Here is a 60,948-nt window from a genome sequence, read left to right as displayed (position 1 = left end):
ACACAAATTCTCCATTTTCAGTTTTGCAGGGTTTATTTTCATGGAATATTTGATGGAAATGTACATTTTCATTGAGTCTTAAAACATAAAGAAAAGGCATGATGATACAAATTTCATTTAAACAATAAACATGTTGCCTTATTTTTCACAAAATCCAAATAAAGTTCATCACCTTTCTGACATTTTGTCCTATTTGAATAATGTAATTAAAACTTGAGTTAACAAAGCCTCCAATCTTCTAAATGTTATTTTCAGCATGCCTTTTGTTCAAAACATGAAAAGGAATCAAATCAGCTTTCATATTCGCAATCAAATGAAAATCTTTGTGTTATGGGGCCTAGAGGCCAAATTTCATAAATGACCTATAAATTATGGTAAATCTGTCATGGCAACTACTATGGTAACCGGCCAATCAACGTTTCCATGGTAGATACAGAAATGAGGAATTTGTTTTATTTATCTTAAAGAAATGTGCCCTTGGACAATCTATTTGGTCTACAATTGATTCTGTTCAATTGCTTATGTAACTTTCGCATGATCAGAGTCACACTCAAATGCTGGTGCATATATAATGTTAATGCACAATCTTATTTATACATAGCAGTGAGCATCTTCTATCCATATAGTCTGACCAATGCAGTCATGCATTTTATAACACAATGTAACTAGGCATTTAAGTGAGACTCTAACGAGTCATACTCAAATCTTTGTGAATCACCCTCTGGTCTAATGCCTAACTAGTCTTATTTTCATTTAGTCAAATACACAGATGGTCTCATTTACACTTTGTTTATTGGTTCTTATTATTCATTACTTAGGATTGTAAATTTATGGAAGAAAATTTGGTTCATACACAGTTCATCTAACCATAAAATCTAAGTGGTCTTCATTCGAATGGATATTATAAACAAGGCAAAAGTGATTTTGTGTCTCGCCCACGTATGAAAATAACCAGAAATATCGTGATTCGCGAGGGCATGCAACAGAATTGTATCGAAACTTCATTGTAATATGACTGGGATGGAATAACACTTGCCTTAAAAGCCTTGCACGTAAATTTTAATGTTGACCTGAAAATGATCTTTGATCTTATCATGTGACCTCGGACTGCAGCATAACATGCAGGTCCCCCAAGTCAATCTACCATCCAAGTTTGGTTGAGAAGCACCTTACGGTTGCGGAGTTAGGCAAGGTTAACCTGAAAATGACCTTTGACCTCATCATGTGACCTCCGACTGCAGCATAACATGCAGGTCCTCCAAGTCCATCTACCATCCAAGTTTGGTTGAAAAGCGACTTACGGTTGCAGAGTTAGGTGTCATAAGAGAGTCTTGAATGTAAACTTTAACGTTGACCTGAAAATGACCTTTGACCTTATTGTGTGACCTCCGACTGCAGCATATCATGCAGGTCCCCAAAGTCCATCTACCATCCAAGTTTGGTTGAAAAGCAACCTATGGTTGCGGAGTTAGGTGTCATAAGAGAGTCTTGCATGTAAACTTTAACGTTGACCTGAAAATGACCTTTGACCTTACCATGTAACCTCCAACTGCAGCATAACATTCAGGTCCCCCAAGTCCATCTACCATCCAAGTTTGGTTGAAAAGCGACTTACGGTTGTGGAGTTATGTGTCATTAGATTTGTGACGGACGGACGACATGTGGATCCCTAAGTCTCGCCTTCACCTCTGGTGGGCGAGACAAAAAGGGGTAAAGCTATTTAAACTAAAAATTAGACATAATAGTGAATATACCTAATGACAATTAGGCCAGAAATAACTAATAGATGAACTAAGATTAGACCATGTAGGATGAGCCTGGGCAAATGGAAAGTAGAAAAGTGTGTGTGGACCAAGTGGCAATTAACCAATTCAATAACATATTTCATAAATTGGCTTCCAGACAAGAAATTAATGAGTATATATTCATGATTTTAGAACTTTGCAATTCACTTTGTACATGTATGCCAGAAGGTGTTGTGACTGTCACAGAACACATAAAACATGTCTGCAATGTTTTCAGGTATTGGAAAGTGCTCTTATACAAAGTAAGCTAAAACATTAATCTTAATCAATCACAAAATCTTCCTTTCCTGTTCTTTTTAACATTTTAATTGTATGTAATTTTGTTGGGTTTGTGTGTAAAATATTTAGATCTTTAAATTGCAATAATACAGGAGAAATAATACTTTAATTTCAAGACTTGCTCACCTTGCAACCCCCCCCCCCCCCCACACCACAATTCATGGTTATTTGAGTATTTCCCACTGCATACAGTTTACATGTATGTATATAATGTAATGAACAGTGTTTTGTACATAACTCTACAGTGGGTATAAAATACATCACCAAGGATTATTACAGGTTTATTTTACAAATTGTCTACAAATTATTTACACTTTATCTTACAATGTATATGTACATAAATTTATTCAATGTTTATATACAGAGCTAAGGAAAGGAAATGAGATTGAAAAGCCAAATTCTTATCTAAGAAAATTTGGACATGGTTGGTGCAAGGCTCGTGGCCAAATTTGACAAAGTACAATAAAATAAAAACTGTCATGCTGCTTTATTTAGAAAAAAGCAGAAACATGTTTATGACTTGAAAATTCAGATGCTCCTATGAGGCAGTACAAAAGAAGAATCTAAAATACTTTGATCAAATTTCATACAATGGAATGAAGAAATAGGATGAAGAAATGGGAGAATATTTTCTAAACCATTAAATTTTTACAAGACCGAACAAGTACAATTCCACACCAAAAGTACCTAAGATGTACTTAAACTTAAAATTTCATATTGTTAATGCAAAATACTCTTGGGGGAGGGGGGCTAATTTCTATATTATGTACAGTACTAATGATAAAAGTTTAAAAATAGGCACAATGAATCTCAGAGGTAAATAAGAGGGCTATTGTGACTAATGCAAGGGCATCCACAGCGATAGCTTTCAATTGCCTTAGATGAATTAAGACCCTGCAGTACACATAATATGTAGAAGGATTCAATATTTACAAATTTTACAATGTCGCTAAATATATGCTATGTACAGTGAAATATTCACATATGTCAACTTTAATTATTTTACATTTACACTAGCAGAAGAATTTAAAATAATTATCTGCATACCATCCTGATTTGTACTGATTCTACTTTCAACAGCTGATTTCCCAAACTTTAGTTCCACCTCCCCCAAGATGAGCACCTCCCCATGCTCAAACCAGCCTACGCCCTTGAGCATCCGATTTCAATAAAATTTTCATCATTATGCTTTTTATTCGATTGGAAGAGTTTTTCCACACATGTCCGGTTTCAAAGGTATTACACTCCCTCGCAAAAATGTCATCTTCTTTCTTCATTGCCAATTTAAGAGAGTTATGATCATGAATACCCAGAAGGTGAATCCTATTATGAACTGTTTATGATTCTCTTTTCTTCCGTTGATTTTCATGCACTTTTCAGCTGAAAGAAGGTAAGCTTCGCTTCATCTTTTCTCAGGTTCTTGATGTTATAGACATTACCTAAAATGAATTACAAAAAGGACAATAACTTGAAAAACAGTCAATCATGTGGAAATAAGTTGCACATACACATGTTGTAATTTTCTTTCATTGCTGTGGAAAATGCAGCATTTCCTACATATCATAAAATTTCACTAAAAAAGTAATACAGGAACAATTTGAAGAGGGATATTTGTCAGGGAAAGCAATTATCTGTAATTTGATTTGATAGATAATCACAAATGGCTGAGCCCCTAACATGCAAGTAGGCTACAGGGGGTTCTATTGCTTTCCATAGAATGTAGTATCAACTAATTCCAAATAAATCTCAAAGCAAATTGACTTTAAACATAATTGAAAGTACAAGTCAACCCCAACAAAAGTTAATTTGAATGAAAATAGAAAAATCCAAAGAGCTTAATGATAATTCCATAAAAATCGGATATAAACTATGAAAGGTATGACATTTTAAAGTTTCGCTTAATTTCATAAATCTGTTATATGCACATCCTGGTTGGTATGTAAATGAGGGGACTAATGACATCATCCACTCACTATTTCTTTTTTATCTCATTATATGAAATATGAAGTAATTCGATTTTCTCCTGATTAAAATGTGAAACATTTTAAATCTTCCTGAACATCTGGAATAGCCATTGTTTTATCATTTTATGGTTCAGTTAGGTTGGTCGTTCTTGTCAAATCTGTAAAAATTGAAATATGTTATAATTCAATCAATAAAAAGTGAGTGAGAGACATCAACTCTCTCATTTGCATATCACCGAGTTGTGCATATGTTTTGTGAAAAATAAGCAAAACTTAAAAATACCGTAACTTTATTACTTTACATCCCATTTTGATGAAATTTTCAGCGTTATGCTTGTTGATCTTTCTCTATTGATGTAAATCAATATTTTTCTGGGGTGGACTTGACCTTTAACCCTATCTAGGCCAGGGGGAGGGCCTCGGAGGCCCCCCTCAACAAATCGCGCGATATTTTCGCCATGCAAAATTTTTTGACCGCGCCGCTCGCTGACTTTTTACTTTCAAGTCTTGCGCAATTTTTGAGACCAATTTTGCGTCACCCGGGTATGTGGTTCCGAATTTACGTAACATTATGTAAGTGCATGTCAGACCGAAAATTGCTCAAAAACGTGATTTCGTGTACAAAGTCAATGCAAATTGTGTTTTCAACCAAAATTCATAAATGTATGATTATTTTTTAGTTTTGCTAGTCTAAATGTATTCATTTTATGCTTTTTATGATCACAGAAGAGTCTCCAACAAATTTCATTAAAAAAACCCAATGAAAAACAAAAGGTCAAAAAACAAAGAAATACATAAGAAATTGCAAAAAACAATACATAAGAAAACGATTTGATATCACAATTTTTTTTCCTGTACACTTGCTAAGGACACCACAAAGAGTTTCTATACCAAAAATTAGTTCCTTTATGAGCTTTATTCAGGGAGTTAGAGGAAAAAGTATGATTTCGCACTAATTACGCATAAATTAGCATAATTACTTAACAACAATTCGCATGAAATAAATTACTATACGATCTTGTAGATTATGTCCCAGGCAACCCGTGTGCCGATTTTTGGCGCGATCGACGGCCGAGATCTTAGGGGGGGGCTGGGGAGCCCCCCCCCCCGGCCACAGGAACTCCCAAAATACCCTGGCCTAGATAGGGTTAAAACAATTGAAAATCAATGTTGTGGAGGATAATATTCACCTTTTGGCACAAAGAACCAGTCTCCATTCTGTAATATTTGGCTCGTCTTATGAAGGGTCATAGCAATTTTGCCACGAACCACATAAAAAACCATGGTGTCCCGTCTTACTAGCTGAGAACCTTTCTCACCAAATGGTCGGACCGTCAGAACACCTATCAGAAAACAAAACAAATAATGATTTGAGCTCTTTTTGTGATATTATAGACAAGGAATAATTTTCCTAGGATTGCATCAAGAGGTTTCCCACAATTTTAATTACTGCTATACAAAACTTCCTCAGTGAAGCAATTTTTAAATAGGACTGTACAGAACATAGTTGAAATGTTTTTCCTAGCAATCAGAAGTTTTTTTTTTTAAATAAATAAAATGTGAGAAGTAAAATAATTCCCTTGGCATAGACTATGAGAAATCTAGATCTCTAAATTTTGTATTTTACATTCAGCATCCTCTACACTATCAAATATCAATATCTTCTACATGAATAAAAAAAAATATTGGAACAAAATTTATAATGCTGTAATTTAATGTACTAAATATGACATTCAGAGTAACATCTTCAGAGTGACATTAAAATTCTGTTATTTTAGAACTCATGCATTGTAAATAAACTAACGTTGATGGAAGGAATAGCATTAGACTAAATGAAGATAGACCATGTGATGAGTGGACAAGTTGACGTATTGGTATTTAACCTTTGAGAACTCATGAGAACGCAGTTGAGAGGATGTAATATGCCATACTATCACACTCATATACAGTGAACATAAATTTATATATTATTAAATAAGGATGATAGCTATACCTGCTGCAAATGCTTTCTGTGAGAGTGCTTTAGTGATTGTGATGGCATCATCTGGTTTGGCAGGTAAACCACTTGGACCAGTGAATTTGAGCATCTTAGACGTAGCCACAGCATCTAACAAAATTCAATCACATATATGCTAGAAATTAATATTGACTTTAAAAATTTGAGGGTTGATTAATAACATAGTTGACAATCATCTCGAGATAATTGATCAGAGGGCTTATACACCGCTTCTCAAATTGGCAGATAATGGATTAGCACAATGTAATTGAAAGGTTAAACATAAGAGACTGGGCCCAGCTGAGATCAATCAAAATGCAGTTTACAGCATAATCAACCAGTTAAATTCAAATGGATTAGAATAGTAAGAGTGTTCTTTGTAAAACCTATGTTTCAATTGAACAAAAATACTATTCTGCTTTTACATCTAGCACTTTATCAGAACTTTGTCTCTACAAAATATCTCATAACCCGTTCATATATTTTTTAAAGGATGTCAGATGAATTAATTGAATTGAATAAAATATAGTCGATAGCATCATTGGCTTGTATTGCATTTTGGAATTTACTAGACTACCTAGAAAGGGAAGCACTCACCAATAGCAACCTCTTGATTTGTCTCAGGGTTAACTACATTGACAGTGGGTAAACAGACGTCACTGGTTCCAACTGGTGGTGAAGCATGGATTGAGATATGAGCTGGCGTCACAGGCAGATGACCTTTAGCTGAAGGAAAAAATATATGAATGATTTATAGGATCACATTTATTTGAGGATTGATGTTGGTTATATTCATAAGAGCACGGTAGATATCACAGGCCTAGACCAACTTATTACTGAGCTGCTGTTAAGATCTCTTCACAGAGTCAAAATCATGTGGATCACCACAGATATCAGCTCTAATCTTTATACATCTTCAGAGAAATCAAGAAATGAGTGATAGGTATATGATCAAGTGTGTGGTCATCTTTACATTTCCTTAGCCCCGTAATATAAACTTTAAAGCCTTTTCTCTTTACGATTGACCATACAGAATAATAAATGCAATCAATGGTAGAAAACAGCCACATGATTAATCATTATGATGATGATGGGTTCTTGTCAAGCGCCGGTATCCGCCTTAGCTGGACGCTCATGGCGCTTGCTCAAAAATGGGAAATATCTCACAAATTTCAATGTCTTCAAACAGTGCTTAGGATCATCATTCAATCAAGTACTGTCCTAGTAATGCTACAATTGAGTTATTCTTGAAATAATGTTGGAGTGGGGCTCAGAAAGGTCTTCAGGTAAGACTCAAAAGTTGATTGGGTCTCTGCTCTCCTGATAAATTGGGGAGGGCTATATCCACATTTTTGGTCCAGAGATGTAGAAGGCTCTGTCACCCCAGGTTGAGTGGCTGAGAGATTCTATCAGCAATTCTATCAGCAATGGTTGATTAAGCTGTATGTTACAGGGACCTAGTAATAACTTACGCTTTGCTTGTTTCTTGAGAGACCTGACAGACCTTGAAGACATTCTGTCTGGAGCTTCAGGAGAGATGATACCAGCAAGGGCTAAGCCACCTGACTTACGACGCTCATAGAGGGGACGTTCATTGCGCCAGTACTCTAGAGGGCGCACTCTCTGACGTTTGGTCCGTCTGACTCCATCTCCTTCATCAGGTTTGACTGGCAGAGGGAAATGGGTGCAAAGAATAATCACCATTGAATATTACTAAGCCTAATATTATCCCTCTGTAAGCCTACATATAGATACCTTCTGCAGACACATGTATGGATTGATGCTTGCTGCACGTTATTATGTTGATAATATTGATAAAGAAGGCTTTAATAGCAGATGCAACAATTTAGATGTCAGATAAGTACCCTTACCTACATTGATGCAATTTGTGTTAATATTCTTGGTGTAGCATTTGACTTAGGCAACCCACCTAGCTCAGATATAGCTTAATCCAAAAATTAGCTGCTTTTAGTATAATCATTATCATATAAATTAGTGATATCTGTAACGTGGTAATTTGTAGCAAATAGTCTTATTTGCCATAGCAAAACAGAGACATCACTTCCTCTGCATGTGAATAACAGTACAAAGAGGCCGAAAAACGCATCCAAGAATTTTACGATGCAACTCTACATTTAAAGCAGGAGCTGATGAATATTAAAGGGGTGGTCTAGGCTAAAAATATTTATGTCTGAATACACAGAGCAGAATTCACTGAGCAAAACGCTGAAAATTTCATCAAAATCGGATAACAAATAATAAAGTTATTGAAGTTTAAAGCTTAGCAATATTTCGTAAAAACAGTCGTAATGAATATTCATTAGGCGAGCTGATGATGTCACATCTCCACTTTCCGTTTTCTTATGTTATTTCATAAAATCATATTTTTTCATTATTTCATACTTGTGTGAATAATATGTCTCCCTTATAATGAAATAAGTTGCAGCGATAAATATCTAATGCACTAAATCAGTTGTCAATCCAATTTTTCTAGTTCTTGGAGGAAAAATTTGAATAAACCTAATTTCATATAATAAAATACAAAAGAACAAGTGGAGATCTGACATCATCAGCCCACCTAATGAATATTCATGACGACTGTTTTTACAAAATATTACTAAACTTTAAAATTCAATAACTTTGCTATTTGTTGTCCGATTTTGACGAAATTTTCAGCATTTTGCTCAGTGAATTCTACTCTATTTATTAAGCTATAAAAGCTTTCAGCCTGGACCACCCCTTTAAGAGGGGAATTGTTTTTTAATTCAGGGAGTTTCCCCCGACAATGAGGGAGGTTGAACCTCTCTCAAAGTGATCTGGAGTGGGAAAGAAAAATCAATGACCACTCAAAACTTACTGATATATGCCTTCGAGAGTGGTTTTTCTGTGAAGAGAATGGAATATTTCTTCTTCTGTTTGCCACGCTGTCGGTTGTTCTTGCTGCCTTTCAGTATGGATCCTGAGGAAGCTGCTGATCTTGTTCCACTACTAGATATGGGGGACGTGTCTCGGTTCTCTATCCTGCTGCTCTGGTTCAAGGATTGGTTGTCACTAGGGTTGTCCAAGGTGGCATGAGCCAGATAACCATCAGCTGTTAACATTTGAAATACATGAGTGATGTATGATCAGCTATCCCTCTTTATATATGACATTGCAATTTATGCTGCACCTGAATGCAAATCACTCGCAAACCTGTGTTTAATCATGGACCTATGGTCCATGGTTTAATGACAGGACTTGCTCTCATTTTTTAAATTTATGCTTCTGCAACACCCCAATAGTATTGTGGGGAAATCGCTTGGTATTGGATTTCTTGTACAAAAAGAAGTTGTTTTATCTGGAAAATGGTAATTCCTACTTTGAAAGTAGCATAAAATATAATAGATGTAATACAATTACAAACAGATTTATCAGGCAGAGTTAATCTTTGAAACAATTACTGATGCTTTCCCATCCATGCTTTTCATATTCCATATGGACTATTTGGCTGTTACACTACCCCCCCCCCCTTCATTGACACTCACTTAGCTCCTCCTTTGTTTACAATAGTGGAAAGGCAGGTCTTTGTTATCATATTTCATTTATTTTTTAGGTGATCTGTCTGTTGACAGATCACCTTTTATGTTTCTACAAAGTTTCTTTTTTATTCATTTTTATTATTCATTTTTATTATTCATTTTTCTTTTTCCACCCTTTTCTTGTTCCACTAAAATCAGAAAAAGTGCTCTATCAATATTCATCAAAATATTATCAATTATGCACAGCTATCATGCAATGTGTACGAAACAAGTTCAATGTCAAATGGTCATCGTGACGTCATCTACGCGCCATTTTGTAAAATCACATTATCAACAATATCTTCATCATCAATCATCAAAAATGAACAATATTAACATCAAATTAACTTTAGATCAAGGGTCAACTTTCCACGTCATCAGAGGTCATGAAAAGGTCACGACGCACATGTACACGCCATCAAAATTTTAAAATGCTCAAAATCACCTTTTGATCAAAGTAGAGTATGTTTCAGGTCATTCTAAGCATTTCAGGAATTTGCGCGCTCACAGGTTTTTGCGCGCGTTTACGCGCGTAATGTTCTTACGCAACGTATAATCGCACCTTCTTTTACGTCAATTCATTCTTTATGAAATTCCTAATAATTTGATACCGTAACAGACTTTCTACGACCAGTAATAAAGGAATTAGCCTCCGTAAGGGTTTGAATTACGTGCGCACACGCGCGTTCGCAATAGGTCAAATATGTGCAAAAACATGCCTTTACAAAATTCAATATAACTTTTCAGATAGTCCATTGACCACTAAATTTTCTTTTATATTCGGATAGGGTGTGAATTGTAGATGTGATTTCATGTCACATTTGACCCTTAATTTTATCGTGACGTCATCAAAATGGCGTTGGAACTAAAATTTTCCATATTTGTTTTATGACGTTTTAATAATTTTGCAAATATGACTATAACTCCTTATTTGTTAGTCGTTTTTCGCCTAGATTTCGACATATTGTAGCTGAGTTTATACTCTTACTAAATATTTTCTAAAATTTTCATTTTTATAATTTTTATCCTCAAAATTGAGAATTTATAGAGGCATATCACAATGCCAATTTTCACTGCCATAAGTCAACTTGAAATAATAGTAATTCTTTGTATGATGAAAAAATGAGAAGCTTTGTGGTCTAATGGATGGCGTACCTGCCTTTTATCTCGAGGGTCCTTGGTTCCAAACTCTCTAGACATTTTTTTTTTTTGGCTCATGTATTTGTGTGTAACCTCTATTAGTACTGATTTTTCTCAATACTTGATTCTACATTCATGGATTCCGGCAACATTATTTTCACTATTTCGTGTAGTCACTCGTGAAATTGCATTTGGCATTCTCTAAAAAAACAAGATCTTTTACACAAAATACTTTTTGTCTTTTAGCTGTATTTAATATGTTCTTTCGTTAATAAAAGTCCGTTTATTATCATGATGATCATATTGATCTGCATTGACATGGTTATAATGATCAAAAATTAGATCGTGATCAGCAGATTCACAGACAGATCACCTAATTCGTCCTTAAGACGAATTAAAATTCTAGTTTATTTATTTATTTATTTATTCATTTTCATTTATTTATCTATTTATTCGTTCATTCATTTATATATTTAAACAGACTCCTTTAAATCAGAGGCACTCACAAAATATAGTGCATTCATACAGATAAAAAAAACAAGTACAATCAATAAAAACAGCATAAAAAAACAAAATATAACTTTGATGTTCTTACCTATTGTCTCTCTTGCATCAGTCATTGATTGCAAAGATTTTCCCCTTTTCTTCTGGTTTCCAGTCATTCTTCTTTTCTTAATACCTAACAAAAAAGGAGACAATGAGGTTTGTTCAATCTGTAGACCCAATTCAGTTAGATCTAGAAAATTTGTTTCTCTGTCCTATTAACTGTTGATACAAGCATATTGTAAGAAAGGATTATCTGCCTGTCCTATAGAGTAAACAACTTTGATTTAAAATTGTGTTCTATTCAATCAAACAGGACAGGAGAATACATAATAATAATACTAGTCAGTTCTTGTATAGAGCATAACACATTATGAATAACATCTCTATGCGCTTCCAAAGGACTTGGATATTATTACCCCGGCTGTAGCTAAAGCAGCCTTTCCAGCGCTACAGTAAAGTGAGATGTCTTTGTAATATGAGATTAGTAATCAGTAATTCATCCACCCCCACAGTCCATTGTGTTTGCATGTCATCAGTTCACCCTCCTCATCCAATAATCCCAATCAATGATTATGTCAGGTTCCAGTGCAGCAACTGAATCAGCGACACACCATTTTTACATCAACAGTAAAGAGAATTTGATTGAATTGAAGGCTAACATTAAAAGAGTGATCCAAGCTTGGAATAGTTTGCCTGCAACACTAGTAATGTCCTCCAGTATCAACTCATTTAAACATGGGTTAGATTCTTTTTGGTCAACCAAACATTTTGAAATTGTCTGAAATCCACGCCCACTCTGTACTGTTTAGACTTTTTAATTATGCATCAAGTGTTTATGACCGGGAGATCCACATGACTACCTAACCTCCCGTAAAGATGATGAAATGGCATAAACAAATCTGGTCATACAACTCTCTCCACTCGTATTGGATTATGAACAAATTCACTGTACCCCGACACATCATATCATTAGTCCCAGTTTATATATTCCTTTTTTACACTTACAGTATTTCATTGACAGCACATTTATAATCAAAAGTTTAATCGTCCGCCAGTTCCTTCTAACAATGCTAGTAAGGTACTTCAAGAGCATGGCTTTAAAATTGTACTGTCTGCACTATCATTAAAGTATAAAATGTTTAACTCATTCCCTTCAAAGGGGGGAGGGGTTCTAAACAAATAACTTACTTGACGGTTTTTCAGCATCAGCCACATAGGATGTGGAGGCAACTGCAGATGAGGGTTGACTCCGCTTTGTTAGTTTCTTAGATTTAGTTCCAGACTTTCTTCCCCTCCTACTTGGTCGTTCGCGTATTGACTCTCTGTCACTCTCTGCAGTGCTTTCACTTTCAGTCTGATGTTGTATTGTGCTTACGAAGCTATCCTCTTGTACCTTGGTACTACCACTCTTTGAACTATTGTCGTCTGAAGACTTGTCCTCACTGCTAGAGACTTGATGGATGCTAATGTCTCCACTGACTGATATCATATCCTTTGTGGTGAAGTGGACACTGCTTCGACGTGACCTGGATGCTTTAGACCCGGCCTTTTCTTGTGCTTCATCACTGGGCTTCATAGAATTGCTGGCCTCTGAAAGTTTATCAGAGTTTATCTTCTTCTGTTTTCTCTGCTTCTTTGGTGGAAGGTCTACAGGAGAAGTTCCTTCATCATCGACCTGAGAGTCAACATCTACATCAGAAGAACTGGTCTGAGATGTGCTCTCGGAGGACTTCTGCCTTCTTCGTGATGGATTTTTCTCTTTGGTAGACTTATTTCCTCTGTTCTTACTGTCCTTCATCGCTAACTTTGAGTCCTGCACATCATCATCACTAATCTCTTTGAGACTGTCTTTTAACTTTTTATTATCATCAGCCCTTTGGATTTCTGTTCCTCTCTTCCTTGCCCTTTTCTTATGGACTTTCTCATGTTTGCTCTCCTCTTTGTTGTTCTGTTTTGATTTCCTCCTTGATTTTTCTAACTTTTCAGGCTCTCTTTCTTCTTTACTTTCCCTTTGCGTTCCGTTTCCTTTTTTAGTTGCATTTTTTGTTATTTTTACAGTTTCTTTGCAATTACCTTTCTGTGTATTATCCATTAAGCCAAACTCCTGTGTATCATCATCAGCAACATCAAATTCTTCTTCCAATTCATGAACTGATGGAACTGCAAAACTTGCTCTTAAAGAAAAGAAGACTTTTTCTGTGTCTTCATCTTCATCAACATCAGATGTGTCAGTTAGTTTGCCTGTTTGCTTGCTCACATTTCTATCTTCAGTGTTTGCACCTACTGTAGTCTTTGAATCCTGTTTAGTTTGAATTTCAATTTTCTTCACTCCTTCTTCTGTGTCTGGAATATTCTTCCTTTCTGTTTCTGTCTCTGAAGCTTCCTGTGACTCTGGTCCTTCTTTGATCTGTTCTGCTATCGTCCTTTCAACAATGCCTCCATCCATTTCTGGAGCTCCCTCATTTTCTGTCACTTCCTTCTTTTCTTCAATTGGTCTTTTTGCAGGGGAATTTGATAGCTTTCCACTCCGCCGCTTTTCCTTTATGTCTTCTAATATGTTCTCTAGATTTGTTTTCATATCTTCTCCTTTAGACTTACGATTACTTCTGCATCTTGTCTCCTCTGCCATTACCTCATTATCACTATCCTCTCCTGTCCTTTCCAGACTTCCTGACTGAAGAAAGTTATTTCTGTGAGTGGTCTTATCATCCTCATTTCCTTTCACTCCTTCTTCCTTTTCCAACTCTTTATCTGTCATAGCTGATTGACCAGTACTTTTCCTGTGCTTCATTACTCCTTCTTTCTCTTGTTCCTTCTCTAATACAGTCTCTGAGTCATTAACTTTATTTGTATTTACGTTGCTAGCTGTTACATTCCTGCTCGGTCTGGTATCACTTTTCATATTTGTGTCAATGTCTGCGTCACCAGCGATATTCTCACCAACTTTGCTCTCATTGGATTTAGACTGTCGAGTACTTCTTCTCTTTTTTGTATCATCATCTTTCTTTGCAATATTATCACTGTCCTTGAGTTCTATTTTATTTCTTCCACTGGTGTTTGACTGACTGTGTTTTTTAGGACCTATCTCTGCATCTTTATCTGTTCCCTTGTCTACAACCTTCCCACCTTCATTATCATTTATCACCTTTCTAGATTGGCGACTACTTTTCCTGCGGCCTTTCTCCTCCTCCTTTTTTACTTCTGGCTCTCCTACCATCTCATCTCTGACTTCTTCACTTACAACTTCCCCACCTTCTTTATTACTTTCCAGCTGACTTGCTTGTTGAGTACTTTTCCTTCGGACTTTCTCACCCATCTGCTCTGCTTTTTGTTCTCCTACAAGTTCTTCTTGCAAGCTTGTTACATCACACTTTCCTCTTTCTGAGTGCCTTTTACCTTTTCTGGTAGGTTCTTCTTGCGAGCTTTTTTCAGAAAACTTTCCTCTTGTGGATCGCCTTTTAACTTCTCTCGTAGGTTCTTCTTGCGAGCTTTCTTCAGAAGACTTTCCTCTTGTAGATCGCCTTTTAACTTCTCTCGTAGGTTCTTCCTGTGAGCTTTCTTCAGAGGACTTTCCTCTTGTAGATCGCCTTTTAACTTCCCTCGTAGGTCCTTCCTGTGAGCTTTCTTCAGAGGACTTTCCTCTTGTAGATCGCCTTTTAACTTCCCTCGTAGGTCCTTCCTGTGAGCTTTCATCATAAGACTTTCCTCTCGTTGATCGCCTATTGCCTTTTCTTGTTTCTTCTTGCGTGCTTTCTTCAGCAGACTTTCCTCTTGTAGATTGCCTGTTCCCTTCTCTTGAGGATTCTTCTTGTGAGCTTTCATCAGAAGTCTTTCCTGTCGTTGATTGCCTATTGACTTCTCTGTTACATGTAGGTTCTTCTTGTGAACTTGCTACATCAGACTTCCCTCTTCTTGAATGCCTTGCCCTTCCTCTGGTCTGCATGGTATCCTCCTCATTTGATGAAAGAACTTCCTCTATCTGGTAACTTCCAGCACCCTTTGTCTCAGGTTCTTCATCATCTTGTGACGATTGTTCAGTTGTTGTCTGGCTACTCTCCTGTTCAGAACTGCAAGGAGGAGGGTGGGGGAAGAAATGACAAGCCTTTATAGGCAATATCTTCATCCTAAAATATTTCCAAACTGTAAGCTGCTTAATATTTTACAGATAGATTACTGACTGTGCATAGTCAAATTTCAGGCTGCTTAGGCAGATCCAAATATATTACACATTGAGATCTCCATGTACTTTTTATTAGAGTAGATCATCATTCAAAAAAAAAGTTTTACAGGATTTGTTTATGTCTGTGATCATATAATAATGTCAGTTCTACACAAATATGTCCCAAGTTTAATGCAGATATGTCAAAATGTCTTTTAATTGTTGCAAGAAAAGGCAATATTCTATCTATTTAATAACCAATTGACCTTGAAAGTCAAATCTTATAGAAGTACTCTAGTAAACACTGACCACCACCTAACACCAGGAGTGGCGTACCTAGGATTTTTCACAAGGGGTTGGGCAAATTCGTTCGCCCAAAAATTTGACAACGAATATAGGATTTCGTACCAGAAAAAAAATTGACAAGCAAAAAAAAAAGAAAAAAAAAAGTCTTCAAGCTCGTCAAGGGGGAGGGGGGATACGTCCTTTGCATGGTTTGTGGCTCGTTGGGGGAGGGGGGCAGTTAGGCGAGTGAACAGCACTACACATGACATTCCCTATAAAATTGATCATGATACTCACTTGTTGATCGGTCTCTCTTCATCATTCTCTTCATCTTGACTAACTTCTGATTGACTAGAAGCTGCTTTGATTGTTCCTTCTGATGATGTACCATCCTCTTGGCTTTCATCTTCAACACTAACCTCCTCTTCAGTGGTTTGACTATCTTCTGAACTAGTAAACTCAGAAAAACTTAGCCTGTAATGTCAATGAAATTGCATTAATAGGCAAATAGGACTGGGCTATTTGAGATCTATTGAGGACTGGGGGGGGGCCATCATGGCCCTCCTTCTGATCTCGGTCGCCTTTCATGCGATCGGGACAAAATTCGGCATGCACATTCCTTACCACATAAACTACAAGACAGGATAAAAAAATTCTGAAAATAATCATTTTTTATTTATTATGAAAAATATGCAAATCTATTCATGAAAAACATTATTTGATGCACCACGCGGTACACCGGGGTACCGCAGTACCCCGGGGTACGGCGTTGTGCAGCGCCATCTCGTGTTGTAATAGTGTACAGTTACATTGTTGTCATGGTGATCACGGTCGTACGATCGGTGCGACAATCATGACAATGAATGGGGACAATGATCACAACGCTTATTTCCTTTCTTTGATACAATCTAATGCCAATAATAGTAAACAAATTATGTTATACTTAAGACTGATTTAAGTATACTTTTTGACAGCTAACTTACACAAAAGATTAGCTTATAGTCCCAAAACTAGCCCTGGTACATGCGGTGCATGGGGTGGTGTAGGCTTATTACTCGTCCATCACAGGCACAGCGCAGTGCAAAATTAGAATAAAGTTATCATTTGCATGCATTAATTGTTACATAAGATCACTAAAAATAAAAAAAATCTTTACAAAACATTAAAATATACTTGTACACATTTTTTGGTAACCCAGGGTACAGCGCAAAAAATAAAATAAATAATTCAACAAAATGGCGGATTATTATTTGGTACCCCAGGGTACCAAATACTGCATCATTTGCATATTCAAACACCCAATTTCACTTAATTTTGCAGACCTCATCTTTGTAATCTAATTTGAAGGTTTCCACAAATAAAAATTGCAAAAGCTAATTTTTTCCTAATGTATTTCTTTGTTTTTAGAATTTCTTATGCATTTTCTTGTTTTACATTACAGACCATTATTATTAAACAACTAAATTAAACCCTAAATCAAATAATCACCCTCTTATGAATTTCATCTCCCTTAGACTTTGTACACAAAGTCTAATAAAAAAAGAGCCATTTACAGCATGACTTGTCTCGTAAAAAGTCATGTGACGTCGCGATGCTATACCTGGGGCCTGTTGCATAAAACTTTTTACCTGAGAAAACTCTGGTAAAAACTGAAAACTAAGGTTAGTCGGATTTCTGCCATTGACTTTAACACACAGCAAAAACTCCGGTAAAAACAACCCGAGTTTTCTCAGGTAAAAAGTTTTATGCAACGGGTCCCTATATGTCGCAAATTTGGTCTCAAAACTCGCGCAAGACGTTAAAGAAAAAAGTCATAAAATTTGCGTTTCAGAAATTTTGCGCAAAGCGTCGAGGGGGTCATGATGGGTCCCCCAGTCCTTTTAGGGTTAAAGGGTCAAACATGACAAAAGAGAATGAGAACTTTAGCATAGTCTAATTTGTAGTGTTTAACTTTAAGAAGATAACATTACTATTGATGGTCTAATTATTGAAATCTATTATGGAGAATTTAAAATCTACAGGGCCGAACTTCACAAAATGTACAATAATTAATCAAATCAATAATTATTATCTATTTTGGCAGTATTGTTTAAAAAATCATTTGGAAAAATTTCAATCTGTGGATGTCATTTGGTGGTGGATGGCCATATAGCACTTCAGAACAAAGAACATTGGGTTGCTTAATAAAGGCACTTGAAAAAAAGGTGCATCAATGGCTTCGTCCAATGAGAGAATTCACTATGAATTTCCGATCCCACACTGCTCTATCTATTGAGAAATTCAGGATTAGAAGTGTCATGTACATCAGCATGATTTCTGCTAAAAGCCATTGCCAAACGGTTGCATTTTCCCAATATAAAAACAGATGACTGTCTAGAGGGAGGAACCTACCTCTGCTTGGTCTTGAATTTCTTTAACACAGACAATGGTTCAAGGCTAGGAGGGACAGGATGCTTGATGATACTACCAGTGATATCAGCCTCAATGGTTGATGCATTGCCTGTAGCGTGAGAAACATCTTGTGGAAATTCAACTTTACTTTCCTCTCGGTCAGTGCTGACAGCTTGTGGAGAGAAGGATGGCATAGACTTCAGCGAGCTCTGCAGGTGAATAAGTGAGGTATCAAGTTTATAGTATTACTTTGATCTTACTGGGATTCTCATTTATTAACTGGTCACCAAGGCATTATGTTTGCATGATTGTATTAAAGGGTGCAGATGTGGATTATATGATTGCTTTTCTGAATTCATGTTCAAAAGTATCACCTTTAATAGAATAGGGCACTTACATTATCTATAGAGTAAGGTACTGTATAATCAAAACAGTCCAGGATGAGTCGAAGGCGTTGTGGGTCCAGCATGAGTACTTTCCCTAACAACCATTTTGGTTCAGATTCAGCCCAAAACACATACATGTATAAAGTTAAAATAATATTTCTTTTTCAGAACTTACTCTTAGATTATACATGTATGTGGACATTGATAAAAAAATGTATTTTCAGGACCATGAGAATGACAATATTTGTGTTGGCTTCACCAGAATCTGATCATGTCTATTTAAATCCCACATCTGAATAGATTGATATTAGTACACGTAGTCTAACCATCAACTCCAATTTCAGATTTCAATCTTTTAAGAATCAAGAAAGGAGAGAATATTCCTCACTTTCTTGCTAGTTTCCAATTATTAATCAAAGTACTTTCAAGAAAATATGGACAAAAGATTTCATAGATGTAATAATGAAAAATTTCAAAAAATTTTTGGGGAACGTTTTTTCCTCCACTGGCTAAACCTCAACTCCAATTTACCAAAGCGTTTTAAACCTTTTATTAAAGGAAAAGTATAACATAGGCCTAAAAGTAAAAGGGCATCTAACTAATATGAGGTGTGTCGCATGAACTTTTGAAAAATATTGCTCACCTTTTTACGTCGATTTGTATGTTTACTGTCGCCATTATTTTCCTTATCTGCTGCAAAAGTAGTGTTGTTTATAGTGGCATCATTTTCTGAAGAAAAATAAAATCATAAAAAATGTAAATATACATAACGTAATATAAAACCACTCCGCAAAGAATACTTGAATTATCTGATTTTACACAAATAATACCACTTGAATTATCTGATTTGATACTGCAATAGGGCTGACAAGATTTCTCCTTCATCATGTGCACTAATTTGTAATTATCTCTCATTAATTAATTGCAAGAGTAAACAATTATACCCATGCAGTAATTGTATATTAAGCTGTTGAAATCCAACCACACATTATTTATTTGGAGATGGTGTGGGGGCAATAAATAAAAGCACTCGAGCCTGAGACAGGAGAATAAATGGTACTCACCACTTTCTGACCAGTAATCATCAAAAACTTCAAAACCATCACTGTCTTTCCTCACGTCTTTCTTCAATACAACACCAGTACGTCTACATATAAAAAAAAAACAGCAAAATTGAAAAGACCAGGCTGGTAAGTGAGTCTATGAGATCTGGGCCCCTTAACACAAAGGTATGCTTGATTTTTTTCCATAAGTTTGGCTGTGAGATTATCACTGAACAAAATTTGAAACACAAATTAAATCATGGAACAAATCGCTTCCAATGTCACATTGCACTGAATCTAATCTGAGCATTCCTGATCGATTTCCCAATGAATTCTCATGTTCTGGCCATTTAAATGGTTTGGTTTAAAAGGAATCCCTGGTGATCCTAGCCAGTAATCAGTAGTTGCACAAATGGTTGCCTTTCAATACACACAAACCTGTACTGCTAAGACAGAGCATCTGTGTTTTAGATTGCCATTGAACTATTACAAATCCTGGGGGTGACTGACAAGATTTAAATACCCCATAACTATTACAACTGATGAATTATGTTAAATGTAAATCAAACTACACACTATACACTGTATGAAATGTACTTGAAGGAATTAATTCACAATGATAGTGCTAATGATAGCCATAGTATTATTTACCTGCCGACGCCTTCTTGGTAGAAAGGATTGACAAATACCTGTAAGAACAAGGTAATAACCAAGTACAAATTATCATATGAAAAGTGCTAAGATTTCAAAGATGAATATCAGGTATGATTCACCTGTGAGCTAATACTGGGTGTATAAACAAAGTAAAATAGCATACAAGAAAATCTTACTTTGACCATGATGTCAACGAGACCACCTGAACACCATTATTTTGAAAATTTTGTTGCAAAAATGCACTACATGTAGTTCACTTTTTTGCTCAGCACAACAGAAACCACAGACAATGAAAATAAGAGGAATATGGCCACACATGCATGATGTACGTATGTAAAGGCCACCGCACACCTTACGACCCGACTGGTCTATGACTGGCTTGCGACTGAGGGGAGATGTCATGTCACAGCTTTTGTCAGCTTGAGAATCGCAGACCGGTCAGAGATAAGTCGCAATGAAAATTGTAAGGATTTGACATGTCGATTCTTGATGACTGAATCGCAAGCTCAATCTAACTTCCAGCCAATCAGACAGCAGAGTTGCACGATGCATATATGACATACAACACGCATACGCTGTAGTAAGTGCCCTTTTCTCAGTTGCTATGGCAAAAAGCGCATGCTTGAGTCGCAGACAGCATGGTAGTCGGATCGCAAGGTGTGCGGTGTCGAGGCTCTTGACTACCTTGCGATTCATCTCCCCTCACTCAGTCACAAGCCAGTCGTACATGTAGACCAGTCGGGTCGTAAGGTGTGCGGTGGCCTTAACAAACCTTTCCACTTCTAAATTCTTCTTCTCATAATCTGTTTTTTTCTTTTTTTTCTTCAGAACATTCTGCTGCAAACATGAGTAATTCATAACAAGTGGAGCACCTATGGCAGTCTCACCTGCATCACGCGATTCAATATCACAGCAGTGCAGAAACACCATTCATATAAATGATACAATACTACGTCCATTGAAAATAAATGACATTTGACCTTGATTATCCGACCTAAGACTTGTTAGTGATACTTGATTACCTCTTTATCTACATTTTATAAACTATAAACTTTGGAAGTTATGACTGCAATCTAATAATTACCTCCAAAAATGGCCAAAGTTAAATGACCTTTGACTTTGGTCATGTGACCTGAAACTCGCATGAGATGTTCAGTGATACTTGATTACTCTTATGTCTAAGTTAACATAACTGGATCTGTTGTGACTCGTCAGGGGGGGGGGGGGGGCGGCAGTCTGCCCCCTGTTACACCCACAAATGTAATAATCGCCCACAAATGTAATAACGCCCACAAATGTAATAACACTTTACCCACAAATGTAATAACGCCCACAAATGTAATAACACTTTACCCACAAATGTAATAATTTTTGAAGGCCCACAAATGTAATAACACTTTACCCACAAATGTAATAACGCCCACAAATGTAATAACACTTTACCCACAAATGTAATAATTTCTGATCGCCCACAAATGTAATGACTTTACTTACAAATGTAATAAATTTGAAGTGATTCTTGTCGAATTCGTTCAAAACTAATATCCTATAGTAATGCGTTCATATAGCACAAAAGTTCAAAGTCTTTTTTCCAGACCCGGTTAATGAAATATTACAGTACAAGTCCAAGTTTTTTTCCAGACCCGGTTTTTCAAAATTATAATATACGTCCAAAGTCTTTTTACCAGACCCGATTGTTTCAAAATTATAATATACGTCCAAAGTCTTTTTTCCAGACCCGGTTAATTAAAAAATTATAATGCAAGTCCAAAGTCTTTTTTTCAGACCCGGTCGTTTCAAAAGTTATAATATACGTCGGTGAGGGGTAAAGACAACACTCTAAGCCCAAGCATTTTAAGTGGGTTTAATTTTGAAGATTGGTCTCAGCTGTCATTTTTTTCAATATTTCTTTATCTTTCAAATAACCGGGTCCAGACGAAAGACTAAGCATAATACTCGTGTTATTCCACAAGAATAAGAATATGAGTCTTTTGTTTTTAGGATTGTTTAAATGATTTTTAAATCACTGGTCTGGAATAAAGACAACGCTCTAAACATGTGTTTTTCTACATGCATGGTTCTTAATTTGAAGGATTGTTGGTTCTTAGATTCGTTGTTGGGGGTTGAGTTTTATTGATTTTTTATTCCTGAAATAATTGTGTCTGGAGGAAAGTCGATCTTCGACAATCGGTCTTCATGTTGTTCCACAGTAATTAGATTATTGGGTATTCGTTTTAGAATATTTGTAAAAACTATTTTATTTTTCAAATAGTAACCAAGTCTGGAGAAAGGATGTCTGCTTTACCCACGCGTTATTACAATGTTTTGTAGGGGTAGTAGTATTATTTTAAAAAAGACATATTTTTACTGGGTGAAACTTTGGAAATTTGGTCTTAGATTCGAAGTTTTTCAGTTACTTCTTTTTTAATAGCCGGGTCTGGAGGAAAGAGTACGTTTTAAAACTCGTATTATTCCACGAGAATAAGAATATAAGGTCTTATGTTAGATTTTTCTTCGTAACTGTTTTAGGTCTGGAATAAAGACAACACTCTAAACCTCTTTTAAAACAGGTTCTTAGGTTGAAGGTTTGTTTGGTCTTAGACTTTGATTTTTTCTAATTCTTACTATTAGCGTTTTTTTAAAGAAAAAAATGGTCGGGCTGAAAGACTACGCTATATCCAGCATTAATAAGATTATGGGGTCTTTATACTGTTTTTAAACTGTTATTCATAATGTTTAAATAACAGGTAACCGGGTCTGGAGAAAAGACTACGCTTGATTCTCAATTTACTCTTAGTGCATATATTCACAATATACACCGTATAAGTTTAAACAACAACAAAGACATTAATTCCACCAGTTTTAATTAACTGGGTCTGGAGAAAAGACTAAGCTCGATTCCCATTTTTTCCACAGGAAGATCATTATTTTTGAAATAACTGGGTCAGGAAAAAGACTTTGGACTTATTGAAATTCTTGAAACAACCGGGTCTGGAAAAAAGACTTTGGACTTATATCACAATTTTTTAAACAACCGGGTCTGGAAAAAAGACTTTGGATTTATATTATAATTTTTGAAACAACCGGGTCTGGAAGAAAGACTTTGGACTTGTACTTTGATGTTTTATTAACCCGGTCTGAAAAAAGGACTTTGCACTTTTGTGCTATATGAACGCATTACTATAGGATTTTAGTTTAGAACGGATTCGCCAAAAATCCCTTCAAATTTATTACATTTGTGGGTAAAGTCATTATTACATTTGTGGGCGATCAAAAATTATTACATTTGTGGGTAAAGTGTTATTACATTTGTGGGCGTTATTACATTTGTGGGTAAAGTGTTATTACATTTGTGGGCGTTATTACATTTGTGGGCGTTATTACATTTGTGGGCGTTATTACATTTGTGGGCGTTATTACATTTGTGGGCGTTATTACATTTGTGGGTGCAACACCCCCCCCCCTGTTAGGTACGCCTAGCGATGCACATCCTGGTAGGTATGCAAATGAGGAAACTGATGACGTCATCCACTCAATATTTCTTTTGTATTTTATTATACATGGAATATAATTGATTCTATTCTTCTCCTCATTGCCGAGTGAAACAATTAATTCCTCTGAACATGTGCCACTGATTAATACTACCAGTACCATATATGATCCATTCAAGTTGGTCCTTATTGTCAAATCTATAAAAAATGAAATATTGTATAATTAAAAAAACAAACAAAAGAAATATTGAGTAAGAGACATCATCGACTGTCGCATTCGAGTTGTACATATCACTGTTTTATGAAAAATAAGAAAAACTTTAGTCTAAAATGTTGTAACATTCATTATAGTTTATTTTCGATTATGCAGGGCTCCACACTAACCCATTTTTTCTGCTGGTCCAACCTATTAATGTCGGACAAGTAGATACCCAGTTTTTCACATTTTTACTGGTCCGAACCTAAAATCTACTGGTCCCCAAAAATAAAGAAAACATTAAAAGGCGCAAGTTTATTTTTCTAGCCTTTCGTTACCCCCCCACAAAAAAAGAAGGAAATGAAGGACAAAAAGAAAGCAAGACAGCAACGAAAAAGAAAGAAAGAAAGAAAGAAAGGAAGGAAGGAAAAGAAAGAATAAAAGAAAGGAGGAAGAAAAAAAGGTAAAGACAGGATAGATGTGAAGGAAGAAAAAAAGAAAGAACTAAAGAAGGAAAGGAAGGAATAAAGAACAAACAAATATAAGAAAGAAAGAAAGAAAGAAAGAAAGAAAAAAATGAAGGAAAGAAATGAAGCAAGCAATACAGAAAGAAAGAACAAATCAAGAAAGTAGTAAAGGAAAGAAAGAAGAAGCAATAAAATAGAAAGGGTAAAAGGAGAGATGGAAAGACGGACAAAAGAAAGAGAGGAAGGAAGGATTGAAAGAAGGAAGAAAGGAATTAAGGAAGAAATAAAGGTAAGGTAAAATGATAGATAGAAGGAAAGAAATAAAGGAAGGGAAGGAAAGAAGCAAGCAATTATAAAAAAAAAGGTAAAAGAATAGATGAAAGAAAGGAAAAAAGAAAGACAGATAGAAGAAAGGAAGGAATGAATGTAAGAAAGAGAGAAAGGGCTGAGAAAAGAAAAACAAGAAAGGGTATAATGATGGATGGAAGAAAGAAAGAAACAAAGAAAGTAACAAAGAATGGAGGGAAGAAAGGGGTAAAAAGAAGGAAGGAAGAAGAGATGAATATAGGATGGATGGACTCAAGAACTAAAGAAAGAATATATCAGAAAGAAAGAAAGGAAAAAAGAAAGAGAAAAAAGAAATAGAGAAAATATTTTATAAAAGGATAGAAAGAATTAATGAAAGAAAAATAGGGAAATTAAAAAAGAAAGATAGTAACAAAAAAATCGAGGGAAGAAACAAAGAAAGATTAAGAAGGAAAGAAAGATAGGAAGAAAACAGAGAAAGAAAGCTAAAACTATCATAAATAATTTATAAGTTTATTTTTCGCTCAATTAAAATAGCTACGAAAGAAAGTCAGATACCAAGTATATCAACACACACATAAATGCATATGTGGGGCTATTATGTATTCAGACGATATCACCCGAAACCCGACCTGTTTGAACCAAAACAGAAGTGAAAATTTCTCCTTTTACTGCTTACAAATGACAGAGTTATTCCAATTTTTAGGAAATAAGGACATTATAAGAGCCTTTCATGAGTATGAACTGTGAATTTTGACAGTTCTGTGAGATATTTCTACCAGAGTTTAGCCAGGCTTCGTTCGTGCTGCCAGTAGAGAATTTACCATGTGGGTTGTGTGGCTGACTACATGTGCACTGTGCATGCTGTATGGTACTCTAGTCCTACGTGCGATTCATTTTGTGTGTATTCTGTGTGTGAATGGCAGAATTTAACGGGGGGAAATGGTTTGCTGTGAATTTGACCATTTCTGGAAAAGTTATTGGCCCAACAATGGTTTTTATTACTGGTCATGTCGGACCCTTAAATCTTGCTATTTTTGGAAAAATTACTGGCCCGACAATGATACTTTTTACTGGTCATGTCGGACCTGTAAATCTTCCTATTTCTGAAAATTTACTGGCCCGACAGCGATTTTTACCGGTCTGGGACCGTCGGACCGCCGCTAGTGTCGAGCCCTGGATTATGATTAAATTTTCAGCGTTTTGCTACATGTAGTTTGATTTTTCACTATTGATTTACATCAAAATTTTTCTGGGGTGGACTTGACTTGATATATTTTCTGACGGAAATATGGGCCTGATATTTGTAGAATTTCAATTTCGTCCACTCTTTCAGTCGAATGTTGAGGTGCGGTGTATTGTGTGTGATCGTCAACGGCTGGTTCAAGGTATACCGTTTACGAGGTTTCCCATAATTAGAGCCGTTGGAGATCGACAACGCATCGATAGAATTTGATACGAACGAGCATACTAAAGAGCGATGGAACATGCAGCTAAAAAAGAAAAAATTAGATTAGTTAGCAAACACAAATTCATTACCAACATCTGCTCCGATCAATATAAAAAAGAGAACAATAACTTAGAATTTACATGAAGAAAAAAATCACCCCAATTCTTAATTAAGAATATCTTCACCCATCCGCCCCGCATCTGGAGTGGAATCATGTAATTTGTCACACACAAAAATAATTGTTTTTCAGGGAGGGGTATGCTGCAAGTGCGATGCAAAGAAAACAGTTGGTAAATAATTAATATAAAATAATTTATATTTTGAAAAGCAAGCACCAATTTTTCTTCATTGTATTTCCTTGAATTGTCATTTTTAAAGCACTGAATAGCGTGTCCGGCAATACCAATATGGCCTTAGGGGGTTAATGCAAATTCCCCTTGACAGGGTTCATCGATTTTTGTCTTTATTTCATAAAAATATATAAAAAGAACTGTACTAAAATGATATTCTCTTTTGGCCTGAAAATAATGCACCGAAACGGGGAAAATAAAAACAGTGGCTTACGTCTAAAAAGTCTTTGGCTGTCACGCAAATTCATTTCAGCTTCACTTCCCTCAATCCATTTTATCCAAACAAAACTTAAGTAACATATAGTAAAATATGGCCGTTGAGTCCCCTGTAGCTGGGCTCCGTAACACAAAGATTACTGATCAATCGCTAAATGAACTGACTAATCAAGATCAAAGTTACACGTGCATATTAGTTTTAAAATACTGACCATGGACCAATCAGTGCGGTTCTTTCATATTTGCAATTCATTGCAAACCTTTGTGTACTGTTAAGGAGCGCTGATCAAGCTATTGTTGTTCGTTTAGGGCCTGTTTCACGCCCTAGTAGTCTCCTCGGTAGACACTTGGTGTTAGGAACTCAAAGGTAGAAAAAACTGCTAGGTAATTGTTTTGTTGGCGAGTTAGGTGGCTAGATGTTAGCGCTTGTGGATGAGACAAATGCTACCACCGATGCTCTAATAGTAGATTGCATTTGCTTGGTCATTGCAGGGTTGAAACCCAGGAGGGTAACCACTGAGATCTCTCTGAGATGGTATGGAGTGTTAGTTTTGCTGTATCCTTTCTCTATAGTCTGTATCATCTTCAGTCTACTGGACTCATAGAGTGGACAGTGGAGAAGGACATGCTCTATAGTTTCCCTGTCTCTGTTGCAACTGCAATTAGGTGAAGGGTGGTTGTGAGGGAAAATTCTGTGCATATTGTCATTGAGTTTGGTATGTCCTGTGAGCATCCTCATTAACTTCACTTCTGTGGATCTTGGAAGAGAGCTGTGTGCATTCTTCCTGGCAACTGTGGGCTGGAGTTGGTATGTCCATCTTCCTTTTGTAGATCTGTCCCATCGTCGTTGCCAGAGCTTCTCAGTATTCTTACGGATAGTCTTTGCACTTTCCTTGTGCAGAGTAATTGCGGAAGCTAATGATGATGAGCTTGCAGCTTCCAAAGCAGCATCCTTGGCTAGTTGGTCAGCAAGTTCGTTTCCCATGATATTTGCATGTCCAGCGATCCATGTGATTGTGACAGTAGTGCCTCTACTTCTTAGAAGAGTGATCAAGCTAGAACTCTCTTTTGGTGAGTCAGAGTGGAGCCAACTGAGTTCAGCAGAACAACCAAAATAACATAACAACTGAGACTGAAGCTTTTGGTCTAGGATAGCAGTAGACCAAAAGCTTCGGCCGCTGTTAATGGTTGTTCAGCAGTTTAGCTGAACTCCGTTGGCTTCACTCACCAAATACAGAGACCGAAGTTCTACTCTAGCGTGATCCGTACTACACTACACTCTACAGTAGTACAGGGGACTCAATGGTTCCCCGACTCACGACTCAATGATTCGGCATACTCGTGATATAGTGAGCTGAAGTTAGATACCTAGATATTGAGGTAGTATAATCGATTACAAGTGTTTCTCGAGCAGGGCCTACATCACGATTTTGCCGGCCATATGTTTATGTATTGTCTTAAGTCACTCAAGATCGGATTGGCCTAAAGTAAAAGTACGGGAAGTGAATTTGTGCGACAGCGACAGCACAGCCGAGCTAAATCAGTAGCACTCACACATTGTACGAGGTTAGTATGTACTAACCTCGTACAATAGACTGTGTTTGACCCTGGATTTCGAAGTAGTCGGCAAACATCGCTTCATTGCTGAAGTAATATTTGCCGAAGCTCCTTCTCGCTACGCACCGGGGCTCTTGTCGGTAAGTAGCAAGAGTTTTTTTAATATAAAATAATAATAAAATAATAATCCGATAAAAAAAGCACATTTTGCTTACCTCGGCCTCGAAAGTGACTTCGCTTGTCTCTTCCACGGAAATACAAGGAAGCCCGTTGGTGGCGCTAATAATTTCACAACCTTGATTCAGCTCCTCGGTAATTTTATAACTGTATCTAAATTCTTTGAATGCGCAATCCTCATGATTAATTTACTAATTATGGGCACCAATTAATGAAATGCCTTAAAAAAACATAATTAATGATTATTATTGGTGATGATAACACTCATTTGCATTAATTTAAAAAGATGACTGATAAAAAAAAATGAAAATAATATACGTGCCTGGAAAGAAACCAGCAGTACAAGCTTTGACGAACGTCAATAATACGTATACGGTGTACCAAAGTCTATACAATGAAAAGATTGGACACTTCACGGACTTTGCGTAATGCCTTGCGTCGATATGCGTGTAAAATAGTGTAGGTGCCTATTCTTTCCCTTGTCGTGTCTTTGATATGAATATAAATCGCGCGCCCTCTTCAGGAGAAAATTGATATCAACGCTGTCTGATTTCTATCTCCGTAAAATCTTCACTAAAGATCAAGAAAATATACATATTTTTAGAAAGAAACTTCAAGGAGAAGTCACGGAAGGATCTAAATGATTCGGTAAGTGTCATAGCAGGATGTGGAATGTTTATTTAAACAAAATATTTTATGTGGGCAAAAGCCCACTGTATTTTCGAAGTGTAGTGGTGTGTCGCGTGCGTATGACTGATAATCCTTCACTCGCGAGACGATATGAACCCATGGGTGATTCAGTAGAGGCGCACGGCCAATCTTGGATACTTTCTCCAATGTGGGAACTTATCTCCAATATCAGAGACTTTTGTAAAGAATTTGGGTAGGCTATCCAATTTCAGAGACAGTCCTCGAAACAGACGGCTGGCAGCTGTCTAGATTAGCAGTAACCCAGGCCAGGGAGCCAGGCGGGCGGGACCGGGGAAAATTGCCATAGGCCTACCAGGCAGTGCAGTAGGAGACTCCGTTAGTTACGTTACTTAGTTCAAGTTTCTTTGACTGTTGAACTTCAAAGCGTAAATTGAAATTTATCAAAGTGAAGTATAACTACCGTAAATAGTTCTACTTACGTTCTTTGCCATGAGTGTTGTCATTACTCTGACTCTAGTCTTCGCTGATCGTGAAGAATTACGATGCTTTTTTCACATAGTTAACGAGTTGACGAATATAAATTTGAATCTCCGCGGCCATAATTCTGTTAAAAACGCACGCGCAAACTCCGCTGCGGCGCGCGGGCGCGCGCTGTCAGCATGGCAGTGGACAAGGCCTGTGCCCAGCCTGTGCCCATAGAGATGTATATATTGTCAATAATATACATCTCTATGCCTGTGCCATAGAGTTATGCACACATTCGTATTTGAATCGTAGGATAGCTGCGGTACAGAATCTCCATTTCTATGCCATAACTCTTTATGTACCCGAGATCTGTGTGTGAAATGGTGTTGAAACATTTGTTTTTGTAATTTACGTTCTTTTTCTTCTGTAAAAGTACAAGTTTATTTCATTGTAAATTAATTTGGGCATGTTGAGGCAATAATATGGGGGAGGGGCAGGGGGAGCAGATTGGAATGTTTCATAAAATGTTAAGGTGACGTACCGCACACCGTACCGCACACCTTACGACTGGTCTGCGACCCGACTTTTCAGAATAAAATGTATTGAAACTCAGAAGGAAAAAAACAGTAAGACCAGTAATTCTTTTTACTGATTTCCAGTAAAATTTTACTGGTTTCCAGTATATTTTTACTGGGCCAGTTGATTTTTAACTGGACAAAAATAAACTGGAGACCAGTTCCAACGTGCATTCCAGTTGAAGCAATAATACCCGGGCCATAGATTGTTTTTCATGAAACTGGTGTTACTGGTCCAATAAATGGTTTCCAGTAGATTTTTACTGGTTCCCGTATATGTTTACTGGACCAGTTGATTTTTAACTGGACCAGTAAAATTCAATTGGAGACCAGTTCAAACAACTGCATTCCAGTTGAAGCAAAATACCAGTTAAATTGTTTTTCATCAAACTGGTGTTACTGGTCCAATAAATAATGACTTTGTTTCAAGTCAGATCATTTGACGAATCAAGAAAAATGAATCTGCAATTCAGAGAAAGTTATTATTGTTATTACTTATCATTGTTAACTATATTTATGTTTGAGTGTCCGTAAATCTGAAGAGGAACTCCCAGTCTGACAAGCACAGAATAACAATTATCTTTAAAATGAAGACAATGATGAAATAGGTATGCTATGATGGAACAAAATTGACCCTTTAAGGTTTGTTGCTCCAATGCTCATTCTTCCAAACAGCGGCGTTCCTATGATTTTCAAAGGGGGGGGATTTTTTGGAGGAGATTTCGTCCTCGAAAAAAAATTGAAACTAGGCAAAATAAAAAAGGTCTCCAAAACAAAAGGGTTTCTTAGCCGAAAAAAATTGACAAAAAAAAATTATATTACAAATGGATCAGTTGTGACTCGTCACTCGTTATGTACGCTAGTGCTTCAAAATGATCGAGAGTTAGTCATTCCGGCCAAAAATACACTACTATATTAGATAGCCGGGCATGGTGGCTCAGCGGTAGAGCGTCCGCCTCATGAACGGGAGGTCGTGCGTTCGATCCTCGGCCGAGTCATGCCAAAGACTTATAAAAATGGGACCTTCTGCTTTCTTGCTATAGGCGCTCAGCATTTAGATTGGAGAAGGGTAATAATAACATGTTATGTTATGCAGGGCCCGCTGGTAGAGCAGTTTCCTAACTGAAGTGGCTACCCTGGGTAAATAACATTATTGTTATTTATTATCATTAGATAACTATAGGACTTATCAAGCTCTGGATATATGTGCCCATTTTTCGTTTTCAGAATTAGAAACCCCATTTAATTTTCTGAATTACAGGCCATCAGAACAACCAACATTCAGAAAAGTGACATGTGTAACCATTGCAAAGTGGGCTTTAGAATATTTGTTGCGATTTATCTGTTTGCCTGATTTGACAACATTATTATTATTCTTAATGTTTGATAAAAAATGTTCAATTTGTATTCTTAAATCAGTAAATTTTATAATACTGGTTAACATTTACTTGTGAAAGCAATATAAATCCCTTTCAAAACTGTGATGTTCTTGTAATGTATTGTGTTTTTTTGTGTGTGTTTGGGTGGGGGTGTGTGCGTGTAGGTGTGTGTCGGGGGGGGGGGGGCGTGGGTATGATTCTCGGTTAGACTTCGTAATTCCGAAGGTTCGTAATTCCGAAACACGTAAATTGCCTATACCCATAGGCGGCGAAAGCGGGGGGACATGTCCCCCCTAAATTTGAGGAGGGGGGGCGGTCCCCCCCTAAATTTGTTGTTGATGAACTTTTTTTTTTTTTTTTTTTTTTTTTTTTTTTTTTTTTTTTTGCTTGTCAGTTTATTTTCCTACGTCCCCCCTAAAATTTATGGGTTGAGAACCTTTTTTTTTTTTTTGCTTGTCAAAATTTTTTTGGTTGTCCCCTCCTAAAATTTTTGGCTTCCGCCGCCAATGCCAATACCTCGATGTTCGTTAATTCGAAAACGAAAAAGGGTTCGTTAATCCGAACATTTGTGGCGTAATTCCGAAAACGAAATAAGGTTCGTTGTTCCGAAGGTTCGATAATCCGAAAACGAAATAAGGTTCGTTGTTCCGAAGGTTCGTTAATCCGAAAACGAAATAAGGTTCGTTGTTCCGAAGGTTCGTTGGTCCGAAAACGAAATAAGGTTCGTAAGTCCGAAAACGAAATAAGGTTCGTTAGTCCGAAAATTAAATAAGGTTCGTATTTCCGAAAATAAAATTAATTCATTTTGGTAACAAGAACGGTGCTGTATTTGCAAGATAACAGGATATTATGCAATGATAAACGAACGAACGATGATATATGTGTGTGTTGTGGCCAAAGCATGTATTGATTTAAGTGCACTTATATGCCAAAAAGGGCATTTTGATGCAAACGGATATTTTAACCAATATCATCTGTGTAAAGAAGTTGTGTGTTTTGTAGTAATTAAGTTGAGCAAAGTTTTTTTAATTGATTTCTGATTGATAACATATATATTTAGGTGTTATTTTTCGCGAGAAAGCGTAGCAAGCAAGCGGTTTGGATAAAAATCAAATCTGAAGTGATAAAACTCTCTTTTTGGTCAATGGAATTAATTACTGTTAAAAGGGCATTATTGTGAGATGTTACGAGCGAATCACGAGCTCAAACTTTTGGAAATTTCATGTAGATCTAATAAGACATAATAATCACATTGGTATTATTTACCAAGGCATTGTTTTTATTTTTATTACTAGCACAAGCTCTTATAAAGAATGACATCCCCAATTTCAACGAAAACTATAGCTCGCGCTTCGCGCTTGCATTATTTAACAAGTGCTTATAATATTATTACATATTAACTTTATATTTACGATAGTTATTGGCTATTAGGAATACCCTTTCAAAGAAACAAACAAACAAAAAATCAACTTTAAAGTTGCCGATCCGGGAAATTATGGGTGAAAAAAATTCGCCCCCCCCCCCCATTGGCGAAAGTTGGATCCGCCGGGGGGGGGGGTAGCAGGGGGCACTTGTACACCTAAAGAAATAACAGGGAAATACTATTTTTCAAAAATGGGAAATTACTTTTTTTTTCAAAATCAATACTTCATTTAAAGTATATATTTTAGATTAATTTTCAGGAGAAGCTCTTATTAAAAATGACATCCCCTCCAATACAAATATTATTATCTGGAGGTTACTCGCAAACGACCAACACACTTAATCCCCCAGCTACATCTTTAAACCATTTGCTTGGGCAGCATTTGCTCAGATAAAATCGAAATTAAGCGTATGTTTGATTCGGGCGCCTATTCTTAAATCGATACATGCTTTGGCCACAACACACACATATATCATCGTTCGCTAGTTTATCATTGCATAATATCCTATTATCTTGCAAGAACAGCACCGCTCTTGTTACCAAAATGAATTAATTTCATTTTCGGAAATACGAACCTTATTTAATTTTCGGATTAACGAACATTATTTCGTTATCGGATTTACGAACCTTCGGAATTACGAACCTCATTTCGTTTTCGGATTAACGAACCTTCGGAATTACGAACCTCATTTCGTTTTCGGATTAACGAACCTTCGGAATTACGAACCTTATTTCGTTTTCGGATTAACGAACCTTCGGAATTACGAACCTTCGGAATTACGAAGCTTCGGAATTACGAATGTATGCGTGATTGGTTCCTGTGAAATGAGTCTTCAACACTTTTAATACCGTAGAAATCACTTTAAAATTGCTATTTTACCCCATTAAAAAGGGTATAAAATTAGCACATTCAACCCTTTTCCTAGCATTTTCATAGGGCTGAATTTTTATCATTTTAATAAATCAGATTCACACTTATCATGGTAATTCACCCCTTTCTGATAAGGGCACAATCCAGTGATTTTTCACCACTTTAATAGTGTTGTATTTCTACCACTTTTGAAAAGGGTAAACCAACATTTAAAACACTATCACTCCTCGGCCCTATTAAAAATAATGAATTCAGCACGTAAAAGGGTGGATCCAACACTTCATTTTAAGCGTGTGCATTAACAAATGTCAGTTTTAACTTGTAATTTAGCTATTTATTTACTGTAAAATTGCACAAAATGAGGTTATAACTTTAAATATAATCATAGGATTTGCATGATATTTTGAGGAAATTTGTGTCTTGAAGAGTACATAAAAATGAGTTTAGAGCTCTTAGAGAGAGTGTCTTGACTATAAGATCTAGAGCGACATAATTTGATTTCAAATATCATTTGTACATGCCCACCACAGGTGGAGTTCTGTATCAAATTCTTTCCTGAATTCCCGCTAATTTCTTGCTAATTCCATTATTTCTAAAGATACTCTGAATTTTTCTTAAAGCCATCATAGATTCAAGAAAGAAGGAGTAAGAAAATTGTTGTGGAATTAGACGGTTAGAAAGTTCATTTATTAAAGGCGTTATTTTCAAAGCCACAATTTCAAATGACCATATTTTGATTATGCTTAGATCAAACATGCTCCAAAGCAAATATTTGTATAGATACGCTTCCCATGAATATATTGTTTGTTGGGGATACAGGTATTTAGTAATGATCCTGTGCTTTATTATAAACCTGTAGTTTTTTCGCACCTGGCACCGGAACAACTCTTTTGCTGAAGATGCTGAATCATTCATAATTATGATTATTCAGTGTTACTACTTCCAATTGCAGTGGGCTCTAAAACGTGACAAACTTAATTAAGCTTTAATTTACTTTCGTATTTTCTTGTTGCATACCGTTATATCGTGTGTTTATTCGTAATTACATTCATCTGATGTTTGTGTTAGCTAGACAGCAACTGGATGTGAATAAATCTGGGATATTTTTTGTATTTTGACAAAAAACCACATTAGCTATCCGTGAGTTAAAGTGTCAAACTCTATACAGGTCTCCGCATAATCCTGCTCTGGTACTACACACCCGGCCCGCCTCCTACACATCTGCATGTCTTCAATTAACGTGAATGTGAAGAGCAAATATAGAGGGGTTCGAACGTGCCTGAAAACACTGGCGTACAACTGGGCGGCTTGGGGCTCTTGCTCCAACCCCCCCCCAAAAAAAAACGAAATCAAAGGAAAGAGAGAAAGATTATTTTTCAGTATCATGTCAAAATCTATCACAAAATTAGATTATTGAAATGAAATTGCTGAAATTTCTGCTCGCTCGCTTGGAACTTTTTATTAATATTTCGCATTACGTCACTCCTCGAAACACGAACAATTGTCATTAGTAAAATTTTTTAACCGTTCGTCCCAGTAAATTTTGACAAAATAAACAAAAAAAAAACGAACCAAAAAAGTGCCATAGTTCATTTTAGGGGGTGCGTACTACTTTATTAAACCTGCATATTTCAATTAGGCCTATTGCAGGTTGCGCCCCTGCCTTCCAAGCCTCCTCAGAAATACAACTTAAATTTACATAATGGCATGAAAAAGGTAATTCACTAAATCTGATACCCTGTTTAATAATGATAATGATGAAATTGAGTGGACAGGGAAATATTTAATAGGAGTCTTTTAAGATGTGTTGCACGATAGTTATGCTGTTGCAATTAAATTAAACTAGCCAATTAGACTATACTCCTTGCTTCAAGAAGCACATTTGCAATTAATTGTAAAAAAAAATGTATTGATTTAGGTACAAAATAAACTTGCAACTCCTCATAAAACACTAAATATAGACTACTCCGATACCCTACCAAACTGATCATCTCATCTTTACAAGTGAATGGGGAAAAACACCCAAAATTGCTTCACTTCACATGCTAGAACACTTGATAATTCATAAATAATATTTCTAATGAATAAAAATATATGATATCTCTAAATAGCGTAATATGCAGATTCCATAAAGATCCCTATATCAATTGCATGACAAATGAGAATATGCTTATCAAGTAAAAAAAAAAAATCAAAAGTCGTCGACGACGCTAGAGTGCCTGAGACAGGCAATATTCGAAAATATTTTTTATTTACTGCATGTGTGTAGCATGCCATGTGGACAGTGCTCACAATCCTCACACCCTCACATGTAAAATGAATTAATGAAACAAATTAAAAGCGAAACACAGTAAACATGGTAAATTAACTCAAAGAACACGAAAGGATAAATACTTGGAATGTTTTATTAATCTTTACAGACTAACAGAAGCACAAGCTTTGTCTGACATTCAGAACACAAGTTGCTCAAAATTTGTTGTTTAATGACTGCTCAATACATGGATTTAGCAACTGTCTAAACTTTTACAACTTTTTTGTTTATTGTGCACTTCTGTCACAAAAACAAACATTTACCGACAAAACACCTTCAGAAATTTGTCAATTTTAGTATTTCGGTAGTACTTGCTTTGCTCCATCTCCTGTCCATAGTTTGCATTTATTTTTGTCTTATCTGAGATACCAAGGCATAAATACTTTTAAGGTGCATAACATTCAAAGCACATGCAGCAAGTATTGGTTATTGACATACCAGGGACGTGTCTCCCTCTCATGTCCCTACAGTTATAGTCACGTTGTTCTACAATTTACAACCAAAACAATCTTCCAAGGTGATATTGTTAACATCAAATGATAGGCTATACATTGAAAAAAAATAATATTTCAATAATGTAAACTCTTTATTGACTTAAATAACATACAAAAGTTAAATTTTTTGTCTATATTCAACATCATTTATTAACAATGCGACAGTTGAATATATTACTATATGTAGTCTTGTGATAAGACTACATAGACAAAAAGCTATGATAAAACGAAAAGAAAACTTTATATATCTACTTGTTGAAATATTGGTACCAACATACTTAGTCAGTCTAGACGACTTTATTGAAACGGTCTCCAGGGCAATATTTTATGAGGTTTATCAGTGCTGGAAAGTTTTTATTCTCAGGTAGTTACCATGGTAACAGTTTGAGATAAGCGGTTCTCGGTCGATGAAGGACTTTGCTGACATTACCATCATACAATCACAATGTACGTAAACCATTATCAACTGAAATAATTGTCTGCAATGATGAAATCAGTGAATACCACCTCTTGATTGGATGTGAAGCAATGATCATTGACTTCTAATTATCTGAATGGTTGGTGGAATCAAAGTTACCACATCCCTTGCTAAATCCCGAATCTATTTTATATCTTATCACAGTATATTTTCTCACCAAATACATATGTCTTTCATAACTCAGAATGTGTCTTTAAAAGGTCAAGGGTGTATCACTGATCTACATGACCCTACGTTATTTTTTACTGGGGGAGCACGCATGAAGTTTTAAAAAAATCAAAAGCGTGGGAGCAAAGCGATCGAGCTGGTCAGTTGGGCGCTTTATTTCGAAAAATGAAATTAAAGGAGTTTGTACGTACTTGTAAATTTTTTCATTAAAAGAATTGTAGTTTTCAGAAAATTCGGGGGTGAAATTTTCCTCCCTGCCCCTACCTGCTGCGTAAGGCCATGCTGATGTTATTCCTTTCATTTTATTTCTTGACAATTTCAAGACCGAAAGTGGCAGCGCCAAAATAAAATAATGCCGAATCCGGTATAGATAAATATCAGTGAAGATTATAATCAATGAGATTTATTTTGACCTCGTTATATACCCACTTAAACTTGAAGTTATGTATATTCCTTTCATAAATTCTGCAATGTGGCAATATTTATTTCAAATGACTGGAAAAGTATTTGAGTTGGTGTCAAAAGGTTTTCTCGCGAGGTATTGTTAAATACTGATTGTATTTCAAAATGGAATTGGTTAAGACGAAGTGTATACATTGATTATGTTGTTCTTAAAACGTGTTTTGAGAGTTAAAATGCTGTATATTTAACTAAATGCGACTAAGAATCAGACATCTATATTTGGTTTACCACAAGTATATTCCAGTCATTCGTATGGTTAATAAAACTTTTTAATCAGCCGTTGTATGCAATAAATAATGTTATGTCAAACCATGTAGTACAAACTTGATTTCCACCTACTTGTTAACATGAATTCAATATTTATAGGGTTTATGGCATTGAGAAAAGAAAAAAACCCTGACACCTCACAAATCCCCAATTTAAGGAAAACTATGTCATAAGCGTATAATCGTTATACATCTCTGGAACAAGTATCTTCTCCAAAATCATTTGATACCGTAAGTCTTCATGCTTGGATAAGTAATTGCATTGATGTAAAATGGATTTGCGCTAAAGTAAGGTTATGACTATGAATGAATCCAGATGCCAATGTCATAATCCTACATGACTTAGTAAACATATTTGCTAGTCCATTTCAATGAAATTAACTTGAGAATTGGTACTAAAATGGGTGTATTAAACACTATAATTACTGAAAAGATGTGTTGAAATGAATGCAATACTAATTGGACTACAATACAATGTAGGATTATGACACTAGTAACATCTGGATTTATTCATCGCAGTAGTGTCCTAATTTGGCACAAATCAAAATTTATATCGCTGAAAAGTATACCTCCTGGCAATTAACACTTACCACATAATTATGGTATCAAAACAATCAAATTATTTGGGAGAACGTACTCTTTCAGGCCGTGAATAATAATTATGTGTTCACATTTCTCCTTAATTTAGGGACTTGCGAGGTGTCAAGTTTAGCTTTACTCACACGGTAGTGTGCAAGCCTACAATTCGAAAATTAGAAAAGGGGCTCAAATGATCTCCAAAAGCGGCGTATACGTGCATCTCATTTGATATGTTTCAGGTAAAAATACCCTGACTAATAAAATTGCAATCAGACACTCAGATCTCTTGCGAATTATCCGGAAAGGGAAGAATCGGATACAAGATATCTCACGGTTATTATCCGCAACATTTCATAAATCAAATAACTTCCGCTGAGCAATCTTATTTACATCTACGTCCGGTTTAAACTTACATGCATGGTAATATTTAATGTAGAGTATTAATTAATAATTATTATGGAGGGAACGATGGTGAAATCATGTATACAGATTCTAGTAGAAAACATCCGGGTGTATATAGGAGCATACATTTCTCATATGATCATATTACCATGTTTAGTGTATCAAGGTGGCGGATATGCATACTGATTTATTTTGTTATAAATACACAAAATTGGTTAGACATCCTTGGCATCGTCGCGTTATAGGTCAGAGACCAGTACAAAAAATAAAACCAAAACTTGTTGTATATCAAATAACGAAAGCCTGCCCTTGATCTCTTCAAAATGATCAAGTTACGAATTCGTCACAACGCACACCTCATTCATAGAGTGCTTCAGCCATTTTACCATTTTATCGAGTTGAAATTAAACGTGAGATCCATGAATGAATGAAATTATGAATAGATGAGGGCCAAGCAGAAGATGAGTCAATTGATTTAGGTTTGGAAAAGGTGTTGGATCAAAACAAAGTAAAATCATAATGTATTATAATCAGAGTGAAATGAAGGAAAAATAAGATGCAGAACGAGACACTTATATTCATAACCCAAAGACCCCCCCAAAAAAAATAATAATAAAAATAAAATACACGCACGCTCAAGTTCATGATTTTGTCAGTTAGTATTGAATTATGAAGGACATTATATGAAATATGACAATATTTCTATTTGTGATTCTGTTCAATCAATCCAGTTTGGAATGTATACATTTAAGAATTCAAATATACAAATCTTGATCCTAAAAAATAAGTTTCAAACTGCTCTTATATAATACTTTATCACGTTTACTTTTTACCACATCTATAGAATCAAATAATTATGTTTGAAGAAAATTTACATGGAGAATGCACCGATCACATTATGAACACAAGTAAATCTGTAGAAATTTATGCTTCGACCCGCGAAACTGAAAGAGCAAACAAAAGCTTGCGATACTTGCTAACAGACAAATGTAATAAACAATACTATGCATGGGGTGTGTCATGATGGTTTTGACTGGTAACTGAAAGACAAGAAGATTTAAGATTTTGTCAAAATTCGAGAAGGCAAGACTGGATTTCATTGAGTCAACTTAGTCAGAAATGGGACAGACAAAAAAAATCTTCATTGTTCTTCGAAGGATGACTTCATAAAACAAATATAATCGAAACCATTGCTCATTCGGCGAGTCAATCAATGTTAAAGATCATGAAAATTAATCCCATTTCTTTTCAATTCAAGACGGCAATCAAGAGAAGAGAAATTAGTCTATTCTTGGTTCCTTAATGGAAATTAAGATATTCTGATTGGTTCCTTAATAGGGAACCAATAATATGTTAATTTCTCTTCTCCTGATTGTCGTCTTGAATTGACAAGAAATGGGATTAATTTTCATGACTTAATTTCTTCTTATTCTGCGTCCCCACAAAGTATGACGAGATCCATTAGGTTTATCTCGTACTTTCGTCAAGTATTTTTCATCTTCTTGTCTAATAACATTGTTATATCTGTGCTCTTTATCACAGTTACCCCTGTGAAACCGACTCCAAACTAACCGATGGTTTGTCAATGGAAATAAAGTAATAGATCAGGGGTTGGTTTCATTGGTGTGATAGTAAGTCTTAAACCAGATAATTGACGCTTTTATAATTTAGTTCCTCTTAAATAATTTCAGAGGCGGATCCATGGTTTTCCAGGGGAGGGGGGGGGGGTATTTTTGTAAAAAAAAAACTGGGCAAGAAAAAGAAAGGAAAATATAAGGGTCTTAACTTCTGAATGATGGTGATCTATGCAACAAAAAAAACTTTCGAGATGATAAAATAAGTCTCCATTTTGCACTACATTTTCCACTAGAAAATGTATATTTGGCGATTTCAAGGGGGAGGAAGGGGTGGATATAGGATGTGCCCCCACCTGGATCCGCCTCTAAATATTTACTCTCATAACAAGGAATCGATATCCAGCCCTAGATTGTTTGGTTTCGTAAATGGGTCATGGTTGTGAACAAACTTTTCCAGGGGGTCGTCAGAGAGGGAGTAGATATGGTAGTCGAACTGACGAGAGAAATCAACGAAGCCATATCCCTGGTACCAGCGGGGTAGGTTGGGGTCGTTGTCGTCTACGTAGCCGGTTACCCGACGGCAACCGAGGTTGTAGGCGTGCTGTATTAAAGATAAACATATTAAATGACATTATTATAGCTCGCTGGAAATGCTGATAAATAAATAATGAACATCGATGTCTACTTTGAGTGAGGCATAATTATGTTTGCCTCAAAAGGTCATTTGATGAAGAGTTACATTTTTAAAGTAAATAATTTGAATAAATCTTTATTTTCATAATTTTGAAGATTTTATCAGCTGTAAATATGCACCAGAATAATCAATTACAGTGTCTTCTAAACAAATAAACTTTCTCTACCAGTGTTATAGTGTATTATCTCTTGAAGTAGTACTAGCCCTAGTCAACCTCCCAGTTTAGTGGTCTTTTTTTTATTTATTCATTTATCATTGGTTTGTTTGTTGGTTTGGCTTGCAAATTTATGTTTTGGTTTTAGTGCTCCACAACCCAAGTACAAAACAAAAGTCTTAATCCTAGATATAATATAATCATTTTTTTTTAATAACGACTTTCTTCAATTATCATTTCGCTTCTGTACTGAGTTAATTTGAAAATATGTGGAATGTTATATCCTCAATTACTCGATTTGATATATCATGTTTTATTTCTAAAAAGTCATTCTATTATTGAGTGACTCTTTATTTTGATATAAGGTTTGTGTCTATCATAATAAAGAACTTGAACCATTTTTTTTAAAAGGATCACTCACTGTTCTCTCTCGTGCTTTCGCGATAGTAAAATTTGAAGTTTTCAGTCTCTTGTATATCTGCACCCCTTTAATAAAAACGTTATTGATCTCGATAGATCGAAGTCTGAACTCGGGTGTAATTTAAACCCTGGTCTCAAGCTGTGATCTATCTATGTGAAGCAAATTGTGAGTCAAATCTCTCGCAGTTCTTGGATCAATATCATTTAATATGTTTGACACTCAAACTATTCGGATCTGTCTGGGAATAATAACAAATAGTTTTCTCCATCATAAAAGCTTAAGAGATAAACAAAGTAAATATAGGAAACATACCATGTAAACAAGATTTTTAACTTTTTGACCTCCAATAATTTTAGTTAGACCATGACATAAATGGACTTTAGAATTAAACGGGACAATGTATTTTGCATCTACATACCTTACTAACTTGATGTAGTACTATTGCACCGAGTCCGAAACCTAAAGAAAAAAAATCAATCATTATTTTTATTTTTTAACATTTCTAGTGTAAGTCATGAAAGGAAAATAACCAATCTGACGTGAAGTTGGTTAAATATAAAAGCAGACAGGTGAATGACAGATGTAAATGAATTTCTACAAAATCTGTAAAAAAAAAAAGATATTGGATTTATTATGATTGATTCAAATCGACTGAGCTTCGAATTAGTCTCTTTTTTTAAGGGCACTAAATGTAAAAATACAACAATGCATAAAATATTCATGAATCATGATTCGTTGAGTAGCATTAGCCAAATTATATCTTCGCTGTACCTATCAAGGGGTGAAAAATAATGAAGGCAATATTTCACAATGTGCCTGATGTAAGATTCATAAAAGGAAGAGTTTATTTCCTATTGGACTAATGTCAATTCGTCTACTATCATTTGGTCTACCATCAGTTCGTCCACTCACCACATGGTTTACTTTCATTTAGTCTAATGCCATTCTGGCTAATAACCAGTTGATCGAATGGCCATTTAGTCCATATACCATTTGGTATAATTTGACTAAGTGTTAAATTGTGCAAAATGAATGAAAATGAAATGGATATTAGACCAACTGGTAATGAAACGAAATGGTCATAAACGAAATGGTGATTAGACGAAGTGATGATTGGACCAGATGGTTCTTAGACGAAATGTTCATGGATGAAATGGCATTATAGACTAAATAAAAGTAGGCCATGGGGCTAGTGAACGAGTTGGCAGTATAGACGAATTGGCAATTTAGTTAGTTAGAAAGGGCACATTTATTTTTGAAAAATAACAAGTTTTTATGGTTCAAAGTACTACGTGCCCCCTGTTCTGCTCTTGTTGAAATTAACCCAGATTATAAGATCAATAGACTGTACAAAGTTAAGTAACTAAAAAAAAGGAAGGGGGCATTTATCAGGAATAAAAAAAAAGCATATTCACTTTTCAAACGGTGCACTTGATCAGAGATGAAAATTAGCACAGTACAAAAGAGGAATCTCATGAGTCATGAAAAGGGGAGCTTAAGGGGACAGTAAACATTTGGAAAGGTATAATTCAATTAAACTATGTATACACATGATAAATAGGAGAGCGGGCGATGATCGGGCGTGAAAAGTTTCGGTTTTCAGGAGGGCAACTCATTTAATCCGAAAATGGGCAAATCAGAGAAAGCAGAAGTGCGCTTGCCAGAACACTATAGGTTCTTCTGAGATGAAACGGGCACTAAACACGTTTGAAATTGACTATATTTTTTTGGTAAAAGGGGCCATTTTAATGCTTAAAAGGGCCCTCAAACTCGTGGACCCTGGAAATCCAGTTAATTTCTATCAAATTTATGAGTCAATATCAAACATTAGGGTCTTTTGCATTCATGAATATGATCTTGATTTATTTGTAATCTATTCACTAATTTAAGCCAATTCAACTGCTTTGTAAATTTTGAAACAATTGTTAATTTAAGATTTATTTGTATAGAAAAGAAAGATTTTAATCCAGGCATAAACCAAAAACTGAATTCAAATGTCAACAAAGTTTATTTCTTTACCATTAAAATAACCATGACTACGTCTGATAAAGATAGGAAAATAATGTCCTCATATCACTGGAATAATTAATCTCTTCTTTCTCTTGATGAATGCATTTTTCTATCTGATGATATAAAGTAACTAGATCCAGTGGGTATATAGACAAATATAATTGGTGAAGCAATATGTTAATGGATGCTTTGTTAATATAATGAAGTCGAATATCTTATGTATTATTAGTGAACGACTTTCATCGGGATGGTGATGTGAATTTCTATTTGATGAGTGTTGAGAAGAATGTATATCACTAATGCCACTGGTGTGAAAATGAAAAGAAGTGAGAGGGAGGGGGCAACGAGAAAAGGAAAGAAAGAAAGAGAGGAAGGGCGCGAAAAGAAAGGGGAAAAAAATTCGTATGAGAAGTTCGACCTGATCAATGTCAAGTATTCTGTGCAAGATTACTTATAGTCAGATAAATGTCTCCCCCTCTCTCTCCCTCTCCCTCTTTCTTCTCTCTCCTATTATCGCCCTCTTAATCTTATATTAGTTTGATTAAATCAATTTCAGCATCATTTACATTCAGACCACAGGAGAAAACTCGTCTCCTTCAATCTCCCTTATAAGAGATGGCAGTTGGTTCGTGCAACAGGTTAAGACCATTAATATATTGATGCATCGGCTATTACATCGGTTGTATTATCCTCGATCTTAATATACCTGTGGAAAATCTTAAACACTGCTCAAGATCCCAGTCACATCCAAGAAGCAGAACACCAGACCGGTCGATGGATATAGCATTACGAATATGGATATCCGGTAAGGTGTCGGTTGTGAGGTGTGACGGTGGTATTAGCGGAAGCTGAATGATATATGACCAACAAAAATCTGTCAAATTTGTGGAAGTTCGCCTTAATCACGATGATACAAACATCCTCTTTAGTCTATGTTGCCTGAAAATTCATTGATTTGTAAAATGGCACATTTTATAAAGGTCTTGTTATTAGGGATATTAGTATTTAATATTAGCGACAATATTTATCCATGAAACCATGTATTTCAACAGCTACAGGCCTTCACGTTTAGAATATTTAGTTTAAACAAGATCCCGATCCATTATACTATTAAGTGCATCAGATAGTACAAGTGAAAGCTAATCGATATTAACCACTAAGTTCAATTACAATATCAAAATATTTGATCCGATGGTTTAGATGCTATGTCAGCAACGATGCGTACTAATCAAAGGGCTTTATCTGTAGTTAATTAATCATTGTTAATACTGCACTCCGTGTTTGATGATACCACTTAGGTAAGCCTATTCGGTTGGATTTTTCGTATACGTAAAGGGCCCCCTCACCACTTAACAGGTTAGGAGGTAATTGCGAAATACATCATTAGGAAGGAAGATGCATCAGTGAAAGGGATTGATGGCAAACTACTTGATTGAGTAATGATCTTATAAAGGGATGTATAGAATACATAATCAGATCGTTCACTCAAAGATATACTGCGCATGCAAGCGATTATTTCTTTTTCAGTCTACTGTAAAGATTGATGGTTTGGGGCCACATGTCCCCCCCCCCCTCCTACTATATTTTTTAAAATCCCAAAGCTCATCACCCAAGAGCGATACATTGTATCCTGTTCTCATCATATTGTCAAGATATGTCATAAAATTAGCTTTTCGTCTCAAGAGAACCATGACTTTTTATCGTTTATTTCGTTCTCGATCGACCTTTTAGCAATTTTTCCACCATTCACCAAGTTTGGCCCCTCATTTTGTAACACTTCTTTTAAACTATTTCTTCTTCTACTATATTTTTTCTTCTTCATTTTCTTCTTCACTTATTCTCCCCCTTTTCGTCATTTTAATGGTAATGGAGACTACCTTTATACCTTCCAACTCGCTTTTGTCTCATTTTCATTCAGAAAATATGTTGATTTTCTTAGAGACAAACACAACCAATATTTGGAAATAGCCACCCGTTGCCCTACCATGTTAATCATTAGAATACACGAAATAACCAACAGCTCATCACTGCACCCCTCCTACCCCCACCTCTCCCATATATCATTCTAAACCTTGTACCGCCAGTAAAACCTTAAATCATTACATACGGCTAGCTAGGTTCTATACGTTAGTAAAATAGTGATTACACGAAAGCAGTAATCCTTCCATATCATCAGATGATGTTAATGGCCATCGATGCTGATGCACTGGTTTGTCGTTTGGCGTTGTGTCTCCCAATCATACGAGAGAACTCAATTACCTAATGGATGTTCTTTTTTCTTAAAACAAAACGAGTCCATATCAATCTAATCGTTTGCATGAGCAGGAATCTGTGACTTGGGAATAATTTACTATACCCTACAAATCTTTTTGTCAATTTAGGAGTAATTCCATTGATCACCCTAGTTCCGGCATGGATACTGTATACACCAAATTTGATCCATATCACATAATGATCTTTCCATATGAAAGTGAATATACAGATGACACAAACATTAAAAAGCATAATACAAACAAAATCGCATACATACATATAGTTGGATAGAGTGAACATGATTGATATGCACACAGTCAGATAGACAGACAGACAGACATACAGACAGAAAGACAGGCAGGCAGGCAGACAGACAGGCAGATAGATGGATAGATAGATATATAAATAGATAGATAGATAGATTGATTAATAGATAGATAGACAGATAGATAGATTGATTGATTAATAGATAGATAGATAGATTAATAGATAGATAGATAGATTGATAGATAGATTGATTGATAGATAGATAGATTGATTGATTAATAGAAAGATAGATAGATAGACTGATAGATAGATAGATTGATAAAATCACCACTATTACGACTCTATGCCCTTTTCAAGCAACAGCTGATACGGTATCTTTCAAAAAACCTTCTTTTTACAACTGAAAGTTAAACATTGTACGCCTATCTACACTGTAGCATATATGTTTACAATATAATATGTGAGAAAGAATGAAGGGAGTGGGAGGGGCATAAAGGGTGTGGGGATGGAACAAGAGATACAAGGATCTACGGGTAATCAATGTTCTTCGGAACTTCATCATGATTTCATGGAAGTGTCCTCAGGGTTTGACGCACGACCAGTCATTAGCTTAATGTCACTAAATGCCGTAATGATGCATAAACGGAGGGCATATTTGCTCATCTTACCATTTGTTTTGATAAAGGGTGTTTTCCCAGACTGAATTTGAATGATAGATCATGTATCCGAACCGGAAGTCCATGAAAGACATTTCCATATTCTTCTTTTATAAGTATATTCAAGAAAACACCTACTTGATGACGAAATTTAACATAAAAAATCTGATCTATACCAAGGGCAAGTATCCACCAAGTCTATTCAACGACAAAGACATAACAGGTCTACGCCAAGATATCTCTACAACGTGTGATGACCGCGATTGGTTTAGACAATAACGTAATGAGCAAAAAAAAATTAGTGGGCGAGAAATAGCGTATTGGGATTTTTTTGGGAAAATTGATGAGCGAGTGAAGTGAGAGATAAAATTGTTTTACCTTTTTCAAATAAAAATTTAATTTTTGACAGTTTTTATTTAATACCAAATACAGAACAACATTTCTTCCTTTCCCCTTCTTTTTCAATTTGTTTTCTCGGTAGCGAAATCTCTTTTGTGTGTGTGGGGGGGGGGGGGGGGTCCGATACCCAAAATGCCCACCCCTCCCTCATTCGCCAGTAATTTCAGAAATTAACATTGATCATAAAACAAACATCCAAATTAACCTTCTTTCTCGCGTAGTATATCCAATTATTCCTATATATACCTAATAACTTTTCGCGTCACCGTTAATAGATTAATGATTTTTTTTCTTCTCTCTCTCCCCCATTGTCCCCGAGTAAGCTATTAATTGATTCTATTCAGATGAATGGTCAGATTTACTGAGTGAACAGGGTTTGTACGCTTCATGAAAAAAGCAACGATGACCAGTCGCTCCGCTTTCAATATTTTAAATTCAAAGGAAATTATTATTTGAAAGAGAAGAATAAATGGTGAAGAGAATATTTCCGATCACCAGTGATTATTTCGTTAGACTGTCTTTATCAGTTTGCTGTTGATATCTCGTCAACTATAAAGTTTTATTTATATAATAAACAATAGCATTTTTTTATTTCATTTGATTTTATTTATTTCTGCATTCAAGATAATATATGCAACATAATATCAAGGTGATATCTTAAGTTTTACAAAATAATAAAGCAATAGTCATGATAAAGCAATGAAAAACAAATATCAACAAGAAGCCATAGGCACATTTACAAAGGACTTCATTTCTTTTCTGTAGTTCATTACAAAAACTTAAATAACAAAGACTGTAACATTCCTTATTTTTTATTCATCTAATCACCTTGACATGCACATCATTATTAGGAGAGTTATTAGTCTATAATACGGTTCTCTTTGTCCTAACACGTTTAGCTAACAACTGTCCACCTTAAAAAAGGTTCTGAATCCACAATTTTTTTTTCTTTCAAAAAAGTTTTGCGTCTACATGGCTATTCCTCAAACACTATCCAATATAATTGTTCTGATAAAGTGACACTTCTAGTTATAGTTCATAGGACTTTTTTCATCAAGAAGTGGAAAACTATCTCTTAAGATCTCATTACAAAAGTATGAAGTTATTTGAAAATTCAAATAGGTTCACAGGGAGGATAGCACAGAATAACATTGAAGAAGGTGTAAATATTGCTTTAATGGAGAGTTGATTTAGGATTTGATTATGACCTGACGATGATGAACAATGAATAAAAAAAACGGTACTAATCTGGTACTAAAAAGCAAGAACAAAATCTAAAAATGGTTAAAAGTATAATCTATTTAGAAAATCGTTATTCACAAACGATAGGGAAAATATGGTCTCGATTATTTTGTTTTATTTTCGCAATTGCACCTGTATCATTGTCAATATATTGCGCAAGATTTTATTTATAAAGAATAGAAGTATGTTGTAAATTGCAAATCATTCTGCGTCAATACTTTGTTTCAAAGAATTCAATTTTGATCGTCCGGTTTACTAATAATTTGCTGCATAAAATATAGATAAAATGAGGCCTGTTCTCATTTTGCATATATGTTCTTGCCTTAAAAAAACAACAAACAACTATTTTTGATTGGTGAAGACGTCACAAATTGACAGAAAAGTCAGACTCGTTATATGGTCATACATGTCACAGGGCCTTTTCCACGAACTTCTCCACAGCTTATCCACGGAAAGTTGTTGAATATATTCCTCATAAGACGTAATGTCACATCGTTAAAACAGATTAAATGCTATTTGCACATGGTATGTCATTTGTAGAAAAACTTTCTTAAATGTCAAGGGAAATGTTGATTTGAATCAATAGAGAAAATCAGACAAGAATAATGCTGACAATGCCATCAAAATCGGACGTGAATTGGGAAAGTTATGACATTTTAAAGTATTGATTATTTTTCACATAACAGTTATTTGCAAAACTCGGTAATACATGTATAAAAATGAAAGAGTCAATGATGTCCCTCACTCACTATGTCCTTTTAAATATCTTTTCACATTAATTTAAACAGATTTGACATTAAGGACCAACTGAACCATATAACGTTAAAACGATGGTAATACCACATGTTCAGGGAGAAATTAAATTTTGTTTCACAGGACAATGGGAAGAATATAGAAATAGTGAGTGGGTAATGTCATCGTTCCCCTCTTTTGCATATCGTTCAGGTCACTTTGTGCATATAATATTTTTGTAAAATTAAGCAAAATTTGGAAATTTCATAAATTTCATATTTTACATCCGATTTTGATGATTTTTTTTCAGTGTTATGCTTGTAGTATTTTTTTCTTTTTCAAGTCAACTTTTTGTTTGGAAGGACTTATCCTTTATGTGCATTACGACCAATGACCGTTCAGACACACTTTAGTCTATAGAACCATAACCGTACTTTGTCTACTTGACTTGTATTCATGGGCGTAGGCATATTTTTTTTACAGGGGGGGGGGCAACTGTACGCTAACAATTTTTGAAGAATCTCAAAAGCAAGAAACTGAAGCGCCCGAGTTTTCTTGGGGGCGTTTAGCAATTTCTAAAATAAAATTAAAGCCTGTGCTCACTTTGAATTTTGCAAAAATTATCAGCAAAAAATGTTGGTTTTAAATATTTTGGGAGGAGGTAGCGCTTCCCGCTGCCTACGACCATGCCCTTATTTAAACAGCTTATGGCGCTGTCACACCTTGGCGCTTTAGACAGCGTATGCCCGACGTATGAGGAATTTGGCGAATACGCTGGCGTACGTCGAATACGTTACGGGTAAGTTTTGCATACGTTAAGAGTACGCTAAAACACGCTGGTATACGTCGTCATACGGCGAGGTCGTCGAAGAATTTTGTGCAAGCACAACATTTTTCGACGTATGCCAGCGTATGGCTCATACGTCCCGCATACGCGGGCCATATGTTGTAGGCAAGTTACGCGATCGTTGATACACGTTGACACACGTTACTCGTAAGTTACTCATAAGTCGATGTACGTCGAGATAATGTCCAGCGTACCCTAAAACTTACTTCTAACCTATGAGTAACGTGCTTTGAACGTATGTGTAACTTAACTCCAACGTATATTGACGTATGAAGACGTGCTCCGGACGACCACAAACTTACTGAACGTGTTTATAACTTACAGCTACCGTATAATGGCGTATTGACAACGTTTATAGGAATTGGTATATAAAGGTGGGGTTCAAAGGAGTTTTCTTCGGCATGGCGGTGGTGTTGATACGGTGATGTATCGTGCGGTTATGATTTGAATAGTCGAGCGGCAGCCTTTTTATAGGCTACGACACGCGTTAGTCAGCGATACGCTGCCGCGCGCTATGCGTAAGTTAGGCTATCGTAGGGCATAAGTTGTGTACGCCAGCAATACGCTAAGCATTCTTTGGAATACGTTACTTATAAGTTAACGAATCGTTCGATATAAGTTACTAATACGTTATGTATACGTCCAACTCGTTATGAATACGCTAAGTATACGCCCAGAGTTGAAAAAAATCAAAGTTCAGCGTATGCCGACGTTTTAGAGAAATTTTGATACGTCGGGCATACGCTGTCTAAAACGCCAAGGTGTGACACCACCTTTATCAATATCATCCAGACGCGTCGTATATCTAGTGCGTCAATTCTTCGTATATAATACGTCGTATATACGCCGCATATCGATGCAAGAGCGCTCTCGTATGGATGAGAGAATATTGGACTTCAGACAGTTTTGTGAAAGCTACCTCAGTCTGTATTCATGTCTTTCGTTTCATTTCGTTTATTTCAATCTACAACATTTCAAAATTTGTTTCGAACATTACCTCGATAAGCTTGGTGAACATAGATATCCTCAAATGTAACCATCCTCCCTTTCCAAGCACAGTAGATAAAGTTGTACATTCCATAAGCTACAAGTGACGTCACGTCATCCCTTCCCTGTGCTTCGGCCACCACACATCGGTAAAATGGCAAATCACCGAAACCATCACGAAGAAGGTCTAAAGATATTGGAATTAAATAGAAAAAACCGCCTGTATTGCATAAAACATTATAATAGGGATTCTGTTTTTATTAATAATTGTTGGCTATGCCTAAGTCATACGGTTATCTATTCTTGTCAAATTCCTTAGAAATTTGTAAGTATTTAATTACAATGTGCGAATATTATGGACTATCATTCTTAAATTTTGATTAAGTTTGGCATATCATTATTATTCTCTGTTAACATTTGAATATTCCCATTATAGCTTTAGCGAACCTCTCTCTTTCGTTGTGATCTAATTATCTTATTACAACTTGAAGGCCCCTAAAACTACTAAATCTTAGATTTTATATATTTTTATAGATTATCAGGAAAACTATACTAACATTTTACAAGTTACCTTGAAATTACAGTCCAATCCATGATAATAATAACAAGGAAAGACAGGGTTCCGTTTCATGATAGTCTATCGAAATCTTGCAATGAATTCAAACTTCACAGATTATAGACGGACTGCTTCCAAATTCACTGATGTCTTTTATCCAAAATGCAAATTTTGTATAACTATATAATTATTTTGAATATCTCTCTGTGGCAACTGATAGGTTAATTTTGATTAGTCATTGGATTGGTCGTCATTATACATTATTTGTTGGGTGGACATTTCATTCATAATAACTTTTTCTAAAGATTTGTTGCTTTGTTGCTCAGCGGCGACCATGCGTAATTATAGTGGCCCAACCAGCTCAGATTTTCACATCGTTATTTATCAGGTGAATTCTTACTTATACTGTTATATGTTTGCATAATGTAGCAATTGCCAGATCTTGAATTCCATTTTAATCAAAACATAAGAAATTACCTTCTTCTGTGATTTCAAGGTTATCCAGACTATCCTCCCATGCGGCGAAGTCACGAAGTAACTTCATAATTCCACCACAATCGTCAGGTCTGGCTGATCGTAGACTAATTTTGGTGGCTTGCTCTGGACTCAGAATACTCGACTCTTGTTGGGGATAAAAAAAAGTGAAAGAAGAATGATCATCACGAATTCACAATTTCATCTCTAGTTTTCTTTCAAGACAAATTCCCTTTTCTTAATTCAGGTTTGATTAAAAAATATGACTGAAAATTGTGGTATAACTATAAAAATAATTATGATGATAATAATAGCATTAATAATAACGATACCATTATGATAATGATAATTGATATGTTATATATGTATATATATATATATATAAATATATCACCTTATATTGGTTGATTGCATGCAGTGCAACGAGTGTAAATTTATGTAATCTATGAAGATACAATCATCTAGCATTATACAAATCCAATAATTTATTAGCTCATTAATTGACACACAAAGAACTTGTTTTCTTCACCGTAAAAAGCATGATGAAAGAGGCAAGTGAACACAGGAAATATACCATGAAATTTTGATATTTATGCTCTCCTACAATTCGAGCACAAAGTTGAATTTAAACCAGATTAACATCCGATAAATGTTGATTTGAATCCATAGAGAGAGAGAAAAAAAAGCCTAACTGTGAAAAATCTATCAAAATCAGTTGTGAAATAAGTTATGACAATGTAAATGTTTGTATATTTTTTTTTAAAACAGTTACATGCATATAATTTTTTACAAATATGTCAATAAGGAATGACCTGTCTGAACCATATAATGTTAAAACAAAAGTAATTCCAAATGTTCAGGGAGGAATAAAACTTTTTTTTATTTCACTTAATAATATACGAAAGAAGGAGTGAGTGGATGACGTAATCATTCCCTTCATTTGCATACTTACCAGGATGTGCATATAAATGTCTTATAATAGTAAATGAAATTTCAAAATGTTATAACTTTGTTATTTGATGAAAGTTTTATTCTTATGCTTATTGGATTTTTCTCTTTTTATTAAAATCATTTTTAGTTCGGATTGTTTTGTTCCTGGCCTTTAAGAATATGGACCGACGGGTTAGTAAAGACTCGATCTACTTCCAGGAATGTCCTCTCTCATTCAATGTCTCCAAAATATCTTGTGCTTATTTATTATTCTTATATATATATAATTCAAGCATTGCTTTGACTTTTGAATATTTCACTATACCCCGTCTCCATTTCTCCGATACATGTACACGTGTATATTAAATAATTTGTGTTATTCCTCATCAAGTTTAACCCTAATTATGCAGTCTATCCTAATTGAATTCAACACTCAAATCATGAACTTGAATAAGTGGTCACTAATAACCTTTGTGGAGCTCTTTTGATTCCAATCAGTTCCTCTAATAGTTATTATCAAGGTAAATACTCGTTCAAGTTAAGAATATTATTGGGAGTCCAATCAATAGTGAACTTGCAAGAAATTTCAATCATGGGGGGGGGGGTACTCTCTACGTTTCCAATACAAACACCAGCCATTACTCCAACATGTACACTTTGCACGCAATATTTATAAGAAGAAACATCAAAACGAAAGCACATGTTATAACTTGCATATCTTTGGGGGAAAATGGTGCGTGGTTATTTTCATTGGAATGATTTAAGTGATCTTATAATCTGTTCGACCATGCAGCCTCAGCCCCCCCCCATCACTCCTTTGTTTTTCCTCCTCTCACTGCTTCCCCGCCTATATATGCCACGTATATCCTCTGCCGCGACTATCATGTTCAATAGTACTATATACATTAAATAATAATCACCAAATGGGGTTTTAATACTCCTAATCATTAAAGCTCAGTTGTTTACTAATTCACGCCGCGGGAAACAATTTTCCTGAATATCTGTATCAAAGTGACGCTCTAATAGCCATGCAGCTTAACGTAGAATCTTAACTAGATAAGTAAATGTATGAATGTACCATGCCCATGAACAGTGTGCATCTATTGATTTTTTTTCAGGGGTAACCTGTGTTATCATCTTCCTCCCGCCCCATAAGTGACTGTGACCCCCCCCCCTTAGTTCCATTTATGCTCAATATCATAATGTTTTTTGTTTTTGTTTTACGAAGTAAGAATGCCCGTCTGCAGCGGCGTAACAGGGGTCGCGGTGGCCGGGGGGGGGGGGGGGGCAAGAGCCAACGATTTCCCTGTCATATCATGGTATGAACGAGGCGACTATTTTGAGAAGGCCAGATATTGCGTACCGGGTAGAATTTATCTTTTAAAAAAAGTTGCGAGCGAGCAAAAATTGTGACCTTTTTAATACAAAAATCCAATTTTGTGATGGATTTTGACATTATATCCAGAGAATGATATATATTTCACTCTTTTTCCTTTAGATTCCTTTTGTGGTCTGTACGTCATTGTGAACAGGATTCTGTGTGGCAGTAGCGTAAAGAGTATATAAAAAAAAACCGAGGGGCGCAGTACAGCACATATGCTAAAAAGCTGCTTTATATGAGTCCCGTGAGAGCGAAGCGAGAGAGAGAAAAAAATCACCTTTTCATGAGAATATAACTTTGAGCTATTTTGAACATTATATTCCGTAAATAAAATCATATCCTACACTTTTCATTTGCTTTAAATTTCTTTCCTCCTTTTTTTTTGTTCTTATTTGTAGAACTTTTTTGGGCCATGGCCTAACCCTCCCATATGCGGTGCTGTGCGGTTAGGGTCCAGGGCGTAGCCATTTAAATCTCGCAGATTGCCGCTTTTTCAATCAAATCGCGTTCATATACAGAATATGGGCTTTACACTACACATTTGTTAAACCCAGTTGCGTAATGAACCAAATATGTTAGGGGGCAAAACAAAGCAATGTGGGAAAATTTGTAAAAAGTGGCCAGCGTGCAAAGCGAGCTGGAAAAAAATTGCCTATTGAAATTAAATTATAATTATATTATAGATTTGTCCATTATATTTAGCAAATAACACATTTCATTGTTTCCATCCAGCCATCATTATCATGATTATACGCTGTCTCCTATAATTTCTTTTATTTCCTCTTGGGTGTGGAACCACGACCCCCCGCCTGTATGCCAGTGATTGAACGTGATTGAACGGGGGGGGAGGCTTATAGAGCAATTTCAAGGTGAAGAGTCCCTAATGCGTGGGGTCAGGGGCAAAGCCCCGGTAGCTTATTTACATAAAATTTAGCAAGCTTATAATACAATGTTGTATGCAGTCCATCTTTCCGCTTTTCTTAATTTAAATTATCGGCAGCCCGGTCGTCTTAGTATATTTTTCTTGTCCCTTTTCTTTTTTCCCCCCAATTTAGCTTTTTACTGATTACATTCTACCTTCGTTTCCCGCTATTGTTTACCATTTTGTCATCTTTTAATTTATTTCCCACCGTGCTATTTCAGTACATAGGCCTGTTCCAGAATTTGTTCTTTCTGAAATGTTCTTCTTTTGTACATTTTCCCGCTTTCCTTCATTTTCCATTTAAAAAACGTTTTTTCTTCGTTTTCTTTTCACTTTTCCCTTTCCTTTTCCCGTTTCCTTCTCCTTTCCCTTTCTTTCTCCCTCCTTTTTATTTTTTATTTTTTACTGTTTTTCTTTTATTTTCCCGGTGAAATCTGCCAGGGGAACTTGCCCCCCCCCCGCCTGTTACGCCACTGCTCGTCTGCAAAATTGTACTTGATTTGTATTACTTTATATTACTTTGTATTATGTTTTGAATGGAAATGGAATAAGGAATTGAATTGAAATTGAATATAATCTGAAAGTTCTGTATGCCAAATCTATCACGAAACTTGAATTTGTAATAGAAAGTCGAATACAAGGTATCCGAGCACTCCACGAACAACGTTTAACATGTTAAAGGCGGCGTTCTTCATGTTCTTATGATCATTATCCGCAGTCAGAAACTTTCTCAATAATTATTGGCGACTCGACGTTCAAAGTGGTTACATTCACACAGCTATTGTTCATTTTATAAGAATCAAGTTTTAAGTGGCCATGTGAAAATAAGTCAAGCAAGCACACTACAATGGCATATCAAATCAAATTCAGTATAAAAAACATCTATCATTAACGACATGTCAAATATTAATTTCATGAAATATTCAGACACGACAAATAATGATTAACATTATATGCTAGCGAAGCATTCATGCTTAACATGCACCATGAGCGCTGATTGTTGAGTTAATCATTCAGACACCGTTGGTCCGTTTCACAAAATCGACGAAAGAAACAATGTAATTAACCCTGATTGAAGGGCGTATAGAGATTAGACGAGAAGTCGATAAACCCGTTACATTGGGGGTTTGGTGAAACTGTTCCCGAGAAGTTAGATTCCGTGCACGTTTACCCTTAATTGGTAAGGTGGTATAGGAAATCCCTTTCAGAAAGATAGGTTTTTAAGCTTTTTCTAAAACAGAACTCATCCAAATTGATCAACTAGATTGTTGGTCAACGAACCCCATAACGACTTTTTTTGTAACATTAATGGAACCTGTCGTAACGGGAATTCAGAATCATGTTGGTGAATAATATTAAATGAGAAATCGTAATGTCAATAGAATATATGCTATGAGTTATAATATGCCCTAAATAATGAAACTACCAGCCTTCCACATTATCAAAATTACCTTTTTAAAGTGATTTCTACAAATATTTTCTGGATTGCAGCATCTCAAAAATTTTGAACGTTTCTATAGGAAGAATGATAACTCGTCCCCCTTCACCTAGAAACTGTGGTCCTAGTTCTTTACATTAATTCATTCCATATCCCGCAACTTAAAGATCAAGTTGAAACTTTAAAACGATATTTTATGATAAAGCTGCTCTCAAAAGTTATTAAGTAAAAAATCATGCCAAAATAATGCAAAACGATGACCATGCATAAACCATGGAGCTAACAGAGATAGCTCTATGTTAATAGCTCTATGCATAAACTTGAAAATGAGCTCACACTTTGCATGAGAAATAAATCGACAGGAAGGTGAAAAATAATAAGGTACAGAAGAAAGATAGAAAACCATGTAACCCACAATATATCCCGTTCTTCTAACTAGCATACTGGTGGAAGTTGAGATCTGGAAAAAAAAGAGAATCCTAAAATATACCTGACAAATTGACTTCCTTTATAACAGCTTTAATGAAGAACCTTAATCGTGTTCATTTCCAAATAATATCGCATACTGAACCTTAAATTGCCTTATACAGAGCAAAGTAGCAAACCCTTTTTTTGGGGGGGGGGGGGAAGGGGGAGAGGTCTAATATAAGGGGTATTGGAGTGGTAAATTCGTGTCTGAGACAGATGACTATACAATATCAAATTTGACAAGCGAATGAAAATGATTCTCTTTGAGATTCTTTCACGGGAAACAAAACGTTTTCGTTAAAAATAAAGATGGACACAATACGGAAGTATAGGCCTAGACGTGATGGAAAAACAAACGAATTATAAAAGGAAAGATTTATTCTCAATTAAAAAAACTCATTATTATGATTTATGTCTTTGTAAAGAAAGAGAATTATTATTTTTTTCTAAATTGGACTCACGGGTAAGGTAAAGCTGAAGAGGTGCTGAAAGGTCAAATCTAGTTACCAAGGTGACGACCTTGATCTTCATAAACGTCCGATACTGAGTGCATCAAAACCTAGTTTCCGCGATGAATACGATCGGAACAATGAATAAATGTAATTCTAAAGTTTGTCATGGCGGTAAAGGAATGTTGAAAAGTCTGCCTTTTTACTATTTTTGTTTATTATTATGCTCATGAAATCTTATTACTGTATTAGGCTCTATGAAATGGAAATACTTCTGTTGCGGGATCAGGTCATGGAATCAAGTTTATACCAATATAGTGGATCTAGGATTTACCTGAGTCAATTTCTATTCATTTTGACAAGTAACGTAATGCCCACTCACGCCAAGGCAATCGCCACCGATATAATGCAATCAATAATCATTGTATCATGTCCATAGAGAATCAACTTCTAGAGACACAAAAAATATGAAGGAAACATTTCAAACAAGATTTAAAATTTGATTAAAAAAATTAATCCAACCTGCCATGTTTTATGTTGTGAATTATCACAAAGTAGCATAGCCGACTAAACTGATGTATTATCATTAGACCTTAATAATAAGAGAGGATGAAACGAAATATACCCCCATACACACACACACCTACAAACATAAAAAAAAAACAATTACCCTTGCCCTTCGCACACAAGAACAAACTACCAAAAAAGTACATTACGTCTTATGCCCCATAATATGCTTTTATCTTTATATGGAGCTCTATTTGTGCACATTATCTTTACCCCATATCGTCGTATGAGAACATACCCCCTAATACATGAATAAGGGACCCCTTTCTCCCTATTATATTAAATCATGTAAATGAAGCCACCTCCTCCATACCCCCCCCCCCCCCCCCATAGGATTGAATTATTTGTTTTCATTAATCCATTATTATCCTGATCAAAATTAACAACAATATATTGAAGGTCTAATAAAGACTGTTTATCTTTGTTCGGACGGGGGCTGCCTCAATTGACACTGAACAGAAAATAAGGAACATTCGGTTCCATGTAGACATGGTATTATTAGGAAAGAATTAATTGACCCCCTTTAGAACCAGCGCCATTTTATTGAACTATTACAATAGGATTACTTTTCTAAAAGATCGATCACAATGGATTCTGGTCAAAATGGTTCGATAGTTTGTCAAAAGACCGATGAAAGAGAGTTGAAGACAACCTAACATGCATAAAGAAATCGATCTTTCTCAAAGAAAACCGAATAAACACTCTGCGACGGGCCTTTATTACGCAGTGAAGACGTCAGTAAAATATATCAAGGAGCTTAACCTTGAAAACCCACATTACATGCAGGAGGAATATAACTCTTTACCAACTATTTCAAGAAAAGAACAAACACAAAATGAAGTTTAAATTTACCATCAAGCAATAGACCTCATCGATCAACACAATTAGAATGAACTGTAATTAACAAACATATTTTCTTTTCATAAGAAAAAAAACTTTTGTTGGGTCAGTTAGGAAGTGACCGAAGGAAACTCAGTTTAAAAGGTTGAGGTTGAGTTATTGTTCGGTAACATCACATGTGTAACAAAAATTACGTGTGACTGCAACGAGAGCAGCATTAGGAATATAGGAAGAACTGCATTTGAATTAATGTGGTCAAGAATGGCGAAAGACGGAAAAGAAATATTGTTTCATAGATTTATCACAAAGGCTAACCCAACTCCATGGTTAAATAAAAAAAATAGATACCTGTCAATTGTTTTCTTGCTGATTCTTCTCTTTCTATGTTGGGGTTTTCACGATGAATAGTTAGAATACTTCGGGTGGGCACATGGAGAGGGGAGGACCATCTCCTTCTATCCGAAATCAACATCGACTTTGGTGATGATGACGATGATGCTGAAGTCTTTGAGGCACTGATCAAATGGCAAGGTTGTTCATTGAATGAGGCCTGAGACGCAAAAGCCCTGGTGAGCCCGAGCCAAAATCTTCTCGTAGACCCTTGGGCCATTACAAAGAATTCGGAAGGTTACTAACTTACAGATTTGATAAAATCTTTTAAAATGATTTTTTCTTCAATTTTTTTAATCCGAAAACGACTCTCAATTTGCTGTAAAACGATAAAAATGAGACAAAAGATTATGTTCCTCGATGTTTAACACTCGTATGACTTGAAAGAAAAAGGCCTAGTGTCATTCACGAAAGGATATTCACAGAAAAAGAAAACTTTTCCCAATACCGAAGATGATAAGGAGAGAAGGCACAGCACTTGCCATAAAACTATACCGAAAAATACCTTGAGATATTTCGAGCCCGTTTTCAAAGTAAAGCATTTGGTCCCACTTCTGAAGCCACGATGTGATGTATACACGGTAAAGAAGACTAAGAATGGTTTGCCAATGGCCCTCGATGAATAAATTTATTACTTGAACGAAGATGACCAGCTAGAGTTCGAAGAAGTGCTCATTATATCCGTGGAAATTCGGTCACTGAACTAAATCCTATTGGTTGATATTACGTTTACAACTCTTCCTACAGTCGTTGCCTTCATCCAATCACAACTGATTTGTTTTACTCTTGACGTGTTTCTGACCACAGTGGTACATGCAGCTCGAGAAACCGATAACGCTTACACTTAATGATGCGAGTTCAATGGAGATTTAAGTGATAATAGGGCATAATGCATCGGCGGATCCAGGGGGTGGCGCAGGGGGCGGGCCCCCCTAATATTTGAGCGGCGCCCAAAATTAAAAAATAAAAGAAAAGTAAAAGAAAGAAAAGGCACCGCTTGAAAAAATAAAAAGAAAAGAAAAGGCGCTGCTTAAAAAGAATTATACACTGATAATAGCATCAGTAAAGGAAATACTATCCCCCAGCAAAGCACAATCATATCATCTTCCTTATCTTTTCTTTTAACTACCTTTTCCCAACAACTTCGCAGGTAGCAGTGCGCTGCCTGCATCTCACTGGCGCCAATCAAGAATGATCAGCGCCACCTTCATCTAAATCGGCGCCGGACAAGAATAATCAGCACTGAATCAGCGCCAGTCAAGAAAAATCGGTACTACCAGAGTCTTAACCGGCGCCGCTCAAGGATAATTAGCGCCACCTAAATCTAAATCGGCGCCGGTATAGAAAAATCGGCG

The 60,948-nt window shown here is 35.8% G+C and overlaps 2 protein-coding genes across 2 annotated transcripts; both read right to left on the bottom strand.

The window, feature by feature from the left end:
* Positions 1-1,818: 1,818 nt before the first annotated feature.
* On the bottom strand, positions 1,819-29,689 carry LOC121424564 (centromere protein C-like). Its single transcript, XM_041620293.1, has 14 exons — positions 29,546-29,689; positions 20,203-20,240; positions 19,573-19,655; positions 19,152-19,237; positions 18,123-18,331; positions 16,029-16,205; positions 12,476-15,354; positions 11,337-11,420; positions 8,902-9,135; positions 7,517-7,711; positions 6,642-6,770; positions 6,042-6,155; positions 5,239-5,391; positions 1,819-3,523 (listed from the first exon to the last, which is right to left on the bottom strand). The coding sequence occupies exons 1-14, from the start codon at positions 29,567-29,569 to the stop codon at positions 3,450-3,452; spliced, it is 4,479 nt and encodes a 1,492-aa protein (XP_041476227.1). The 5' UTR covers positions 29,570-29,689; the 3' UTR covers positions 1,819-3,449.
* Positions 29,690-36,166: 6,477 nt separating this feature from the next.
* On the bottom strand, positions 36,167-60,442 carry LOC121423981 (thialysine N-epsilon-acetyltransferase-like). Its single transcript, XM_041619538.1, has 5 exons — positions 59,552-60,442; positions 52,212-52,355; positions 51,189-51,365; positions 42,204-42,244; positions 36,167-41,117 (listed from the first exon to the last, which is right to left on the bottom strand). The coding sequence occupies exons 1-5, from the start codon at positions 59,811-59,813 to the stop codon at positions 40,896-40,898; spliced, it is 846 nt and encodes a 281-aa protein (XP_041475472.1). The 5' UTR covers positions 59,814-60,442; the 3' UTR covers positions 36,167-40,895.
* Positions 60,443-60,948: the final 506 nt, after the last annotated feature.

The sequence above is a fragment of the Lytechinus variegatus genome, chromosome 11, assembly GCF_018143015.1.
Source record: "Lytechinus variegatus isolate NC3 chromosome 11, Lvar_3.0, whole genome shotgun sequence".
Lineage (NCBI taxonomy): Eukaryota > Metazoa > Echinodermata > Echinoidea > Temnopleuroida > Toxopneustidae > Lytechinus > Lytechinus variegatus.
Note: the sequence above shows the minus strand (reverse complement) of the source record. Positions and strands in the feature narration are given on the sequence as shown.

Bases quoted from the DNA above. Each gene is read 5' to 3' on its own strand.
- LOC121424564 (XM_041620293.1), bottom strand. From the start codon at position 29,569: ATGACAACACTCATGGCAAAGAAC. The intron at 11,421-12,475 runs GTAAGTTATTTG...CTTTTTTGTTAG, and splicing joins TGATGCTGAAAAACCGTCAA to GTATTAAGAAAAGAAGAATG. The intron at 9,136-11,336 runs GTAAGAACATCA...AAATGTTAACAG, and splicing joins TGATGCAAGAGAGACAATAG to CTGATGGTTATCTGGCTCAT.
- LOC121423981 (XM_041619538.1), bottom strand. From the start codon at position 59,813: ATGGCCCAAGGGTCTACGAGAAGATTTTGGCTCGGGCTCACCAGGGCT. The intron at 51,366-52,211 runs GTAATTTCTTAT...CAATATCTTTAG, and splicing joins CCTTGAAATCACAGAAGAAG to ACCTTCTTCGTGATGGTTTC. The intron at 41,118-42,203 runs GTATGTAGATGC...TCTTTAATACAG, and splicing joins TACTACATCAAGTTAGTAAG to CACGCCTACAACCTCGGTTG.